Genomic DNA, 69,770 nt, shown 5'->3' with positions numbered 1-69,770 from the left:
CAGCTGACTCGGAACAACCATCATCTTTTGCAACATTCCATGAAGATTAACCTTCTTTAAAAAGTTTAATAATCCTCACCTTTGTTTCCACTGACATCTCTCGTGTTGGAGCCATGAGTTATGTCAATCCGTTTGGTTCAACACCACACTAAGGTGTGCAAGCACTCCTTTTTTAACTGCAGAATAATTAGCAGTTGTAATCAGATACAGTTGTTTGGTTTTTAAAACTGCAAAGTGCATAGTGAATGTTTTTCCTCAGATTTGTGTGATTCCATTTTTTTTTCCCTCTGTGTGGCCTGTAAAAACAGTTGTAATTGACTACAGTGTTCTTTATTTTTCATTTTTAAGTTTTTCATCCAGCCAGAAGGTTGGACTGTTGAATGAAAATAGTTTTGTGGCATGTTTGTGTTTAGTTTTTCATTCATTCATTTATTTTCTTCTCTGCTTAATCCCTTTATTAAACAGGGGTTGCCATAGTAGAATAAACTGCCAACTTATCCAGCATATGTTTTTATGCAGCGGTTGCTCTTCCAGCCACAACCAAACACTGTGAAACTCCCATACACTCTTGCTTTCAGACACATACACTAAAGCCAATTTAGCTTTTTTAGTTCTACTATAGTGCATGTCTTTGGACTGTGTGGGAAACCAGAGCACCCGGAGGAAACCTACACGAACACAGTAAGAACATGCAAACTCCAAACAGAAATGCCAACTGACCCAGCCAGGACTCGAACTATGTTGTGAGCCGCTCGTGCTGCCACTGTGCCACCATGACGCCTGTTAGTTTTTTTTTCTACACAATAAACATTAGAATAAACATCTCTTAAGAGTGGCAATTCTATATATTTGCCAAGGGTCGTACATATTCATTGAGAAAATCAACATATTAGACACTGAAATCTGAAGTAAAGGCTGCTGAATATTCATCTTTGCCATCACAGCTCTATCAATTTGTAGTAATGTCTCACAATAGAACTTTTTTTTTTATCACATTAACGCAACCTTGATCCTTCTTAAAGATAAAAATTCTTAATTATTACAAATGTTTATGACAGACGGATTTATTTCAATTACATTTAGACAAACTTTTCAAAAACGTAAAGGACAGAAGGGCCTACATTTTTGAAATACCTTGCCAACAACTCATTCAATCATGCAAGAAATGTAAATCAGGGCACTGCTAACAATAACAGGACTTGTGGCATAATAATAGTGTAACATTTGTTAAGGTAATGAGCTCTGTATTAGCCTCCTGCACCGCGTTGAAGAGGTGAATCGCTTTTGTTCACAGATGTCTCATTAGTGCGCTTCTTCTTTAACTGTGTCAGGATGAGGGCAAACCCAACTTTAGACTGACATTTACAGTGTGTATTAAGTTGAAAAATACATTTTATCTTAAATCTTCTTTGACAGCTCTTCACAACACGCCCTTGATGTTTTCCAATGAAAAACCAATGAGTTCACCCGAAACATCGATAAGGAACTGGGTATCTTCCAAAGCCTGGAGCTATTGAAGGGATTGGGGGAATTTAAATATTCAGCTCATGGAAACCAGGCTCCAGAAAATCAATTTCCCTTCACTTTCATGTTGAAGATCTGTGCAGATCCACCACACTGAAGCCCAAATTAAGGTTGAAATGGAGAGCATCCATGTAGCTCCAGGGGAATCTAAGTCCAGGTCGCCTCTGAAAGCGTGACCTAAAGTCACACTCCAATTAGCCAGGGTTTGGATTACTGGCTCGGTTCAGTGTCTGCAAGGGATATTGAAGCGTTCCATGAACACTTCAAAAAGCACATGGTTGAAACTGTAGAGAAGACCTATTAATGGTCGAAAGAAAGATATCGATGTGGTACTTAACAAAAGCCCACTAAAAACTATTATTGGGCACAGTTTTGCTGCCTCTGTATAATAAAAAGGCTGATAATGAAAGAATGGAATATGCCAGATTAAAGTGCAAATGTGAAAAGGATATGGTGTCAGAGCTTTTAAGAACAAAAAAAAAAAAAAACGTTTCATGTAGTGGTGCTGTTTTCCTGCACTACAAAAAATGCAGGGTTTCCAACACAATCTCACGGCAATTTGTAACTTTTTGATTTAGGGACTAATTCGTATGAATTCTTACAATCTAATTCGTACAATTTAGTATGACTTGCTCATCCCCCAATGACGGTTGGGTTTAGGGGTGGGGTTAGGTGCCACGCCTCCTTTTTAAAATCATACAATTTCGTACGACTGAACTCGTACAGATTCGTACGAATTAGCCACTACACTGGCAAAAACTAAAATACTTAAGTTTTCTCGTGAGATCAGGCTGGAGTTTCACACAATCCATTCATATTATCCCAACATCAATCGATTAGGTTAACAAATTCATTTCAATTGAACATTAGCTATGTTTCGATCCAAAGATGTGGATTAAATTTATGCGCATAACTGCAGTATCCCATCCTAATTCGTCACATCGTCACATCCCCATTAACTGCCGCCAAATATCAAAAGTAAAAACGGAATTTGCTGTGGTAGAAGAAGCTGCAAGAATGGTTTCTTCATTTGATAAATAACTTGTGCCTCTGAAGACAGTATTCCGACACGCAATAAATGCATGGTGGTGTTTGAAGGAATGAGACGCGGAGCACAGACATCCTTGACAGTCTTGGAGGTCATTAATAATATAATAACACTAATACTGAAAAGGTTAAGAATGACCAAAACAACATTTCAAATGTTTTACAGTGTGCTTAGCCAGCTAGTTTGTCTATTAACACACATTTTTATCATTACATGATCTATTTTAACAAAATTACATGACATTTTTAATGCGCAGACTGTTTTTTTCAGTAAAACTGTTTTCATCATAGCTTATGCATATCTTTTCTTATTGAATAAAACGTTTATCCTACTCAGTTATGCTCAGTTATAAGTTATTTTATGTTCATTTTCAAAATTGATGTGCATCTTGGAGTTTTCATCCATCGTTTTTTTTATGCGCATACTTAAAATGTGCATTAAATAGGAGAACGGAAATGTAACTAATGTCGATTGAACAGATTAAACAGGTTTCCCACAAAAAACTCCAGAATTGTTGTTTTAACTCCTATTAAATAAGTAGTTTGAACAAGCTGCAAATTTTTTTCAGTGTTTCAGTATTTTTGATGTTTAAACTATGCGTATACTTCAAGTTCGAAGTCTGATTTTTGTATTTAACATCTTGCCTCTTTATAGGTCTTTTATTAGAGCATAAAAAGAAAAGCATTACCCAGAAAAAAGAAAGAAATATGTTTAAGTGTAAGATGTGACCTTCAGAACAGATCCACTCCCGAATACTCAAGTCATTTATCTACTCTCAGCAGAAAAAAATATGCATTTTTTTTATTTAGATTTTAAAGGCATGTTAGAATTCACTTGTGTATCACTTGTGGTGTTTTTTGTAATTGCATGTGTTTTCTTAAATTGCAGCATGTAAAGCTTTTTTAGCCACTGTAAAAAAATAGATATTTAAAAAATCCCACACCTCTAACAATATATTCAGCATCTTGTCATTCATTTTTGACTTAAAACACTCATTTGATCAAATATGGACAAACACAACCATTAAGTCTTTTTTATTATTAAATTTAAATTACTTTTTATTTTTTTGTTAGATAACAAACTACAAATTCTAGTTAGTCACCAGTAACCTGTATCTTCATCAAGACATTTGGTCATTATACACTGACTTTATATAAAACCTCCCAAACAAAGTCTTACACAAATGGCAAGAAGCTGATTTAATCGTCTTCAATACTTAAAGCTTAATTTACATTCTAATTGCCAGACACCAATAAAGTTCTACTAATTATTGACATCAGAACATTTTTTTATTGTGTTCAAAGAATCTTCAAAAAACAAAGCCAGCTTTCATAAGTTCTAAAACGATTCGATGATTGAAAATAAGTTGGCCTTTTGCCCACTGCAAATGGATTCTGAAAGCAATTATGTCCGCTTTTATTCCCGTTTGACCTGTTCAGGCCTCAGGTCAGGAAGAAGATCAGAGAAGCAATCAGAAACATGCGTGTATAGCGTGCGTCAGTGGAGGTAGCTCTTCAGTTTTGGTGAACATACACTCTAATAAATGCTGGGTTACTTTAACGGACAAATATGCAGTGGTGTTTGTCCATATTTCACCCATATTTGGGTTGATTTAACCCAGACTTTAGAGTGCAGAAAAGTCAACTTTAAGACTATGCAGTACAGTTGAGTTAATACAGTATATAAAAGTCTATGGTATCTCTTTACATACATATAATATTTCCCAAGTTATGTTAGAGCAAAAAAATGTTCACAGAATTTCCAGTAATATTTTTTTCTGCTGGAGAAAGACTTTTTTGTTTTATTTCGGCTACAATAAAAGCAGTTTAAAAAAAAAAAAAAAAAAAAAAAAAAAAAAACATTTTATCACTTTTTATAACTATAACAATACACTACACACTATGGACTCTATTTTAACGATCTAGGCGCATAGTCTAAAGCACATGGCACAAAAGCACTAATAGAGTGTCACTTTTGCTATTTTAAGGATGGAAAAATAAGCTCTGCGCTCCAGCGCATGGTCTAACAGAGTTGTGCTTATGTTCTTGATGACTTCTAAGTGTGTTTTGAGTATAACATGCTTTAAACCATTTACATTTACATTTAGTCATTTAGCAGACGCTTTTATCCAAAGCGACTTACAAATGAGGACAAGGAAGCAATTTACACAACTAAGAGCAAGAATGAATAAGTGCTATAAGCAAGTTTCAGGTCTGTAAAGTCTAAGAAGGGAAGTATTAGTAGTATTAGTATTTTTTTTTTTTTGGGTACAGTTAGTGTGATATTCAGAGAGGCAATTGCAGATTAGGAAGTGAAGTGGAGACTAAATAGTTGAGTTTTTAGTCATTTCTTGAAAGTAGCGAGTGACTCTGCTGTTCTGATGCAGTTAGGGAGTTCATTCCACCAACTGGGCAGATTGAGCGTGAGCGTTCGCGAAAGTGATTTCTTCCCTCTTTGGAATGGAACCACGAGGCGACGTTCATTCACAGAACGCAAGTTTCTGGAGGGCACATAGATCTGCAGAAGTGAGAGCAGATAAGAAGGAGCAAGGCCAGAAGTCACTTTGTAGGCAAACATCAGAGCTTTGAGTTTGATGCGAGCAGCAACTGGCAGCCAGTACAAACGGACTAGCAGCGGAGTGACATGTGCTCGTTTAGGTTCATTGAAGACCACTCGTGCTGCTGCATTCTGGAGCAGTTGAAGAGGCTTGATAGAGTTAGCTGGAAGCCCAGCTAGTAGAGAGTTGCAGTAATCCAGTTTGGAGAGAACAAGAGCTTGAACAAGGAGTTGAGCTGCATGTTCAGATAAGAAGGGTCGGATCTTTCTGATGTTATAGAGTGCGAATCTGCACGATCGAGCAGTTCTAGAAATGTGGTCAGAGAAGTTTAGTTGGTCATCAATCGTTACTCCAAAGCTTTTCACCATTTTGGATGCAGTAATGGTTGCCCCATCAAATGAAAACCAATCAGAGTCTCATCTTACATTCCCTTTAAAGGGTCACGAAACACCAAAACACATTTTTTGAGCTGTTGACAGTTGTATATGTGTCCCACACTGCTAAAAACACTATTAGGACACCTATATTTCACTAAAAAGTGTAAATTGGTTGTTTTTGCGTTATTTCAAGCAAATTCGTACTTCCTGTTTGAAACGAATTTTTGAAGCTGCGTCACGGTCATGACATAATAGCGTTTATTCCAGCGTGCAGACTGGGCGTCTGTGCCAGAGTGTGCCTTATTACGTCTTACAGTGTGATGCATTAATGCATGAGTAAGCCTTGGTTCAAACCAATCAGCGCGCTCTATTGTGCAACTTCATTAATATTCATTAGTGTCACCGTCTTTACACCACAGAGACGCCACGTTGTGTTGGCAAAACAAGCGTGAAGTGTTGCTTTTAAATTTTGCTGCAGTTAAGTTTCGTTTTCATTTTCTCTCTGTGAGAGCTCAGACTCACGTGTGGATTAACAGTGTACGCGACGCGCGACAACAATAACTTACGTGTCTAAGGAGGATTATTGTTTACCTGAGAGCTGTTCTCATCTGCAAACGCTGAGATCCGGATTCCGGATGTAGTCTTCTCTTCAGACGCGGCTCTAGTTGCTGGTGATTGTCCTGTCTCTACAGATTTGGTAAGTGAGCGACCAGTGCTCTTTGTTTATTCAGTTTGTTCGTATCGAATTAAGTTAACTATAGCACTGAGGGCAAACATGTTAGCACCGCATTTTGTGACCGGAATAACACACGCGGCTTTCTGACGTTACCTGCCGTGTGCGTCTAAGTTTCCGGGAAATGCGGAGTTTTTTTTCTGTCATTCGCCGTGCGGTATCAAACATTGCATGAAAAATACACGCTTAGAGCAGATCCTCGAATCAAATATCGCGTTTGTCGCGAGGGACATGAATGAATTCCCTGAATGAAAGAGCCAAACTGCAGTTAAAGTCCACCAGTTAATAATTTGGCAAATAATTCCACTACAGATGTCCATGTAGGTTAAACACCATCTCTTTCTCCTGTGTGTGTATTTTGACTGAAACTCGCGCGTGCCCAAATAGACACTCCCACACCATCCCACTTTAGTTCCTCCGACACTCCCCCCTAAACAGAGCTGGACACCCCCACTTTTCTGACTTTTTCCAAAGTGGAGGTGTGAAAACACCCTGCTGAAACGAGGGGGTTTCATGGCCCTTTAAAAGTCAGTTGCCTCAAGCCATAGTGCATATTTACAATGCGGGCTTTGTCAGCGGAAAAACTGAATTATTCACTGGGGAGCAAACAGGTAAACAGACCATCTGTGTGAGGATAAAGAACGAGCCTTCTACATTTGGCCTCTTTACTTTCTCTTTATTTTATTTTTACTCTTTACTTTACTTCTTTACTTTCGTGGATAAGTAAACAGTGTTGTACGCCCTCCAATGAAGACATCTATTAGCCTACATATTTAATTTCATTTGTTAAGCACAAAGATTTGATAAAAAAATCACATGCCCTTGTCTTATGCATATAATAAATAATACTGCACATTGTGCACATTGTCATCAACAAACTAAAAAAGCCCCCTTGAGATTAGGCATTGAGGTAGTGAGGTTTATATTTACGTAGAAAATAATAATTTTTATAACAATTTAATCCTTTAGTTTGCTTTTCATCTGTAAAGATATTTGTGTATTGCTGTAAATCAGGTGTGTATTATGCAATGCGTAAGCATTTAGACCTGCATAGGTGCATAACTAATGCACTTTGTGCTGGACTTTAGAGCAGCTTTCAGTTGGTCAATGGGGCTGTCAATTTCACTGCATTAAAATAGCAACGTGAAAACAATGTGCCTTAACACACCTCATTTTTAGGCCGGAACACCCATGAGTCCACAAAGAGGCACAAATAGATTTGCTATTTAAACAACGTGGCACAAAACATGAAAATTAGGGTTGTGCTGGTCTGAAAATACCAACAAATTTAATCACGTCATGCACCAGGTGTATAATAGGGCCCTTGAATTTATACTATAATTCAAGAAATAGGGCCAAGGCGAAATAGAAGAGAATAAATTGTATACAATTTGTCTGATAATTGTAATACATTTTGGCTATTAAAACGTGTTTAGTTTAGTGTACATTGAAATCTGTGGCTTAATGCAGGACAAAGATATTTTGAGAAAAATAATGCCATAAAAATATGTTGTAATTGAACAGTAGAAATCCTTTTAAAACAATATACGAGTAAGTGAGTGAGTGAGTGAGTGAGTGAGTGAGTGAGTGAGTGAATGAATGATCAATCATTCATTCATCAAATCAATCGATCGATCAGCCAAAATGGACAGATGCATGAAAAATAATTGCCTGCAGTTTCTCGCCTTAACAAGAAAATTGTTGATTAATAGAATAATTGCAAAGAAACAATAAAGTCCTGTTCTTAATTTTTCAGATTTCTTTGACTGTTCAATAAGATATGAGTTGCCTCTGGATTTACGTTCTTAATAGCATTGATCTCTGCTCTGCAGACAGTGGTAAAGCGTTTGATGAAATGTGTCCTTTGAAGAATGGAACACTAAAGACTGTGCTATCTGCTCTAATCTCCCTCTGACTAAAGCTTAAGCAAACATGGGCACATAGTCCTTCCTGTTGCACAGTTAGTACAGGTGGGCACTACCATATGTTTAGAAATAGTGGGCTCCAGAAGTCTGAGACCTCACTCAAAACCTGTGAATATTTTATTTATTTATTTATTATTTAAATCTAATGGAAAACAGAACAGGGAATTTTAGTACTTTTTATTAAATATTTAAGTATACTATTCTTCTAAATGTTATTTACCTTTAGTAATTTTATTTTATTCATTTTTTTAAAATAAAGAAATTATTGAAGATAAAGTAAATAATTTGACTGAATTTTATTTTGGCTAAATCATCTCTCTACACAAAATATGTAGACTTTACATGGCATGTTCCATTTTCTTTCAACATGCCGACAGACACAATATGGGTTTTGCTGATGTAATTGTGCAGAATTATGATTACAATCACATTAAACAGCTGGTAAAGTTCAATCTCAATTACAGCATAAACGTACTTAACTATGGGTTTTGCCATTCTCTTTCCATCAAGTGGCTGTTTTTCTCTGATTGATTTACTCTTGATGGAGTTACACCAGTGGTTTGGGGCTTGACTGGGTCAATTTCCCATCAGTCTGGCGGTGTTTGGTGTCCTCTCAGGGCAGATGAGGGATGAGGAGGAGCAATACTGCCTCTCTGTGGAGGAGACCTGCTCATCATCAGCCATCAGCCCCCAAATCACTCAACATGAGCGGACAGAACAGGATTATAGAGGATGAATGGATGAAATGCTCCGAAAGAAGTGCCAACACATTCTCACACTTGTCATTTCATTTTTTTTTCAGTGTGCAGGGTACAATAGTGCTTTTAATAAAAAGTAGAAATTATGATCTGTCATAGATTTATTTGAGCAGCCAAGTAATTCTCAAAGAAAAAAATTTATATGGTCACAAAAACTGTCAAGACAACAGCATAAAAGTAGTGCAAACTAAAGCCCTTAAATGTATGCGATTAACAATAAAACTTAGGTTTCAAAAGTTTGTTTATTTGCGTTTTTTTATTATATTCAACTATATTTTATTTTACTTTAATTAAAAGTTTTAATAACTAAAATGTCTTCTACATAAACGTAATACATTAAAACTGAGCATAACAAATTTCATAATCAAACACAGTGTTATTTCTTTAGGGTGCATTTTTTGACACCATAACTTAAAGGGCTTCTATTTGATCCCTTTTACAAGATGTTAAACAAGGTTTTGTGTCTCTAGAATGTGTCTGTAAAGTTTTAGCAAAAAAAAAAAAAAAAAAATTATGAGATCAGATCCTTTTTTTTATCCTCCTGAATATGAGAATTTCGAATTAAGAGGAGATTGTAGCTGTTTTTATTGCCTGTGCCAGTTGTGTGTTTGAAGCATCCTCCTCATACTGTATATAGTCTTACTGATTCTACGCAACTTTGGTGATTCCATTTATAAATTATGAATTACATAGTGATTTTGCTGTCTTTTCTTTATTGCAAACATGCATTGTTTTAAAACCATTTTAAACTTGTAAAACTCACTCTTGAGGTGTAGCTGATCACAGAGAGTTGGAATAGATCTTTTAATAGGGTATGTGCGCAGTTAGTGTTTCTTCCTATACCAATAGACATCCGGTGAACGATTAATGGGACTTTTTTCAATTTAATATGGTTCCTTTTACAGCATCGATGTTGTGATGCAATTAAATTATAATCAGTTAAAATAGATTTGATCAGTTCAGCATTAATTTAGCTGTTTAAGTGTATAACGAGATTAAAATCCAAATCTTCACATTTTAAAAGACATGGCGGGGAAATTTTTAATTTAATACAGTGTTTCTTGAACATTCTGAGACCCACTTTACATCCTATACCAATCAGGCTGTGAAGATCATTGATTTTTAAAGAAAATAGACCTTAAAAGCGCTGATTTTGTAACGGCATACAGTTTAGACCCAGGTTACTGAAAATCTAAAAGTCCTTCTGCATATAGCCTAGCCCTGTTTCTTTGCTATTTCCTGTTCTGTGGCCATGTTTATATGCATCACTACAGATACATGTTAATACGCTCCTGTCAATCAATTCAGTCGGTGGAGAAAACCTTAAGTCACGTTGCAGTGGGCCTCAAAATCACTGGCATTTGGATCATTTTTTAATGTCAGGAAATAAAAAAAAAGACTTTATATCACTACAAATATGACTGTACTGTCCAAACTGATTCCAAAAGTGGATTTTGCATCATACAGTAGGTGCTCTTTAAACAATACTGCTGTATCCATCACTTTTTGGCGTCCCTGACACAGTTTTCTATTATGATGTGCGTGCTCTGTTTGCAGTGCATGTGTTGTCAAACTGATGAAGATGTTTTCTGAATTTGCAAGTGTTTTTCTATTTGCATTGTATTTCTATGTGTTTTCTTAACTTGTGGTGCATTTAAGCTCTCTCTTCCTCCGTAAAATTGGGTCATTTTAAATTACGGTAAACATATGAATGTGCATGAGTTTTGAATGTGTTTCATGTATATGTATGTGTAGACACAAAGCATTCAACTACATTGAGGCAGCCATTTCATGGGAGGTGAAATAAGTTTTATGCCAGTCTGTTGTTTTGAAATGCTTTACAAATAAACATGATGTATTTATTAAATATGTTCCAATAAACAGTACCATTTCATCACAAATGCAAATATGGTCTAAAACATAACATTTTAACTGGTTGTTTACTGATGCATTGATTTATTCAAACTGTAGGACTATTTATTTATTGATTTATTTTACTCTAATCACCTTCCTTAATGCTCAGGTTGGTGTTTTCTTAGATAAAGTTAATGCATTTTGACTGTGCTCGTATTTGCCAAGTCATTTCAAAATTGGAAAATGTTTAGTGTTTGGGCATTGCTAGGTGTTAAAAAAATGTTTAAAAAATACAATGAGAAGAACTGTGTTGCTGTTAAACCAGAAAACTTCACAACATATGTTATAATATCAGTATTATACTCTAATAAATAATTTATTGATGACAAATTTCTCATCACATACTGATGCAAAAGTTTGTCACAGAAAGCAATAGTGTCCCCAGCACATAGGAAAATGATGCCAACAGGGTACCCAGAGTGCTAAAGTGATGCCAAGGGGTTCTGGCCAAGCATCAAACTCTGATGATTTGGGAGTGAGAATGTATTGGCTCAAAACAAATGCAAATTTCTACAAGCTGAACGGCATCAAATGAAAAGGCTCACAGAAGCTGCAAAGTAAAGCTTAATGGCTGAACATCACAGACTGAGGACCTAATCATGCAAACTCTTATAATTAGCAAAATCTATAGCAACATTAATAGAATGGTATGGCATACTTCATATTAAAATCTCTGCACTTACAGGATCTTTTGATGAAAAATCATTCAAGTTTTTCCTTCAAGTGTTTTGTTGACTTGGAAACATATATTTCTCATTTTATTTAAAGAAAACATTTCTGCTTAATGAAAGCCCTTAAAGATTTCAGCATGCTGAAGGACAGTTTAATTAAAGACTTACATTCAACCTTTATATTTTGTGTGTTTGAATAAGATGCTGATGGTATTTGGTATGTCTGGAAGTGCAGACACTATTTAGTCTGAAAACACTCATCCAGTGATTTGAGTCCTGATCTTCAACAAATCTGTGAAACTGAGATTCACCAAATATTTGAAACTTAAAAGTGGTGATTATCACAGAGGTGCTCACCAAGGCTTTATTTATTTGATGAAAATTACAATGAAAAGAGCCATTTTATTACAATTTAAAATAGATGTTTTCTATTTTAATATTTGCTTTCAAACGTTGTTTATTCCTACAGTGGCAAAGCTGAATGTTCAACATTGTTGCTCCATTAGTCTTTTTAGCTGAATGGATTCTTCTTTTGATGTTAGCTTCAACGAAAATATTATTTAAAAAGTAAATTAAAGTATAATTAATGCACTGGATTGTAAGGTGGATGCTGGGTATCAGGGACAGGGCACTCATGGTGCAGGCAAAAGATAAATAAACATAAGCTTTGGCAAACTTTTAATATAAGATGTTCTCTCTTTTGTTTACTTTCTCCTTTGAAGGAATCTTTTAAACATATAATAAGTAATAGGGACTACATAAAACTAATACTTTGACATTGTCATTATTATTTTTTTTTTTTTTTGCAATTACCTCGGCACTTGAGTGTAAAATACAAACAAAAATACAAACAAGTATACCAATGTATAGTAAAGGGATATTAAATGTGCACAAGCATAAACACTGAATGAAGTGATCTTTTTCATCATATATTCAGCAATACATAAAAATTCAAGGGTCACATATAACATGACATATTTGAAGTCTACAGAACATTTGTTTAAATTTCATAGAGGGGAAAATATGATTTATTTGACTAAATTTAATTTTAATTGACAAATTATGAAATTATGTGATTAAACGTTTTTAACAAATGGACTTGCTGTGTTAGTTTAATGTACAACACTTCTACACCTTCCTTATTAAGTACTTTAACAACTTCAGATCAAATCAATATTTAATGTAGATGTATTCATTAAGAGATCAGCAGTTAAACATCTGGCAGTGCACTATTTAACTTTCTTTACCTACTATTCATTTTTTTTAAGTGAAAGTGTTAGATACGACTTACTTGTTTTTTTTTTTTTCAAAACAAATTTGCTTCTATTGAGGTGAGATATGGTTAAAGTTAGGGTGGGTGAGGATGTAGAAATGGTATTATAATAATTATAAATAAAACTAAATAAAATATTTAATGGTGTTTAGTAAAGAAATGTCTTTAAATGTAAGCAGAGTGTAAAGAAATGTACATTTTAAGCATAATGCACACACACTTTAGCTTAAGATCCATTATTTCTCATTTATAAGTAGGTCTTCATGGAATCAGAATTTCTGCACAATTTGTCCTTGAAACTTCTGGCTCCTCTTTCTTATCTTTTTATAACATATTTTAGTAACACGTTAGTTTAAGTAACAATTCACACCATTCAAAAGATCCTGTATTACGACTAGCTTATTACCTGCCTATTAGCACTTATAAAGTATGAGCTTATTTTACATCCATAATCCTACTCAATACCTAAACCCAACTGCTACTTAGTTGTTACTAACTAAAAAATAAGCAGCTAATGAGTAGTTTATTGAGCTCAAAGTCTTAGCAAATAGATTCTTATTAGTGTGAATTGTACATTTAAGGGGACCTGTTATGTCTTCTTTTAAAAAAAATGTAAAATAAGTTTCTGATGTTTCTAAGGATACCCCAAAAACCCCACAAACAATGTAATAATTAATCTTTGATTCGAATTGTGCCGTTTTGGTGATTGTTGCTGTAAATTCAAATGAGATTTTATTCCCAGCTCTCCTTTCCATAGAGGGTGGAGCTACAAATGCCTAGCAGATTCAAAACAAGGCTAACGTTATCTCTGTGAAAAACTGAAAATGTCAACAAAGATGCAGTCTATGAAGACTCCTGCGTTCATTTGTGCATCCTAAAACTCTACATTTATAATGCCTTTTATTCGCTGAAAGTATCTTCAGCAGGTACGGCATGGAAACTCTAAAAGACTGCTTCTTCTCACTCAGGTTTGTTTATGCTAATGAGGGATAGATCGTAACGAATGAGTGCGACTTTCCCTTTCCAAAGACGTGTAAAAAGAGAGAAAGTTAAACAAAGTGTTTCTGCAGACTGTTTTTTTATGAATGTGATTATAAAAAAATAAAATAATACATTTTCAGCATTAGAGGCTGGCTATATTCACAGTTGTGTCATAAGAGTGTTTAAACCCCTTATAAAATAGATATTTCCCCTTTAAAATAAAGTGTCCACATATTTTATTCATTTGATTATACCTTCAGCTTCTCACAGCTCTTCCTTTTATCCATTTCATCCAATTTCCCATAAAAACCAGCACACAAAATGCAAAAAACTGCATCTACATAAAACTAGCATCGAAACTAGAAGCAGAGGCAAAACAGAAACAGATGCAACCTCATATTGATGGTGAGAGCTATTTGCTTCTTCTTTGTAGTTTGATCCAAATGCCCTTCTCGGGACGCAGAATGAGTTCCCCCAGAGGGCGCAGTTCCTCACGGCTCTGACACGCCTCTACGTCAAAGTGACGCAAGATTGTAGCAAGAACTACCTTCTCCTCCATCATGGCGAAGCGTTGGCCTGGAGCCACAGACACACAAACAAAGAGAAAGCAGGAAAGGCAGAATAAGATCTTGGAATGACAAAAAACGAGTGAAGTAAATTTCTACTTATTTGGTGCTTTCATTCCTGGAAGGCAGTAGAGATGAGTTGAACACTGAAATAATAAATCTCCAACGGTATGTGGCTCTCATTCAGTTTTGTTAGAAGCTTCTCCTTGTGTGTGGCCAGTGACCTGAACCTGCAAGTAACCGCTCACTGGGAAACAATCTGTTTCATTCAGAGGTGGGACAAACACTCTGGAGATGAGCGCACTGTGCGTCTCTTTCAGCTAGATGTGCTGAATAAGTCACATAACTCTTGTGAGAATCAGACGAGAAAACTTATCAACTTTTGAGGGTGTCATATAGTTAGAGATGGGAAGCCAGAGCCAGGAAATTCAGAGCAATCTATACTAACCAGCCTGTGCAGTCGGAGTACAGGAGAAAATAACTCTTTAATGGGTGTAACACACAATGCAACAACTTTAGTTTTATTACAGAGAAACTATCGCTTATAGTAAGCTCTATTTGGTTAAAGGAAACAACTGCAACAAGGCCGGCAGCTACAGTAGCTCTCTTCAACTCTTACATGGTCGCCCACTAATACTAAGCAGCATTGCACCTTGTTAGTATGGGAGACCATATGGAAAAGCTAGGTTGCCGCTGGAAGTGGTGTTAGTAAGACCAGCAGGGGGCGCTCAACCTGCAGTCTGTGTGGGTCCTAAAGCCTCAGTATATTGATGGAAACCGAGGTCCTGACTCTCTGTAGTCGTTAAAATTCCCAAGATGTCCTTCAAAAAAAGGTAGGGGTTTAACCCCGGCATCCTGGCCAAATTAGCCCACTGGCCTCTGTCCATCATGGCCTCCTAACTATCCCAACATCATAACTGGCTTCATCACTCTGTCTCCTCTCCACCAATCAGCTGGTGTGGGGTGCACAATATGGCTGCCGTCCAGGTGGATGCTGGTGGTGGATGAGAGTTATTATTACTATTAACTGGTGAAGTCAGATTACAGAGGAAATGACTATCACGTGTCAATTCTTTTTAGTGAATCAAACACTGCAAACCGGCTTTACAAACCGAGGAGCGATCATAAACCGAAAGTGGCGAGAGCGTCAAAGTAGCCAGAAGTCATTCATTTAAATGAGAACCGGCGGCGAGAAACAGCGCGGCACGTCTTCTCCGGTGTGAGCATCGAGGAGAGTTGAAATCAAGTCAACTTTATGGTATGAGCTATGATGTGATTCGGCGGCAAGCAATCAGAATGAAGTAGTACACCGCAGAGAACACAGACCTGTGAACTCTGGTTCCGACCACAGTTGTTCCCAAGAGTTTGATTATTGCGGTTGCTGGATTTTCAATTATTGAAAATCGCGACGACACAGGGCCCCCCTAATCACGCGGGCCCCCCCCCGCGGTGCGTGCCCTGCGGGCCCGTTTGCTGCGCCACTGTTTAAGCTCTTATCTTTGAAACTGCAAGTTTGCTCTAGCTTCTGTGCATGCTCAAAGATTGGCAAGAATTCCATGATATTCTCATTGGTTATGATGGTCTCCTGGTTTTAATGGTAACCAGAGGAAGATGTTTCAAGAAAAGGAAAAAAAAACAGGGGCAAAGACCAGAGGATGACACTTTAAGATCCAATATGCAATTAGATTACTACTCTAGTCAAAAGCAGCACATGCACACAGTTGTAGACAAATAAAAGGGATTGCTGTAACAAACAAAATAGGGCTATTCTGACCAAAAAGAGGGACCTACTTAGCTGTGGTGGCCATACTGAATGTTGCACTTTCCCCCATTTATAGCGTATACAGTATGCAAGTAAATCTTCTTTGTACATCTACAGTCTTTGGTTATACAGTATGCTGCACTTCCAAAGCTTCTCTGTCTTTTCTACTTAAACATCTTCACTAAAAAAAGCTTATGAAGACTTTCATCAACACCAATGTGTTGCCTTGCACATTACTTTTTATTATAATGGAAAGCCTTTAGCACAAGAATTTCAATAAAAAATTAAATTTTTTTTTAACTAAAAATCATTTTGTTGTGATTTTGTACTTTGTCTTACCAATGCAGTTCCTTGGCCCAGCAGAAAAAGGGATGTACGCATATGGATGCCTCCCTTTGCTGTTTTCTGGCATAAACCTTTCCGGTTGAAATTCCTCAGGTTCTGGAAAGTAGCGCGGGTCCCGGTGAAGAGCATATGGTATGATAACAGCATTCACTCCTTTTGGGACTTTGAACCCATCTGCAAGCAAGCAACACAACAACAGTTATGTCAAACATGTCATAGAGTTTTAAGAAATAAACAGGATTCAGTGCACATTTGAGTTTGCACACGCAACTTTACCACTAAAGCTTTAATAAATAATTGATAAACTGATGCATTTGCTGCGTTTTGCAACACTTTCTGTCCTAAAAGTTGTTATTTTCCATCCAGCTACTCTTTCGTTTAACTTTGACATGAAAGACTCATGGCCCTCAGTAGAAGGAAACAGTCAGGTCTCCTGGTTGACAATGGGAAATGGAAATAGAAGCTGTGACATCTGCTGTTACGCTGAGATGCAAATAATGAGAATGGCATGAAAAAGTGCACATCTTTGATCTCGCTGTGTTCGCTGCGTTGTTTGGCAAAGTGACAAACTGCTGCCACCTACTGATATGACAAGCCTCGCAGATGCTGCGCGCAAACAGAGGCACGGAGGGGAAGATCCGCAGACTCTCCTTGATCACACACTCCAGGTAGCGCAGCTTTTTCAGGTCCTCCACCCCCACATGGCGCTCCGATGAACCTGCCAATCAGAATGAATTTGTCAGCAACCATTTCCCAGCATCTAGATGCTTTCTTTAAATTCTGAGTAAACTGAACAACTGCTTTGTTGAGAACATATTAATGTAGGCATTATGCTAAATGGACTGTAAACAGCATGAACTGAAAAATGGAGGCTGTTTGGATACAAGAAAAAAAAGAGCCAATGATTACTATTATAGTACATCTATGATTAATATGGATCTGACTTGTTATGCGTCAATAATTTTTTAACCCCAACTGATCCACTGGGTAGCTTTTCATTTCTTAAACTACTATTTTGCAAAACGTTTTACATGGACATTTTTCAGTGATGATGACACACGTTTTGACACATTTGATGACTAGTTTATTTCTGGACTATTGTAAGACTTTTATTCAATTTTCACTGCCAGCCCAAATTTAGCCATGGTATGATTTAGCCAAGACGTACACTCACTGGCCACTTTATTAGGTATGCCTTACTAGTACTGGGTTGGAGAGAAGTGGCACCTAGTGTCGTCTTCTGCTGCTGTAGCCCATCCGCCTGAAGGTTTATTGTGTTGTGCATTTAGTGATGCTCTTCTGCATGTCTCAGTTGTAACGAGTGGTTATCGAGTTACCTTTACCTTTCTATCAGCTCAAACTAGTCTGGCCTTTCTCCTCTGACTTCTGGCATCAACAAGGCATTTACGCCTAGAGAACTGCCACTCACTGGATATTTTCTCTTTTTCGGACCATCCTCTGTAAACGCTAGATCTGGTTGTGTGTAAAAAAATCCCAGTAGATCACTTAAATCACCATTCCTCACCATTCAGATGCTCGGTTTGAACTGCAGCAGATCGTCTTGGCTGATTAGAAATTTGTATTAACAAGCAGTTGTACGTCATAAAGTGGCCGGTGAGTGTATGTTCGGACCACCAATGTAACTACACTGAACATTTTTGAGATTTGCTTTAGCATACAGAGAAAATCAGTTTTGTGACATTTCAGGTTGTCTAAAGAATGACATGATGCTAACATCATAATGGAAATTCCACAAGATTAAGATCATGGGTTTGATTTCCTGAAAAAAATTATATGCATGAAGTCATTAAAAGAAAATAAATCCTTTAATTGTTATTGATTTAATATGGAAAAAAAGGGTCATTTTAAAATTTTAGTTACTTAAACATCTACTGTATGAGATATCCTGTAGTAGTGGATCAAATCCTCAGGACCAGATACTGGAGGTCCTCCTATGGTTAGCCAAAGCTGAAAGTAACCCTTGATGGAATAAACTTTGTGACACTGCAGGTTTTGTAACAATATGTTGATGAATGCATACCTAAAGATCGAAATAAACATCCAAAAGAATGAGATTTTTGGCTAGTCAGTTTATGAAAGTATTTGAAAAAGACTAGTATACCAAAGACTTCCTGTAGTTCTGCCTGCACTGCCTTCTGTACCTCAGGATGAGACCCAATCAGATGTAAAGCCCAGTTCATTGAAGCTGCTGTGGTATCATGACCCTGTCAAATAAAAAAAAAAAAATTAGTGTCTCTTTCTACAGTATCTATCAGTCCATCCATCCATCCATCCACATAGCTTTATCTGTACCTCAAACATGAAGGTGTCCACTTCCTCCTGAATGTCCTCATGACTCAATTTCTGTCCATTCTCATAGGTAGTTTTTAACAGCATATCTAGGAAGGCTTGTCTTTTCCTCTCACCCTGGTCAGAATCACTGTCTGGCTCAGAGCTCATGAACTCTGCTCTCTCTCTGATGACCTTCATGTCAAGAAAACAGAGAAAAATATGTACGAATTTAGAAACAATCTAGAAATTTGATCCTCAACTTTCTATTTTGTTGGTATATAAACTTTAAAAAAAAGTTATGTTAATTAACATGTGTATAGTGGCTGTTTTCGGTTTATTTTGAATTAAATTATGGGGCTCGAATCTGTGCTCCAACAACTTTTGATGCTGAAAAGTGAAATGCAGTTTATAAGCCAGATGCATATTTCAAGTTTCTACATAAAAAGTTGTCAGATCACAGATCAAGGTCTTATCATTTAAAAGCATAAATATACAGAAAACATCCTTGAATCTCGAGCAATGTGCACCTGTTAATTAACAGATTTGTACATACAAAAACTCAAACCTTTATTGAAATTGAAAAAAACATGTCTGCCTTTAGTCTACAACTAACTGCATTATGGGACCTTGATCTCTACTCCAACAACTTTTGATGTTGAAAATCTTACATATTAAATAAGTGACTAATTAATATTTCTAGTGGTTTAAAACAATATATTGTTTAAAAAAAACATATCAATAAATCTTTGCAACAACAGAAACAAGAACACTCGCAGTCCATTACCTGGTTTCTGTACAATAATACGCATGGCCAATCTAAACAAAGTTGCTTCAAATTACAAAAAATAATCAATATACAGTACATTTAACTTTGTTAAACTTTTAAACATCAAAAGATGTCACAGTGTAGAACAAGGTCCCATAATGAAATAAATAAACAAATAAAAATTATAAAAGTTACAAGTGTTTCCTCAATTTTTTTTTTTTTTATCTTGAAATATTAAAAGGACAGTACAAATACTTAAGGTCAAATATAGAAAGTTGGACTAAAAAAGTCATGAAAAAAATTATATATATATATATATATATATATATATATATATATATATATATATATATATATATATATATATATATATATATATATATATATATATATATATAAAGCTGTTGACTTACATTTGCAGTGAAAGAGTGGAGAATCTTTAATCTTTTGGCATGTTCTTTGCCTTCCTTTAATTTGTTGTAGATCCAGTCTGGCCACAGCCATGGTGCTCTCTGTCTCTTAGTGATGATGTCACTCATTCTGCAAGAGAAATATAAACACTGGGTTCTTTTCAAATTTTTATTTGTAAATCCTTTTTTCCTCTCCTCGCTTCCTTTCCCCGTGTCTTAGCTCCACCCCTTCAGGATTCCAGAGAAAGATGCAAGGAAAAGACGCGAGGACAGAGGAATTCAATGAAATTATATATCCTCGTATCCTTTAATGCTTTCAAATCATCATCATCATTTAATGAATACTGCACATTCCTGATTTTATTTGCACATTCGAATTCTCGAATTATACAAATATTTAAATTATAATAGTTTCAACCTCCACAAAAATCCGTTTGTCTGTAGTCTTTATTTTACTTATGATTAACAATCAATTAATCCCTGTGATTAACTTTTTTTTATTTGTGCTGACAAGTATTTTACACCAAAATGAAAGGAACTGTGAAAACAAACCACATTTAAAATAAAAATGACTTAATATTCAAATTAATGTGTTTAATTTTTCAGCTCTAGTAAGTGATTATTGGCGAAGATGTGAAGGAGAAAGAGAATTTACATGCACATCACTCTTGGTCAATAAAACACTTCCACAAAGGATCTGTGAATCCTTGCTCATGACTTCTCAGGAAAAAAACTCCCTCTCCTCAATCCTCATGGTGCAATTAGAGGATTGAGATGTCCTACAAGATAGCTGAGCTCAATCATTTCCGGGTTGTAGGATGGAGGACGCAGGGGCGAGAAAATTTGGAAGGATTTTGAGAAGCACCCACTGTTTTTTCCTTGAGAACAACATGGCTGCCCAATTCATAAGCAATGCACAAGCGCTATAACTGAAGTACAACACTTACTTATATACACTTTGGACATACTCCGAGTCAGCATTGCTCTGAGCATAGATTTTCTTTCCCATTGCGGTTTCTGTTGCATACAAACAAAACAATTGCCATTTTACAGAAACGAACCTCGGTAATCAGTATGTAAACAAAACTGCAGCACAATTTACAATAATATCATTCTAATGTTGTTGTTGTTTTTTTATTCTAATGAAATGCTACCCTGTTTGTTCTGTTTTGGGAAGTGTACAACATTAGTGTAATTGTTTTAGAAATGCAGCTACAAAAAAAGAAGAAGATACTGAAATGCATATTTTGCTTTTATGTTACACAAGGAAAATTATTCATTAAAGCATACACTCACCGACCACTTTATTAGGTACAACTTACTAGTATCTGTCTGGAGGCCATTTTGCCTTCAGAACTGTCTTATTCTTAATCCTTTGTGGCGTAGATTCAACAAGGTACTGGAAATATTCCTCAGAGATTTGGTCCATACTGAAATCATAGCATCACACAGTTGCAGATTTGTCAGCTGCACATCATTGACGCAAATCTCCCATTCCACCACATCCCAAAGGTGCTCTATTGAATTAAGATCTGGTGACTGGGAAGGCCATTTGAGTACAGTGAATTCATTGTCATGTTCAAGAAACCAGTCTGAGATCATTTGTGCTTTATGACATGCCACATTATCCTGCTGGAAGTAGCCATCAGAAGATGGGTACATTGGTGCATAAAGGGATGGAAATGGACAGCAACAATACTCAGGCAGGCTGTGGTGTTGACACCATGTTCAAATGGTACTAATGAGCTCAAATTGAGCCAAGAAAATATCCCCTACACCATTACACCACCACGATCAGCCTGAACTGTTGATTCAAAGCAGGATGAATCCATGCTTTCATGTTGTTGACGCCAAATTCTGACCCTACCATCTGAATGTCACAGCAGAAATTGAGACTGATCAGACCAGGCAAAGTTTTTCCAATCTTCTATTGTCCAATTTTAGTGAGCCAGTGCAAATTGTAGCCTCAGTTTCCTGAATCTTAGCTGACAAGAGTGGCACCCGTGCGGTAGCCCATCTGCCTCAAGGTTCGATGTTGTGTGTGTTCAGTGATGCACTTATGCATACCTCGGTTGTAACTAGTGGTTAATTGATTTACTGTTGCCTTTCTATCAGCTCGAATCAATCTGGCCATTCTCCTCTCACCTCTGGCATCAACAAGGCATTTGCACCCACAAAACTGTCGCTCAATGGATATTTTTTCTTTTTCGGAAAATTTCTTAGTAAATCCTAGAGATGGCTGTGCTTGAAAATCCCAGTAGATCAGCAGTTTCTGGCACGAACAACCATGCCACGTTCAAAGTCACTTGAATCACCGTTCTTCCCCATTCTCATGCTCATGGTCTTTGACCATGTCTACATGCATTGAGTTTCTGCCATGTGATTAGCTGATTAGAAATTTGCATTAACAAGCAGTTGGACAGGTGTACCTAACAAAGTGGCCGACAAGTGCATATTTTAATGAAGTTTAAAAGAGAAGATTTAGCTCTAAAATTTATCCTATTTTTTTTGTAATAATTATGTAGATTGTCAGTTTACCATGAGCCAATGCACTTTACCCTGTGACTTGGATTAATTTACTCCTAATCTGGAGCAAACTGATCCACTGGAACACTTTTTTCGTATATCCATCCATTCATTCAATCATTTTCTTTTCGGCTTAGTCCCTTTATTGTTTCGGGGTTACCAAAGCGGAATGAACTGCCAACTTATCGAGCACATTTTTACGCAGTAGATGCCCTTCCAGCCGCAACCAATATTTGGAAAACATCCACACACACTTATTCACATTCATACACTACAGGCAATTTAGCTTACCCAATTCACTTGTACTGCATATCTTTGGACTGTCAGGGGAAACCGGAACACCCAGAGGAAACCCAAGCGAATGCAGGGAGAACATGCAAACTCCACACAGAAACGCCAACTGACCCAGCCGAGGCTTGAACCAGTGACGTTGTTGCTGTGAGGCGACAGCACTACCTACTGCGCCTCTGCGTCGCCATCGTATATCCATCCATTATTTAAATGAATAGAAACTATTCTGAAATGAAGCTAGAGCTTTTGGTTCTTTCATTCATTCTTCTCATGTTGAAAATCAGATACTTTAAGTCACATATGGCCCCATATATTGAAAGAATGGTTGTACTGTACCACAAATGATATCCAAAGCACACAATGTTATGAAGTTAAAGCAGTTAAATGGCTCTCCGTCTTCAAGCTTCTGCATCTTCTGAATCAAAATATCCGTTTGTTCATTCATCACTTCCAGGAAGTCAGAGAGAATGGAGAAATGGAAGGTTGGAGTCAGCATTTTACGCCGATTACGCCATTTCTCCCCTGTGCTGTGGGAAGAAAAGTTGGGAAGAGTCAAGCCGGTGACCACAAGTTAACAGCTTAAACACTGTAAAGGCCAACAGGGATTGTGGAAATGATTTTATGGTCAATTTCTCAGTTTTTCTGGACTCTGCTGTGTTTGGACAGATGGCCAGTGACCTTGTGTCCATTGTGGCCGATTATAAATGACTGTGCTTTTGATAGACTTTGTTTGCAGCTCTTGATGCAAGCTGCTCTTGAATGAGATATGAGATCTGCCAGTTTGGCAGGTGGTCCTTTTACCGTATGTGAAACTCAGTTTAGTTTGACTTTAAATGTTCTGAGCTTTGAAGGACACGTGGCTGTTTTTAGATAACAGATACAAACTTAATATAGTAAATAAGATAGATGTGCTCCTACCATAACTTGTAATGTATATACAGTGCATCCGGAAAGTAATCATAGCGCTTCACTTTTTCCACATTTTTTAATGTTACACCCTTATTCCAAAATGGATTAAATTAATTTATTTCCTCAAGATTCTACACACAATACCCCATAATGACAATGTAAAAAAAGATTTTTGAAATTGTTGCAAATTTATTAAAAATTAAAAATAACAAAATAAAAAAAAAGTCATATGTACATAAGTATTTACATCCTTTACCGTGAAGCTCTACATTGAGCTCAGGTACATTTTGTTTCCACTGATCATTTTTGAGATGTTTCAGCAATTTAATTGGAGTTCACCTGTGGTAAATTCAGTTGATTGGACATGATTTGAAAAGGCATACACCTGTCTATATAAGGTCCCAGGGTTGATAGTGCATGTCAAAACACAAACCAAGCATGAAGACAAAGGAATTGTCTGTAGAACTCCAAAACAGGGTTGTCTCGAGGCACGAGGCTGGGGAAGGTTACATGAAAATTTCTGCTGCTCTGAAAGTTCCAATGAGCAAAGTAGCCTCCATAATCAGTAAGTAAAAGATGTTTGGAACCACCAGGACTCTTCCTAGAGCTGGCCGGCCATCTAAGCTGAGTGATCGGGAGGGCCTTAGTCAGGGAGGTGATCAATAACCCTATGGTCACTCTGTCTGAGCTCTAGCGTTCTTCTGTGAAGAGATGAGAACCTTACAGAAGGACAACTATCTGTGCAGCGATCCACCAATCAGGCCTGTATGGTAGAGTGGCCAGATGGAAGCCACTGCCCACCTGGAATTGGTCAAAAGGCATCTGAAGGACTCTCAGATCATAAGAAACAAAATTTTCTGGTCCGATGAGACTAAAAATGAACTCTTTGGGGAAAATGCCAGGCGTTATGTTTGGAGAAAACCAGGCACCGCTCATCACCAGGCTAATACCATCCCTACAGTGAAGCATGGTGGAGGCACCATCATGCTGTGGGACTGTTTTTCAGCAGCAGGAACTGGAAGACTAGTCAGGATCAAGGGAAAGATGAATGCAGCAATGTACAGAGACATCCTGAATGAAAACCGGTTTCAGACTGCTCTTGACCCCAGACTGGGGCAACAGTTCATCTTCTAGAAGGACAATGACCCAAAGCACACCGCCAAAATATCAATGGAGTGGCTTCACAACAACTTGGTGAATGTCCTTGAGTGGCCCAGCCAGAGCCCAGGATTAAATCCTATTGAACATCTCTGGAGAGATCTAAAAATGGCTGTACACCGTAGCTCCCCATCCAACCTGATAGATAGAGCTTGAGAGGTACTGTATAGAGGAATGGGTAAAACTTCCCAAAGACAGGTGTGCCAAGCTTGTGGCATTATATCCAAAAAGACTTGAGGCTGTAAATGCTGATAAAGGTGCATCAACAAAGTATTAAGCAAAGGCTGTGAATACTTTTGTGCATGTGATTTTTTATTATTTTTATTTTTAATAAATTTGCAACTAAAAAAAAAAAAAAGATGTCATTATGGGGTATTGTGTGTAGAATTTTGAGGAAATTAATTCATTTAATCCATTCTGAAATAAGGCTGTAACATAAACAATGTGGAAAAAGTGAAGCTCTATGAATACTTTCCGGATGCACTGTATACAGTGCTCAGCATACACCACATTTTGAAAATGAAACTTTTTATCAATTTGTCAGTGAATAAAGATAATGTATTTTGATGCATTTAAACAAAACTGATTTATTAAACAGATAGGTTTATCAAAATAACATTTTAATCAAAAAAATGATTTAAGCTTAAATCAAAAGTTGCTTAAGCTAGCTAATATTTAGCATAGCCTGTGATAAAGCAAAAACACACCTGTTGTCACATTGTTTTTTAGCTTAATAGAGAAGAAAAACATTTCTTATTTTAGCTTCACCATAGATTTAGAACTTCAATACCAATTGCATTTTTTAAATCAAAGCATTTGCCTATTGTATAAATGTAAACACTTTTAGAGGGTAGTGGGGTCAAAGTGACATACTAATTTCAAGATTAGTAAAAACATTTGTCAAATCCAAATATGGTCAAGCCGTCACAGAACGCAATATAAATACCCCTGACCCCTTAATCAATCAATAAATTTTAGATGTCTATCATTTAGCTATAAATGAAAGAAATGTAATTCTCTGAGTCAATGATATATTAAAAGTGATAATAACAAGTAATAAAAATCAATTGCCAAAATGAGAGGTAAACCCACTGTACCTGGTGAGCAGGCCTGTGCCAAGCCAGGGGTGCAGGAACCTATATGAGTATGATTTGTCAAGGTGTCTGGAATTGCTGAGGACCACCTGATGGGAAACACAGGCTTGATAATAAACTTCCAGCTGTGCAAAAAAACTTAATTATGTACAGGAAGAAGAAAATAAACATGTGATTGGATAAAATTTTAGTAATGGGTACCTCAATATTCTCAGCATGATACAAGATCAGAAAAGGGACTGGACCCACCCACACCTTTGCAAGAGGGAGGTGTCTGTTTTCATTTGTGCCCTCGATAATCTGATTGAAGAAGTCTTTGGAAAAAAAAACACTCATAATTTTGTAGTGTCATTGCAATGAAATCTTTAAAAAAGATCCCTTACCTCCTGCATTGGTTTTAAACTGCAGTGCATTGCCAATGATTGGATAAGCACCCGCCATTCCCGGAATCGGTCTCATTTCGTTCCATTTTCCGATATAATTTTTTAGCGGATTATACGCGGTAGATGCCAAAAGCAGTAAAAGGACAGCTGTAAATAAAATCCCCAGGATGTATAATCCAAAAAGGATGCCCATTTTGTTTGGATGAAGCTGGCCGTAGCTAACACTCTGAAAAGAGGCACACAGGCTGCTTCACCGTGAACTTCAGACTTAACACATTTAGCTGCTTCGTACAAACAGAGAGAAAAACACCCTGGCCTGATCAAACAGATGAAGTTATGATATATAACTGGGACAGACGCAGGTTATCTGTGGGTATAGTGCTTCTCGCTGAAACATTAACAGACAACAGAGGAAATGAAGCAATAGATAATAATCAGCCCTATTATTGGTGGGTTTTTGTGGGTAACTGGCACAAATTCAGCTAAACTTCTCTAATGGAAGAGGTTTGCCAAGTCTTTTGTTAAACAGAGAAAAGCACATTTTAACTGAAATGGCCCTGATTTTCTTCTTGCCATCTCATGCTCCTTCAATTTATAATAGTGTGAACGCTAACAGCTTTGTTTGTAAAACAGAGCACAGATAAGAATACAAATTTATTTGATTCAGATGAATTATTAGCCCCCCTGAATTATTAGCCCTTTGTTTATTTTTTTCTTAATTTATGTTTAACGGAGAAAACATTTGTTTCAACACATTTCTTAACATAATAGTTAATAACTCATTTTTAATAACTGATTTCTTTTATCTTTGTCATAAAGACAGTACATAATATTTTACTAGATATTTTTCAAGACACTTCTATACAGCTTAAAGTGACATTTAAAGGCTTAACTAGGTTAATAAGGTGAACTAGGCAGGATGGGGTAATTAGGCAATTTATTGTAACCGATTCAAATGATGCAACCATGCAAACAATGGTTTGTTCTGTCAACTATTAAAAATATATAGCTTAAAGGGGCTAATAATTGTGACCTTAAAATGTACTTTAAAAAAATGTATTCTAGCCGAATGAAAACAAAAAATACTTTCTCCAGAAGAAAAAATATGAATATCAGAATTACTGTAATAATGCCCTTGCTCTGTTAAACATTATTTGGGAAATATTTCAAAAAGAATAAAAATATTTAAAGGAGGGCTAATAATTCTGATCTCAACTGTATGCAAATGGTAAACATTACAAACATTTAAAGATCTCTGTTGAGTGCTGTGGTGATTACTGAACCATTGCCAAATTACATAACAATTTTATTGCAAATAACTCCACCTAAGAGGTGAAAGTCTCAATAAAACATTGCTTAAACAAACAGGTTGGTTTGGTTCAATCAGTATTATCAGCCATCTCTGCAAAATAGTTTTTTTTTAACCCATTGGCCTCAGACATTGTTTTAAGCAGTAAAAACAAATTTATATTAAACTTTACATGATACATGTATTGACATGCTTTAACAAAACAATCATTTTGGCATAGATTTTTCTTAATAAATAAAAAAAAACACACAAATTAACGAGGTAATTTGTCGTATTAGTTGTTGAAGTCATTGCAAATACCACCAAGTCGTTAAACTAAAGGCACTTCCGTATCAGTTTGTACCTGGACATACAGTATGGTTACAAACCATAAAGTGAATCACAATAAAGTCATATGATAGCAGTGATACCATATCAGTGCATTCATAGTGTCTGTCCAGTCAGGCCTCTTCATTTAATTCCAAATGAACCTTCTGCTATGGCATGACAGGCTGAAATTTCTTCCTCACATGCACTGGAAACCGGCTCAACTGTTTCCGATGATTCTGGCCACCTGAAAGCAGATTGTATTGATGGTTTACTCAGACTTAATGAAATGTTTTCATTGTGCGACTCTGCCCTATTGAAAGTAATTAATCTCCAGAGTCTCAAAAGCTAAATAATATCCATATCTTACAACAAACCCACACATATTCCTTTTAATTAAGGCCTCTTTGTCACTGCATATTTCTCTGGATCATTCATATGTTGATTCTACACAACCTATGAAGTATAAAGTGAACAGTTAATTGGTTCAAGCTTCAGAGACAGAATAGTAAATTGTATATTAAAAAAAAAAATCAACAAATGGTACTTGGTTTAAACTGTGCCCAATTCATAAGCTGTGTTATTTTTAAATTGCATCAAATAATAATATTAAATAATTTGATAAATGAAAAAAGCCAGTAGTGAACTGACCTATAGAGCTGATTACATTCCCTGCTTCCCCATCAACACAGGGCAGACGCCTTCTGTTAGGAGTCACACACTCCAAAAAGCCACTAGCAGTAGAGCTGGTGATTCCCATGCTAAATCCCGTCACACCCATAGGTGTGCTTTCACCTAAGAGAGATGCAGAAGATTTCATTTTCATTTAATTTTAAGTAAAAATGATGGAAAGCCATTAGTGTAATTAAACAATTTTGCTGCCTGTTTAAAATGGATTTTAATGAGATGAAACACAATTCTTAAAAATATTTGACAGTGTTTTTGTATGAAGTATAATCCACTTAAATGTGTGAATAATGTTGTTCTGGGACAACATAGATCATTTTTGTAGGTACAACTAATTGGTCATGGATGTATAGTTCTCAGAATGCTTCGTGTGAATATGCATTTAGATAGAAAAATTTTGACAAAGACTGTAATCTTATTTTTTTTTTGTGGAGAAAGCCTTGATAGTGTTGACTCTTTACTTATCTAGGAGATTTTGAAGAGTTTGTGCTGAGGTTAATACTGTGCAAAAATGCAGCATGTATGCTTAGGGTGACGATGGCTTTAATAGCAATAGTTGTTGATTCATTCAGTAACTGCACTAATGACATTTATGAGACCATTCTATTTACTTTGCCAGTCCATTTGTTATCTATAAAACCAATAAATGGTTAATAAAATAAAATAAAAAACATTATTAAAGAGATACAGTAGTTCAACCAAAACTAAAATGTCATGTCATCATTTACTCACCCTTCACTTGTCACAAACCGGTTTCAGATTTTTTCTTTTGTTAAACACAAACAAAGTTATTTGTTTGAAAACTGCAACCATTGACCTCCACAGTATTTGTTTTTCCTAGTATGGAAGTCAATGGTTACCCGTTTCTAACATTCTTTAAAATTATTTTGTTTGTGCTCGAGAGGAAAAAGAAAGTCATAAAGGTTTGATACCACTTGAAGGTTGGTAAACAATGAGCAAATAAAAACATTTTGGTGAACTATTTCTTTAAAATGGTGACGTGGTAATGCAGTGGGTAGCGCTCTCGCCTCACATCAAGACGGTTGCTAGTTCGAACCTTGTTTGGGTCAGTCGGCATTTCTGTGTGGAGTTTGTATGTTCTCCCTTCGTTCGCGTGGGTTTCCTCTGGGTGTTCCGGTTTTAGTCTAGCGCAAAGACATGTGCTATGCGTGAATTGGGTAAGCTAAATTGTCCGTAGTGTATGTGTGTGAATGAGAATGTATGAGTGTTTCCCAGTGATGGGTTGCAGCTGGAAGGGCATAAGCGGCATAAAACTTATACTGGATAAGTTGGCAGTTCATTCTGCTGTGGCGACCCCAGATTAATAAAGGGACTAAGCCGAAAAGAAAATGAATGAATATTTATTTTAAATGAATTGTTTAACAAATTAGTTTAAGCTAATTCATATGAATCTGATTTGATTTCATTGCTTTCATATTAATTCTGCTTTTGTGTTTTGATTCCCTAAATTAATGGATTAGAATAGCTCAAATTACAGAATTCATATATGTAAATGTGGCATAAATTCATAAGAGTTACACCACTGACTGAGTGCAAAAGCAACCCACCTTTAACAAGTCCTCGACTTGTCCTCATGTTACAGGCAAAATCCATAGGTGTAAAAGACCTTTTCATAGGGGTGTCGGACTGGTGAACAAAAAGATAGCATGAGTTACTAACAACAGACTCTGTATTTACCACTTATTCTAAGCAGTGTTACCACGGCAGTCTCTGAATCAGGAAAGTATCAATATCACTTCCTTGTATAGGTTGGTAAAAAGCTGTATAGAAATGCAGTTTTACTCTTTGTTTTTGTTCCATGTTAAACTGCTGGTTACCTACAGTACAGTATAGCTATGACTGCCTAACATCTGATACCATAATGACTGGTCATGTCACGACTTCTATTCAAAGTATGAGGAGTGCAGATCAACATTTGGGAATAACCTACAACAAGGTAAATGTTTAGTTCCTCTCTAATGTTAATCTAAAATGAGTAAAATAGTTATTTAAAGTGCCTCAATTATGTACAAAAAAACTTTTTTGAGTCCCTAACTACAGGCTGACATGCATGAAAAAAAACACTTTTAATTTCTTATAAAATGCATTTATTTTTACCTAATAATCTCAAAAATGCCCATGTAACCCCACCTATCCTACACCCCTAACCGGCTCTGAGCTGGGATTAGACCAGCGACTTTCCGGATGGGAGTCGGTTTCTCAAACAAGGAAGCCAAAGACCATGGCCTCTAGTGTCTGTTGCTAGAGCACCTTTAGAGGTCAGTGAAGTGAGGTTTAGCTGCACAGCACTTCACTAACTGGCCTCCGCTACACCCATATGATGTGTTCGAGGATTTAAAACACTTTCTTTGCTAGACACTAATCTGTGGTGATTGGCCTGATGACAGAGTCTGTTGTGATTGGTCTACTGTATGCAATGTGTGTTGGAAATGAAATGCCCATCACAGCTTATCAAGTGTTGAAGCAAGCAGCCATGGTACAGTATAAGTTATGTGTGAACCCAATGCAGAAAAATAAAACTTTTAAACATTGACAGTGTGTAAGCTTGTCGAAGGTACACTCTGCTGTTTGTGTGCCATTGAAACGAATGGGTTTTCTTACCATAAATCTTTCAACGTCTAAGTGGACTCTTTCATTTTTAGAGTCAATGACTTTATACACATTTAAAATGTAAAACACACCCGATTGTTTTTATTTACTTAGGTCTTGTCCACATGAACTTGGGTATTTTTAAAACCCTACTTTTTTCTATGCGTTTTCGCTGTTTGTTCACACAAAAATGAAGTATCGGGTGACTGAAACTGAAATTTTCTGAAAAATCTGGCCAGGATAAAGATTTTCTGAAAATCCAGGTATACAGTGTGGTTGTGTTCTTTTAAAAAAATCCCTAATATGGGCAAATGCTGTGTATTTCATGAATACTTAGGCACATTTTGTGACTTTGTGACATTTTGTGATTTTGTCAGTGTTACTAGGACTCCATCCCCAGAATCATACACCTAGATTTACTTTCGGTTTAGCACGTCTGTTACAATGTGTATGCGCCGGTGTCAGACATTGCAAGGGATATAATTAGTCATTTTTGGCGAACAGGTGAGATATCCAAGAAAGCCAGACATAAAAGGACTGCAGTATTCATTACAGGAGTATATTCGCCACATAATAGGCAACCGATTATAGAATATTTCAATCAAAATTGAAGCTAGGTTAGGCTAGCCACCTCATACGTTGACCTAACAGCTTAGTTCATGCACAGCAGGATAAGGAAAATTTTAAAATAATCTAATAATAACAAATTAAACTGATTTCTCTATTTTTAGCCAAAAAGCCTGATAAGACTATTGTTGTGCAATGAAATATAGTGTTACTAACCGATGATGAAACATGGACAGTATTTCTACATAATTCATTCATAGAAAGAACAGCCAGAAAGGCGAAATTGATGGATTTGTGCCGAATATTAGCATCATTGACCCATAACAATGTACAGTAAGTTACCTATTACTGTCAGTATGTTTGTGTGCTCTTTATAAATTACTGTGAAAGAGCTGCGGGTAAAGTATATTGATCGTAAGTGCTCAGTTTGTGATCACATCTTTGTTTTGTTGTGTTGATTTGTAATTTTAAATATTCGTAGCTTGAAAAAGATGAAAATATGAAGTTCAGTAAAGTTAGTAACAGATTCACAGATTCATATTTTCCGGATCAATAACTCATGACCTATTCACTATTAGTATGACTACTATGGTGAGGGCTTAAACGGAGCAGTGCTCATAATATCGAGTGAAGAAAAAAAAAGACAGCTGGAAAATATAAAATAAAGTTGTTAATACTACTACTACTATTTATTTGTAATTGTTAGTGAAATGTAACAGCAATTTCTGATTGAATAATGTTCTAAAGTAAATCTTATTGTGACCATATATATAATATCATTACTCTGGAAGTGTGAGTAGTGTTGGGTCGAGAGAGAGACTCCAGCATCAGGGTGGGCTCTCTCAGTGGTGGCAGGTTGTTTACTGCATGGTTGGCACTAGTAGCTCCGCCTCTTTGGATCCTCCCCCTGAGCTAAGAAATACAGAGAGAACATCACAGCTGTGACTATGAAAATCAAACCAAGTCATCTTTATTTATGCAGAACTGTTTGCCATTTTCTTCACAATTAAAATGTGTAAGTCTAACGTAGATTCTATAAAAGTGCAAAGGGCAAACATGTTTGCTGTTTTCAGTGCCATGTCAACAAGACTATGAAGTCACTTTGCTCCTTTCACCCATTTAAAAAGCTGCTGGTATCTGTGTTTACAGAGATCAAAGTCTGCGCAGCTAGCTTTTCCTTTTGTGGGATGCTGTAACAGCTTGTTGATGGTGTCCAGAATCAAAGTAAACCTTTCTAAAGAGTTCATGTAAGATTTAGAGAACCAAAAAAATAAGTAGAAATCATTTCAACATGCCAATTTAGTACTCAAGAAACATTTCTCGTAATTATCAATGCCATCAGTTGTGCGATCATCATACTGTATATATAGACATCTTTATACATGACACAAATATAAAAAAATAAATACACAATCGTTTTAAATGATGAACAGTTAAATTTAATAGATATAATGGATGATATAATATATCTAATAACAAAATATACAATATACTCTATAAGAACCATTGAGGTTTTGGTTGAATTAAATCTGTTTATCATTTGAAGCAATCATCTCTCTTCAAAAGACAAGGCCTAAACCACTTGATTTTGTGGTGGGGTATATAGTATCTTTAAAAATGTTTTAAAATGTTAGCATTCTGATGTGAAAAGACTTTCAATGGAGATGCAGAAATATTTCAGATTTTAATAATCTTCTGAAGGAGAACAAAATAGGGGTAAGCAAATAATAACTACATATTAACTTTGACAGTATATATAATAATATATTATATATCATTATAGTATATTATTATTAATAAAGGTGCAGTATGTAAGTTTGACACCCTGTGGTGGAATTAGGTATTGTATTCCTGGATTAAAACAAACCCATGCACAGGTTGCCAGATTGAGGACCAACAGGAGCGAATCTGACTATCAAGCCAAAAGGTTGCAATGTAACCTCACCTAATGTTTAAACTCGTAGTATATATATTATTTGCTAATAATATCCAATAATCAGCATCTCATTTTGGAGTCTGCTATTGTCCACCGGAGGTTGCATTTTGGTCGTGGACGCATACTTTGATAGCCTATCTGAATGAATAAATGAAATATGTGATTTTCCAACAAGGCGACCCGAGGTGCTGAAATATGATTGGCATATTATGCAAAACACTTTATAGCATTCTTATGCTTTAGAAGAGTCAACAACTTACATACAGCTACTTTAATGTATTCACTCTCTGAGTTTACAGTTCACATTTTTAATTGGTTTAATGTATCCTTGCAAAATAAAAGTATAAATATCTGCTTTAAAAAAATATAACTTTTTACTGAAAAATGTTAGTGTATATTTGTGAAATATCCAAATACATTGCTAGAACTGTAACCAAACTAGGCTGAATTAAGCAATATAATAAATCAGAGATTACATAAATATAGAAGGAGAAGCATAAATAACTTCACATAAAGCAAATCAATAGTCTGCAGTCCACAATGACACCAATGTGGCTTATTACCTGCACAAGTCTAGAAATAGGTGCGTAGTATTCTTGCTCTTGAGACTCGGAGTGTATCTGAGGAAGCCTGTGGCTCTGAACAGCACTTACTGGTGGAGGGGGCAGGCTTTCATTCACAGTGGACCTGCAAGAAACAAACCCAAGAACACACACATACTCTAATTAGCAGTTTGCATGTTTCCTCCTGCAAACTGATTCAGATGCAGGAGCTCCTGGCTTCTTCTTTGATTTTTCCAAGTGATGACAAGGTTAAAAGTGTTACGATTAAAAAGTTGCAATGCAACTTGAGGGACCAATTTAGCATTAAATGAAGTCTGTATTTCAGAAGAAGACCTTATTCAGTTAAGGGGACCCCGGAAGACCTTGCATTCAATAATCTGCAGCCATATATTCTAAATGAATTGCATCACGGCTAAAAGAGCTCCTGTACATTAACCTCACATTCCTTATCTTAAACTTGTGAAGTATCAAATTGCTCACAAAGGCATATTTCAACAGAAATATTTCAGTTCATTTAATTATATTAAACTGACTCTATGTATTTCAAGAAGCTACAAATGCATAAAGGTATCATTTTGCACAACCTTCCAGTCATTCTGAAACCATATGACAGATTTTATGAAAAACCAACCAATAATAGTATTCAGAGATCTGTTAACTCTTGCAGTTAATCACAGAGTCAGTGAATTGAACATCTAAACTAAATTTAATCAGTGAAACTAGTTTGGTGAACTGTAAAAACCTATTGAGGAACAGTTGAACACCTACGGAACGATTTACTCATTTTATCAGAGAATAATGACTAAAGAAGAATAAAAAAATCTTTTCACAAAGATATCAAAGGCTTCATAATTCATGTGGACAACTTTTATGTTACATCTAGGGTGCTTTTTGTTATTTTAAAGCTCTCTGTTTAAAGTGAATTACACAGAAGAAATTTATTTAAGCAGGGCCTAAATATAAAACTTTAAAAACCTGAAGCACAAATTGGAGAAATAATTTTAATTAATTGCAATTCATTCATTGCATGTAGGCTTTAGTTAGTTTTTCTAATTCTAATTGAAATTAAACAAAACACTAAACCACAAATTTTAATGGTCGTGTCTCAAACATTAAACCATAAAGCAAATTATTAAATAAATCCCATAATAATACCAATATATAAAATATTTGCTAAGCATTTAATAATAATTATAAAAATAATAATAATATTAATAATAATTTTTATTTATACACTCGAATAATTACAAAAAGTATGCAGTATACATAATTTCAGTCAAATTAGTTATACTGTATTTTTGTTTTCTACTATTATTATGATTATTATTATTATTATTATTATTATTATTATCAATATAAAAACACCTTTTATCGGAAAAAATAAATAAATAAATAATATTTATGGTTGCTTTATTTTTTCTTTATCTTTGCTTCCAGACATTAAATCCCAAAACTTTTAATCTTAAATGTTTCTTTTTTGATTATTGCAGATTTATTCGTATTACAAAATTGGGAAAATGTTTATAATGCATGCTGAACTGCAACTCACAGTCTAGTTCCTCGTAGGAGTTGACTCCCGTTTCCAGTGATGTTATGATACATGCGAACCCTGCCGCTGAGTCTGGGGAGTTTGCGCTGGACTGCGGGTTTCTGCATAAGTAAACCAGACGCTCTGAGAGCCTGGGTCTTCATACACATCAACACACTTGCCCCATCTTCTGGTTCATACCTTTGGAAAACCAAGAGAGATCATGTTATTTATATATATATATATATATATTTATGTATGTATGTCTGTATATATATAAATATATATATATATATATATATATATATATATATATATATATATATATATATATATATATATATATATATATATATATACATACATACATACATACATACATACATACATATACATATACATATATATATATATATATATATATATATATATATATATATATATATATATTATATATATATATCATTATTGTCATGGTGGTCATGCAAAACCCATTATACATTTAATTACCAAAAGGTCATTTTAACCGTACATACAGTGTAAAGCAGGAGTTCTCAAACTCTGTCCTGTAGATCTGGTGTACAGATTTTAGCTCCAACTTCTAAGCTTCATAAATCTGCAGGACACCGGACTTCCAGGACTGAATTTGAGCACCTCTGCTGTAAAGGGAGTAAAAAGTCAAAAAAAAAAAAAATGTTACGCCCAAAATAATCACATCTTCCAATTTAATTTATTAAAGTAGTTTCAAACCATTATAGGTGTCTTTTTTTAACACAAATGACAACATTTTGAAGAATATTGGAAGTCAAGTACCTTTCATTCAAAATTACTGGCAATTTTCCAGAAAGGGATCATGCGTGAACAGCCCCGTTTTGAAAATACAGGTAAATTTGTTCTGGCAATTTTCCAAAAAGAGAAATTGTAACATTACCAGTAGTTTGCCGGAATGCTTCTCTGTGTGAACGCGAATGCCGGAAAGAGCACGTTCACGTTTAGAATGTGCTGCTGTGTAACATCTACTCCAGCCAATCAGAACATTCAGACGCATTCACAGCCGTGAAAATAAAAGCCTTTAAATGTTTTTCCAGGCACATTTAGCTGCTAGTTGTTAGTCAGATACCGTTTATGTGTTTCTTTTAAATTCCAAAGTGTGTTCCAAAAAAATTATTGGTAAAATTTCTATGATAAACTCACAATTTGCTCACAATACTTATCCATCCACAGAATTTATAATGTTGTCAAATGTGTAACCATTTAGCTGTGGTTTACACTTCTTCATTTGGATGTCTCTAGGACAAAGCAGATGCATAAATGCTAAAGATTTAAATAAAAGTGAAACCATCAACAAAAGCCAGACCCCTTCTTTGTTTACAAATACAAGCACAGTCGTTTAGAGCTCTTTTCTAGTTAATGATGTCAGAACTTGCTATTATTTTATAATGTACGTGTGAATGGTCTTTTTCTGAAAAATTCCAGAACGTTGTTGCCTGTGTGAACAGTGCTTTATTGAATTTACCAGTAAAGTTGTTCCGTAAATTTTCTGGATATATTATGGCATCACTGTGTGAAAGGGGCTGTTGACTACCAGTTTTCAAAGGAAGGAAAGGAAATAAAAACTCAAACAGGTTTGGAACAAGCGGAGGGTTAGTAAATAAAGACAGGATTTCAGTTTGGGTGAACTACCCCTTGAAAACACTTCTTAAATCCATTCATTATTAAACAGTCTTTAAAGAAAATAAATAGCTTCTTTTTTTTTTTTTTTGCTTTGTTTTTATAGAGTTAGATCACACCAAAAGGCTTACAGGGCTCTTTCACCAAATCCCTGATGTCTCTGCTGCAGTGGCTTTGCTTGGATTGTCATAACACCATTTAAATTAATCTTGTAGGCACTTGAGTCCTGAAAGAAGAAACGGGAAATTCATTACATGGCAATAAAGCAGCAGATAGGATCTTATCTTTGCACCTAACTCTGGTTGTTACCTGTACATTATTGCTGCATGTTGACAGGAATGTGGTTCTGCTGCTGGATCCTCTGGACAACAGTAGCTGATGTGCTTTAACAGGCAGCTGAGATGAAGGTGCTTGACTGGAGCTTTCTAACTCTCTCCTCTGTGTTGCTCCATCTGATGCCAAAAGAACATCAGGGATTGAGGGAAATCAGCACTGCACTTAACCGCTGGCAAATTAGCAAGTGAATTTTATTGTATTACTCCAAAATACCACACAGCACTACAAACTGACAAAGGGTCAAATACAGTTCATTCAAGCTTTAGTTTGTGTTTTTATCTTTTATCTTTATTAGTTATGGTTGATTAGATTTGGTTGTCAGTACACCTTATTGTTCATATTCCTGTTCTGTAGACAAATACATACAGTTGAAGTCAAAATTATTAGCCCTCTAGTGATTTTATTTTTCAATTATTTCCCAAATGATGTTTAACAGGGCAAAGATTTTTTCACAGTATTTACTATATTTATTCTTCTAGAGAAAATTTATGGATTTGGATTTCTGTCTTCCAATCCGTCTCAACAAGTATCAACGTTTATCCTCTTCTGATTATGCTTTTTCTAATGGCTTCATTAATATGATTATTTGAACCAGTATTTAATCTTGAAATGATTTTGACTAATAATTAAAGTTAACACATTGCTTAATATAAGAATGCTCAATGCATATGTATCTTTGTAACTCTATTTTCAGGAGCCACCAAACCAGATCAGAGATCATGGAGACCTCGAGTGGAACTGAAGGTCTTGATGATTGAAAACAACTGTTTTCCTATTTGTATTGTTATGTGTTAATACTGTCTAAAGTGATTTTGATATTATTATTATTATTATTATGTTATTTCTATTATGTTTAAAGTGATTTTCCTTTTTATTCAAGACAGACTTTAATAAGGATAAAACCAATCATGTTAAAATACCTATGTATGACACAGTTAATGACATTATGTGAGCGTATAATTGATGCTGATTTATGATTGTAAGCAGAGCGGCCTAGGAACTCATTGCGAGTTTTGAAGCTGGCTTCTGCTGATGAAACTGCAAACTATCTTCAGTAAACTGACTCCGGCTCTTCTTCATCTGACAGACTACTCACTCTTTGGGTCTAAACTGTAAATTATCCCAACCAAGTCTTATTTGTTTTAATTTAGTGAGAATAAAAGCAGTATTTGGTTTAGATATTTGTAGTGTTTTTCAGTTTTTCAAATGAAAAAGAACAGCAATGCAAACCCCTTATCCAAGTTTTCAACAGCGGGATAGCACGCACATTAGCCTAAAATTAACAAATATACAATTGTACATGTAGGTTCAAATACAAAATCAAAGAAACAATAATAATAATAATAATAACAATAAAAACATAACACACACACACACACACACACACACACACACACACACACACATGTATATATATATATATATATATATATATATATATATATATATATATATATATATATATATATATATATATATGTGTGTGTGTTTGTGTGTGTGTTATTTTTTATTGTTATTATTATTATTATTATTATTGTTTCTTTGATTTTGTATTTGAACCTATATATATATATATATATATATATATATATATATATATATATATATATATATATATAATGTTTAAAAAAAGTCCAATCCAAACACTTAATCATACATACCATATGTACAGCAAAATCTAATTATTTTCCATATAATCCATAAAAGGTTGCCACACCTTAAAAAATTTCCCCACCTACCCTCTTAATGAAAACTAGATTTTTTCCAAATAAAGACAAGAAATAGTTTCTCTAATCCACTGCACATGAGTGGAAGGATGAGAATTCTTCCATTTTAGCAAAAAAGCCCTACGTCCCAATAAAGTCGAAAAAGCAATGATTTTACACTTTGAAGAAGTCAACTGTTTTTCCTCCGAAGTAACCCCAAACAGTGCCCCCTGTAGATCTGGCTCTAGCTTGTAAAAGCAGTTTTTAATTTTTTAAAAACATTTTAAGGTCAATATTATAGGGAAAGCAATATATATATTTTTGATTAACTTTCTGATTGGCTACAGAACAATTTACTGTTGCCTAGTAACCATAACTGGCCTAGTTAACCTATTAACCCAGTTAAACCTTAAAATATCACTTTAAGCTGAATGCTTGCACCTTAAAATATTATGTACTGTTATCATGGAAAAGATAAAATAAATCAGTTATTAGAAATGAGTTATTAAAACTATTATGTTTACAAATGTGATGAAAAAATTATCTCTCCGTTAAACAGAAATTGGGGAAAAAATAGAAAAGAATTCAAATTTAAAAGGAGGTCTAATAATTCTGACCTGAACTGTACATAATGTACACACATTTTGGGCAATTTATGGGAATAATAATAGCATTCTACAACCAAATTAACTCCTAAAAATGTATAGTGACAACAACATTTTCAAAAGTTTGATGCACATGTATGGACAATACAAAAAAATAAAAACATGCATTTATCACTAGAAAAGTGGTACAAATGGAAAAATGCTTTTACCCATTAGTGTTGCCAAATCTTGATTGAGAAAAAAATGCACAAATCCACAGTACTTAAATGCCAATAATAAAAGGTTGAAAAAGCACAAATATTCTAGCTTGGGTTAAATTATGATGGCATATTATATTTATTATATTAGATTAGATCCAGTCTCCAAACATATACTTTAAATAATTAAATGAAGGCTTTTTAGCTTTTGTAATCATTATGGCTGTGTTAATGCATTCATCAATTTTAGGAACAAAAAATACTTTTTCTTGAGCCTGCAGGACAAAACCTCATGTGTATTGAAATGAATAAAATGTCCAATAATTCATTCCAGTGCTATTTAAGCAAAATGTCAAACATTCTTATTAAAAGGCTTCCATTATACTTAAAAACTATTGTGTTGCCACATATCATCTTTGTCTGCTTTATTTGGGCCAAATAAATTAGAATTATAATTAGGTGCCTGGTATGGTATTTGAGACTTTAAAAATCAAAAATAATAAATGAAAATGTCAATAAAAAACAACAACAGTGGTATTATGCAAATTTTAATTGGTTAGACCCCTTAAAAAGTAATAAAATATATTTCTGAGTAGTTACCAAGCAGTACCGATGCCAGTAAATAAATGTATGTAAATATGTTTAATAAAACATATTTTAATGGTGTTTTACTTTAATACCAAGAGACAAACATATATATATATATATATATATATATATATATATATATATATATATATATATATATATATATATATATATATATATATACTCTAGACTTTTAAATGGAAGTATACATGTCTCGACTGAAATCCACATAGCACTTTGTGTTCTTGAATAACCTATTATCTATCAATCACACACATATACTGTCAGCTAATTGTGCTGGTCTAAATAACAGGGACACATACCGGGCAGTTGTTTTTCCCAGTACTTGTGTACGAGCTCTTCCAGCAGACCCAGCACTACCCTCCACACGTCATCAAACAGCTCGTCTGCCACTGCGTCACGAATGCAGGCATGAGGAGACACTGGAGGAACTCCACTTCTCAGGGCCACGGATGAGGACTTCCTCTGATCCCCCTCCTCTTCTTCCCTACAATCGATAGAATTACGTAAGAATTAGCACTTAGTTTTCCATTCTGATGCCATAAAACAACTGCACACTATTAACAGTTCATGGTCATATTTAATAAATTTTTTGTGTGTGCAAGTTGTCATATTTGTTTTAAATCTCATGAAGTGTTTTTAAGGATATATTTTATAATATATTGGCCAAAATTCATAGTTTGATATTTTTACATGCAATTATTTTATGTGCAATTATTTCAGACCCTCCTTAATATAAACATTATAAGATTTTAAATGTGCCATATTAGAGATCCGGTCACTTTATTAGGTACACCTCACTAGTACCAGGTTGGACCCTCTTTTGCCTCAATTCTTTATGGCATTCAACAAGGTACTGGAAATATTCCTTAGAAATTTTGGTCCATATTGACATGATAGTATCACACAGTTGCTGCAGATTTGTCGGCTGCACATCGATGATGTGTATCTTCTGTTCCACCACATCCCAAAGGTGCTCTAATAGACTGAGATCTGGTGATTGTGGAGGCCATTTGAGTACAGTGAACTCATTGTCAAGAAACCAGTCTGAGATGATTTGCGCTTTATGACAAGGTGCGTTATCCTGCTGGAAGTACCCAGAAGATGTGTACACTGTGGTCATACAGGGATGGACATAGTCAGCAACAATACTCAGGCTGTGGCAGTGACATGATGCTCAGATGGTACTAATGGGCCCAAATTGTGCCAAGAAAATATCCCCCACCATTTCACCACAACCACCACCAGCCTGAACCGTTGATACAAGTCAGGATGGGTCTATGCTTTCAAGTTGTTGACGCAAAATTCTTACCCTACCATCCCAATATCGCAGCATAAATTGAGATCTATCAGACCAGGCAACGTTTTTCCAATTTTCTATTGTCCAATTTTGGTGAGCTTGTGCGATTTGTAGCCTTAGTTTCCTGTTCTTAGCTGAAAAGAGTGGCACCTGTGTGGTCTTCTGCTGTTGTAGCCCATCAGGGATGCTCTTCTGCTAGAGCTGCACGATTCTGGCTAAAATGTGAATGACATTTTTTTTGGCTTAAAATCAAGATCACGATTTTCTCACGATTCTGTAGATGTAAAATAAAGGTTAATATTGGTAGGCTATTATTATTGTTAATCCTCAAGCATATGGTAAAATGATAATAATAATAATAATAATAATAATAGGCCTATGTGTAGGTCTACTGTTGGTTAAAATGTTAAAAGTTTTGTATAGTCATTATGGTGGACTTGAACAGACTTTCAATACATCCTGTTTGTTAATTTACAGTTAAATTATGACATCAGATTATGTCACAACTATTCAAAATTCTGATGTTGAATTATTAGATATTTGCGACATGCTTGTCATCTGTCATTGACAGCATTATTAGACTATTAGTTTTCACTAGTAAAATAAGATTTTGTGATTCCTTCTTGCATTATATTCAACATTATATAGGCTAGATTTACTGACACAGTAAACATTTATTTTCATGCACAACACTTTGTGTTAGCTATGAAAAAAAAAAACATATCAAATGCTTGTCGTAATGCATTTGTCGTAACTGCAAAATGCATTATGATCATTTAAATGATGTGCGCGCCGGTGCCTGTGGAAGCGAGTTCCAGCCAAACAGTACAGAACAGTGCCCACTAGGGTCACAGAATACGATCATCACAGAATTTTGTGTAACACCAGATTCTCTTTCACTTCCTAGTGCGGCTCATGGCTGCCGTCATTCTGAGAAAAAAAACACACATGCAAATCATTCTTTCAGCATGGCTCGCAAACGAATGCTCCGTGCAACAAACTGAATGTTATTTTCAACTTGATTACTTGTTATTCACAGCCTATACAGGTTCTGTTCACTAAAGTAGTCGTGAATGATGTGCACGCACACGTTCTCGGTAGTCAAACAGCTCACGTTCACCTCATGTGATTTCGCAGCCGCAAATGCATCATTGCATGAAGACTGAAATTACATTTGTGGGAGAAATATCCCTTATAAATACATTGTGACACTTTTAATCCCATTTGAACGTGTCTATGTTGCTGTGAAGGCTTGTGCGTCCGCCTTTACTCTTCTCTTCTGACCTTGGAAATATAACTGGCTGAATAAAAAAAAAAAACTGGAAAAATTATCTTTTTCGGATCATTCTAGAGTCGGTTGTGTGAAAAAATCCCAGTAGATCAGCAATTTCTGAAATACTCAGATCAGCTAGTCTGACACCAACAACCATGCCATGTTTAAAGTCACTTAAATCACCTTTCTTCCCAATTCTGATGCTCAGTTTGAACTGCAGCAGATCGGCTTGCATTGAGTTGATGTCATGTGATTGGCTGATAAGATATTTGCATTAACGAGCAGTTGGACAGGTGTACTTAATAAAAGTCCCAGTAAGTGTATGTTGTAAAGGTAAAGAACAAGAAATTAATTTATATTAAACTGAATAACTGTGGTAAAAGTATTTAAAAATATTATTATTTCTAGTTATAAACATTTGTCAGATACTTTTTCAGTTTAACATGTCTTCGCTAAATCGAATAAATTCTTTTAATCAAAGTAAACTTTTTAAAAGTTTTGAATGCTTCTTTGTTCTTAATTTTATTTTTAACTTTTCTTTTTTCTTTCAGCACAGTTCAAACACCTCCTAATTAAAAGAAAATCTAATAAAAAAAACCTCCATATCAATTATATTTTATAATTTTCTTGTTATTTTACTTTTTACCAAATGCAATGCTTCTAAAAGCAGGTTCCATTGTGAACTTAACACTGGACAAATTTAAACATACTTGTAACAGTGTCTAAAAAAATCTAGTATACAAGCAAACCTTTTGCATATATATAGAAAAGAGATGAAGAAAAAGGCAACAAATGATGTACATTTCTTTTCGATCATAAGCCAGAAACTCCTCAATGCTGCCCTCTGCTTCATACACCTCCTCTTCCTCAGTAAAAGAGAGTAAATGCTCAGATGGCGGAGAGCTGGAGCTCCGGACCGACGGCTCACACCAAAGGCCCAAAGCCAAACTTCGACCTGCGACATACAGCCTGCAGGCAGAAAGAAAGAGAGAAATGAGGAAGGACGCAAAGTCTTACTATGGCCAGACCAGACTGATAAATGCATCGCCTGCGGACACGTTCAGTGCAGTGTCTTCATAACATATTGCATATTTTTAATCAGGTGAGAGGCCTCATCCCTTAGGGTTGATTTTATGTGGTATATCAGATGTATAATGTATGATAGGCTTCAGTGCATACTTCAAAACAATAGATAAGTGCAGTCAAGCTAAGCCCAGAAACCAATCAATAGAGTGAACCCATTAATCAAGATAAAGAGCCCACAAACATTTTTTCGTAGTTGTTGTTAGATAAGACCGACCTTAAAAAGTTCAGTGATAAAGAAAACACTGTGATGAATTATATAAAATGCCAAACAATTATCATCAACATTGGTTTAAATTGTCCTGGCATCACTTGCTAACAAGGCTGTCAGTTTTAACTTGTTAGTGTATAAGATTATTAAAGTCGCCATGAAATTATCTTCTTATTTTTATATTTAAATAATAGTGCATGTTATAAATGATGTGTCTGTGCCGTTCATCATTTCGTACAAATTAATTTGCCCTTTTATCAAATATCATAACCTTGCCTCCTCAAAATGACTTTACCTCACTTCTGGTCACATGGAATGTCTTTAGGGTGTCAATGTGTCTCATTTTCTTCTCTGCCTTCATTCATTCATCAAAATTTCTTCCTATTTTTAAGCAATCTTTCAACAATACAATCAGTTGAAACAATCTAGCGCCATTTAACTCATTAAAGAACAAAAAATTACAGAAGCACACCAAATTGCATCAACAACATATTTTACTGTGTCACATCTGGGTTATTATAAGATAGAAGGTGAGTATCAACAAAGGTGCAAACTCATGTAGTCAACCCAGGGCTCATTAAAAGTATGTGCCTCGGCCTACGTTTTTAAGAACCTGAAATATGTTGCTGCTGCTGCCACATTTTTGAGATGACAATTCCACTAGAGGGCACTGTCTCAATTTTTGCAAACTGGAAATATGTTACTCAGGGTATGTTTTGTTGTACAGGGCTTGTCAGATGACCTAGACCAAAATGTTAGTTTCCCTAAACTCAACGAATAGTGCAAACATAAGATTAAAGTACACTGTGATCATGGTTTTGTGAGAAATGGTAAAATACAGGACTAAACTCAATTGCTCTACATCATAAGTAAAGCAATGTATAAAGTAAGATACTGAGCAAACTGACGACACCAGAAAAGTTGTCATTATTAAAGTGTTCTGTGGTCTTTGTTTGGTGTTGTGCAAAGAAATGCATGGAAATAATTATTTGTTCATTGATAATATGTCTGAGTAAATATAATTTGTTAAAAAAATGAATAAAAGTTGTAGGGCTATGCTGCCCCTTAGCATTCATTTTAACAAGAAACTGCAGTCAAATGCTGTTTAAAGTGCATTTTTGTGGTCATGATTGAATTTTCAAAAAACCTGTGTGGCTTATAACCCTAGATTGATTTTTTTTATTTTTTTTATTTAATCTCCTTAACCCTTTAACAGACATTTGTGCATTGGTAATCATCATTACAACAAAAAACAAAAACGAAACATTGTGTCAGAAACACAATTTAAGCATTTTTTCCCCATAAAGTATAAGCATAATGTTGCTTTAATGTCAGTAAACTTTGGAAAGTTTTTACATCAATAAATTTAATCCGTTTAAACAGTACGCCCAAAACAGCACTAATGTAAAGAAAACCATAAAAAAAATTAGTAACTTATAAGTAATTAAACTGCATAATACAAATTTTATTTGAGGGGCACCTATATGACGAAAATCATTTGTAAGCTGTTTGGACAGAACTGTTTGTAAGTACAATATAGTGTGCCCACTGTCATGCTGGAGTGATATAAACCCAAGTCTCTCTTTTTTTTAAATTTCCTGATGTTAAAATACAGTACGACCCAAATCCCAGTGATTTTGAGGCCCAGCGCAACGTGAAATAGGATTGTGGTTTTCCCTGCTCACCGAATTGATAGGCAGTTGCCATGAAGCAGACATGCACATGTGACTAGTGGGCGGGGAGAAGCAGCTCATTTGGATTTAGAGCCACATGCTACTAAAACACCTAAAGACAACAAAATGGGCAGATTCTGAAGAGTATGATAAATTTATATGATGGGCAGTTTGAGCTAAAACTTTAACCGACACATTTTTGGAGACAACGAAGGCTTATCTTACATCTAGTCAAAGTGGTAAAATAGGTTTAAATTATTTTCCTAACTGCTTTGTTTGTAAAGTAATTTAATTACTCAATTACTTGACTCAATACTACTTCAAACCCCTTTAAATGTCAGTTCATTGGCAATTTAAATTAAAAGTTGAATTGTTTAAATTAAAAATTAAACAGGGAAAAGTAATAAGAAAAGGTAAACTTCATATGCATCAAAACAGGAAACGTTTCAAACCAATAACAACATATTTCACGCATAGCATATATTGCCATTAAAATTTTTTATTCACTTCATTGTTTCTTGGCAGTAGCATGTTTAATTATCCTAACAAATATAATCTTCTATAGTTGAAAATCAGAAATCTTCTAAATATAAAAATACAATTACACTGCTTCTCTGAATAGTTTTATACAGAATTGTTGAATTTATTTACAGTATTTAAGGCGAGTACTTTACAAGTAACCATAACTGAATTACTTACAATGAAAAGTAATCCCTTACACTTTTCAATGTGTAAATAATTTAATTACAGTAATTAGTGTTGGGTGTAATTAGTTACTTTGTAACTAATTACATACAACATTGCTCGCAAACTGTTTTCAGTCAATTATTTATTCCAGAGAGTGTTTTACTTTAAACAACAGCTCTGCCATATTCTGTGATTATTTCTGATAAGAGTGAGCCCTCTGTATGAAATACAAACTGAACAGAACATCAGAACTTCCCAGCTCGGCATGGCCAGATGATACACAATCTACGTTACGCTTCACTGCTGGATAAAACAAACCAGCATCTTGCTAATTAAGTATTAATGGATGTGGATAGTAATCGAGGTAAAGACACTGCACGACTTCAAGAAAACTGAGATGGCAGAAAGTGCATATTGTGAGCAATATTTTGTTATTGTAGGTATACACAAATATGTAAACTATATACAGTAACAAATGATGTTTAACTCTTATTTGTATGACTAAAAGTAATGAAGGGATCGTTTTCAAAAAATCCAATCCATTTACATTTACACAGTTATTTTGAAAAACGCTTATACTGTTGATGGCACCTACTGAGTTCCACAGTACATCGATAAGTGCCAGCAACCAGCATTCTTCAAAATATCTTCTTTTGGGTTTAACAGAAGAAAGAATCTCATAAAGGTAGAAAAAGGGTTTTAAAAAACATTTATTGGGGGAACTGACTTTAAGTTGCTCAAAGAAAAAAACCTGATATCATGCCAGATTTTATACGATATATTCATGTTTTGTTGCTAACTTGTCATCCCAGCAAGCCTCACACTCCACAACTTTGTCCAAGATTTGGTCTTCTGAGACAAATTTATTAATTAAAAATTTTCAGATTATTAAAATCAGTGGTCTTGAATCATTAGTTTGAAATGTTCGCTGACAGTCAAATTAATGTCAGTTGTGATAAAAATTCCACCACGATGAAGTTTTAGAATTGTCAGAAGAGTTCAGACATTTTTCTTCAGTGTGACTGAGGCAAATGTTAAAACAAGAACCAATAGAAGCACTGAACCTGATGATGCAATCAGCGCGCCTTGAGGAAATGTAGAAACAGCTTTTTTTCTGGTTTTATGATCAAGGCTTGTTACGAGTAAAATTAACTCTGCAGATTGTTAATATTTCCTGTGAGGTATGATTTCAGAACGCTGGTTAATAAACGTGTCACAGATTGATGAATTCTGTCTACAGATGAGTACCGAGTGTATGTATTTGTGTTTTGATGCATTTTGAATGAAATTCAATCTGATATTATGACAACTGAGTTCATACAGTGTGACATGGGGATCATGTTTGCATAGTCTGAAGAGATACAATTTTATAGCATTATTAAAAACTCACATAGTCTGAGCCACATAGTCTAAGACTTTAACAATATTTATCTTATGGGGTTTTTTTTTATACAAAAAATTGTATTAGTATAAGCCCATTACTAAAAATCAATTGCAAAACAACAGTGTGAAAGATTCTCAATGTAATCTGTCAAAATGAAGGAAGGCCATCAGACTTTTCCCATCATCCATCATTAATGTCCATGTGTTTAATTTACTAAATGTATGTGACATATGGCTTAAAAAAATATGCAAGTGTTTGAAAAAATGCTGTTTGTTTCTGTTCTTACTTAACTAGTTTTACAGGGAGACAGACTAACCTCCATGACTGCTCAATGCAATGAGAGGAGACTGAAGCGGGCAGTCAGCCTTGTTAACCACCTATTAACAGTCAAGTACAACTTCAAAATAGCTGTCAAAGTATTACATGGACGCAAATATATTCTATGAGAAATCTATTCTAACTAGGGGTGTAACGATACACTCAGCTCACGATACGATGTATCACGATATTTGGAATAAAAATTTAAAATTAAACTGAAATGCATATTTTACCAAGTAATCTTTTTTTATGTATTTCTTTCATTTCAACTTGTTAAACTGAACCTTCTTTAAGAAAATAAATTAAACAGGCCTCTATCTGGAAAATAAAACAATTGAAAAACTTCTTAAAAATATTATTGAAATGAAAGAAAAAATTAAGGAATAATTTAAGTAAAGGTGCAAAAAAAATAAGCTTTCTTTTCAATTGAATTTAACAGTAAGAGCTTAAGGCTTTGCTTGGTCACTTGCGTTTTTTGTGTGTGCAAAAAAAAAACACATTTCCAGGTATTTAATTCATATTTAAATGAATTCATTTAGAGATATCTCTAATTACAATTCTGACTAGTCAAAACTCATTTAGAGATATCTGCTAATATTTTTCAATGGAAGTCAATGGAGGAATATGACTAGTCATAATATATTTGCAGATATCTCCAATCTGATTTCGTACTAGTACAATTGTAATTGCAGATATCTCTAATTGTCATTCTGACTAGTCGAATTATAATAATGACTAGTCAAAATATATTTAAAGATATCTCAAAATATATTTATGGATAGTCAGAAAAAAGGTTTAAAATCTAAAACGGCTTGCCATACGCGCGCGTCTATCAAAGTCCGCCCTCTGTAGAAACAGCTCACGGTAAGCTCACGTCGTGTGATTTTGCGGCGGGAACATTATATGAAGACAGAATGATATTTTAGGGTGAATTGTACCTTATAAATACAGTATATGACTCTTTCAACACCATTAGAAGGTATCCCTGTCGCTGTGCAAAGTATGTAAATCACTGTGAAGACTTTAAAACTCAGGATGTTTGACCCATGCGTGTCAAAAAGCGGACGAGTCTAAAGCAATGACTGTACAACCGAAATGTTGCCAGACGTCTGATTTTGATAGGATGGGCCATTCTTTATTTCAGCTCCACTCATCTTGGTTTGCTAACATTACTGCTGCTGCAATCTGAACTCACGTGCGACAGCAGGTGTAACGTAGCTCACGTGCAAACAGCTCAATAAGAGAAAACGGACGTCATATCGTAATCAAATCGTCATAATGCCACGATGCATATTGTGACATTTTTGCATCGAAATAAATCGTACAACGATAAATCGTTACACCCCTAATTCTAACTGTTTAAACCAGGGGTGTCAAACTCCTGGAGGGCCGCAACCCTGCAGTTTAGTTTACTTCCAACCCTGCTTCAACAAACTTAGGTTTAAAACAAGCTTGAAAGACTCAATTAGTTTGATCAGGTGTGTTTAATTAGGATTAAAAGTAAACTGTGCAGAGCTGTGGCCCTCCAGGAATTGAGTTTAACATCTGTGGTTTAAACCATAACAATTTCTTTGTTGACAACTCAAATCCTTAAAACCAATGCAATTCAGAAGCTAATCTGGTTAAGTCTGAGTAAACAGTAAATCTAACCTTTTGTGTTGTTTTTTGTTTGTTTTCTTTTTAAGCTTCTTTTTAAACTAGTATATTATTAAAGGGCTTACTTGCTATGGTCTTCTCTCTTGTCCAGGCAGGTGGATGTGGTAAAGGAGGAGGTTCTGGCACTGGACTCTCGTCTACAGATGTACTGAAAACCCTCTTGTTTGGGAGCCTCCAACTGATTCCCTAAAATTCTGTAGTCAATGGGGAAAAATGGGGAACATTGCAAATGTATATATTAATATTGATTACACAATATTGATGTTTTAATTTTAGAAGAGCTAAAATAAAACAGTATTTTCTGGAATTTTACCTGAATTTTATTTACAACAAATAAAATTTTTTTTTTTATTTTGACAATATTTGTGAAATAAATGTTCTAAACTAGTGTTTTTTCAACCACCTTGCTGGAGGACCACCAACAATGAATGTTTTGGATGTCTCCATTGTCTGTCACACCATTACAGGTTTGTCAGACTCTGCTTATAAGCTGATGGTCGGAATCAGGCATGTTTGGTTAAGGAGACATGAAAAAGGTTCAGAGCTGGTGGTTGTCCAGGAATTTGTTTGAGAAACACTGCTCTAACTGATAATATTTTTATCTCAAATTTAAAAGAAACATTTTCAGACCTTCTTAGAAAAACAAATATTATTTTACCCAAACCCATGGCTATACAACCCTGTACATTTGTCCATATCTGAAATGTATTTATTTTAGAATATCACCAGCATCATTCCAGAATGAATAAGTGTTTTTGACAGAATCATCTGAATAATTATTTTGTAAGACAATAAAAATAAGTCACTGTAGCCACCTTCCTAATGTAAAAACAAAACAAAAAATATATTTTTAAGAAATCATGATACTTTGTCAGGGTAATTTGCTGAATGTAACTTTTTTCTAGAAAAAAAAAAAAGCTTGGTTTAATTTAGTGATGTTTCAAATTGAAAATTTAACTAACCCTTTTTCAAAAGTTAGAGAGCAGTCAGGTTTCTCCATTCACAAACCATCCATCACTTAAAAGAGCTGTATACCTGAGATGTGGAGTGTGTCCATTCCACTCCTCACACTCCTCCTGCAGAGACTCTGAGCGGCTGCTGACTCTCCCCTCATACAGAAGCTCATCCACAGAGTTAAAGAGCTGCCGCACATGCTGTGTATTCGCCCGTTCAAACTCCTGCACACCAACCAAACCCGACACTACAGTTTAACTTTCACAGCTGGAACACAACAGTTAGACAAAGACACTGAAAACAGAACAAATGGGAGTTTTAAAAAGGAATGATAAAGAGATAAAATTTCTGTTATAGATGATGTCTCTCATGTGTTTATGTGGTGCATTATAAGTATAATACATAGCATGTTGTGTTCTACTCAGCAAATTCATTTTGCATTCTAGTTCATTTCCAAGATATTTTCAAAACTGATGGAGCAAATAGAATTTGATATTGCAATTAAAATTTAAATTTAAGTCAAATTAAAATGAAATTAACACTGTTATTTTACATTTTAATATCATTATTTGCTCCAGCCTTCAGTGTAACATGATCGTACAGTATACTGGTTTATAGTTTAAGAATCATTTATGATGATTAAAAATGTCTAAAGCAATTACAAGCATCAAATACTGTGTTCCGTTTGTTTTCAACATGTGACCTTCCATATGTGCTCCTTTGTTCTAGTTCCCGCCATTTGTTAATGTTGATTATTTTCACCTGTGTCTCAGTTTAATCATCTCCTGTGTATTTAAGTCTCTGTGTTCAGTTAGGTTCTTGTCCGGTATTCTCAGTTGTGTCTTGTCATTCTCTTGTCTCCTGTATTATCAATGTCCTTTCAAGTGAGTGTTTGGAAATAAATCTACGTGTTTTGGTAAATCCTTTTTGTCTTCCTGAGTGAGTCAAGGCGTTACATAATGCCGGACCCAAAAAACAGAATTTTTGGGAAAAAAGAACAGATTTTTATAATCTTTTTTTTTTTACCCCAAGTGTTTTCTTTTCCTTTCCCTTGCTTATCCGTGGATTCTATCTACACCCCAGAATTCCTGATCCTCATGATGAAGCAGAGGGAAAGCAGCCACTAGGACCATACAGACCAGCCCAACTACCATCTGCAGGGAGCTTGCGCCAGAGCCCACCGCAGATGGAGAGCACCCGTGGTATGTGAGCCATCGAGAGCGACAGGAACATCATTGAGGAAGAGGAGCTCAACCAATCATCTGACTAGGTGTGTGAGCCGGCAACAACGTTGAAAGTAAGAGTCCTGGTGGACATCGAGGGGTCGAGCAAGAGTCCGCCCACCAACCCACAGCAGAGGGTGAGCTGTCACTGGACCAAACCCTACTGCTCATCAACTACTGGAGAGAATTCATATCCCTTCCGCTGTTACCAGACAGCAAATGTTTGATTCTGAGTTCCAAGAAGCTGTTCCCAGACAGACTTTTAGCCAAGTTGATCACCGAAGATGATAGCTCCAGGGTCATGAGCAGCATCCCACCCTCTTCACCTCCGCTGATGTCATCACCCACAGCCATTTAGCCTACTCCAGCGCTACAACAGTCAGAAAGTCCCTCAGCTCATCCTACAGCTTCAAGCGTGGAGGTCACACCGAGGGTCTGCCTATCTACTTCGACAACCAGAGGCTGTCCCCCAACGTCATCTCCTCCTCCTCCAGGACCTCGACATTACCTTTGCCCTACGGCTCTCCTACCCCTTCTTGGGCTCCACCCCTAGCTGCAGCTTCTCCCACGGTTGGCCCGTTGGAGTCGGCAATCACTCCTCCTCCATGGCTCTAACCTCCGTTGACTCCACCCTGGACCATCCCCAGGCTGTGTCCTGGGTCCTACACCTCCTGCTACACCTCCCTTCCTGCACTCCTCCCTCATGTGACTCCTCCCTGGCCACCTTCTCTTTTCCATCCTGTGTTCCGTTTGTTTTCACGTGACCCTCCCCATGTGTGTTCTCAGTTGTGACTTGTCGTTCCTGTGTCTTCTGTATTATCGATGTCCGGTTAAGTGAGTGTTTGTAAATAAATCTACGTGTTTTGATAAATCCTGCGAACTATTTTGCCTTCCCGAGTGAGTCCAGGCTTTAAAACAAGTTTAATTGAACCAAATCTTTTTTTTTCTTTTCAGATTTTTCTGATAAACAAAGAACTGCATTTATCTTTTGTAAGATTACACATCTTTACTGTCATCCTTACTGTTTTGATCAATTTTATTAATCCTTGTTTGGTAAAAGTAATACGTTCTGAAAGTTTTTTTTAAAAGTTAACACATATTGAACAAACCTTTAATTATAAATGCTTAACACATTGTTTATCTTTACAACATTCTAATTATCAAATAAAAAATATGAATTAATAATTATAATATGATTAAATTTATATACAGTTGAAATCCGAAATTAATAAACCCCCTTTGAATTTTTTTCTGTTTTAAATATTTCCCAAATCATGTTTAACAGAGCAAGGAAATTTACACAGTATGTCTGATAATATCTTTTCTTCTGGAGAAAGTTTTTTTTTTTACTGGAATAAAAGCAGTTTTTAATTTTTTAAACACCATAAAGTCAAAATTATTAGTCCCTTTAAGCAATATTTTTTTCGATAGTCTACATAAAAAAAAAACATTGTTATATAATAACTTGCCTAATTGCCCTATCCTGCCTAGTTAACCTAATTAACCTAGTCTCATCTAGTTAAGCCTTTAAATTTGACTTTAAGCTGTATAGAAGTGTCTTAAAAATATCTAGTAAAATATTATTTACTGTTATCATGGCAAAGATAAAATAAATCAGTTATTAGAAATGAGTCAATAAAACTATTATGTTTAGAAATGTGTTGAAAAAATCTTTACTCTGTTAAACCGAAATTGGGGAAAAAAATAAAAGGGGGTTAATAACTCTGACTTCAACTTTAATATAGAATCATTGTTATAAAATATTATTCCAAAATATTTAAAGTGTATCAGATAATTGAAATTTAATACACTCATAACTCCAATTCATATTTCAGTATTTTCAATTCAGTTAAAACCCTGTCATTCTAATTCAAATTCATGAACTAAACAGGAGCTGAACTTTGCTGAACTACAAAGCATCTGGAATCAGCAGAAAAGCATTACATCATATCTCCATGAGCAGATGGAGCTGTGCTCTGTGGAGAGCCCAGGACCAGTGCCTGGACTTCCTGAGCGGGACGGGAGGTGACTCACAGGAGTAGATGACTGACCACATGATGAGACACTAAAGAAATTAAGCAAAAATATTACTACTTTCAGAGGTCAATAATGCTTGAGTACATTACAGACCTAAAACCTCACAATAAGGTGTGAATATTCTGAAACAAATATAATAGTCACATTACCTGAGGCCACTTTTTAGTACCCTGCTGACACTCCTGGTGAACGGGGCAGGCACTGAATTGATGCTTTTGTCGGGTTCATTGAGCAGCTTTTTCCTAATGCATGATAAGGGAATAAGAATGAAAATCGATCATCCAGTTAATGAAAAGCTCCATTTATGCTGCAGTGATGCCTTCAGAGACCCTGCTGAATTAAAGACACAATAAACAGCATTCTATGTGTGGCCAGAATTCTATTTAAACCTATTTAAAATGCATTCTGCCATTTCATTTTATTTACAATTATTAACACTTAAAAATGCTTAAAAAAGAGAGTAAACCTGTGGTAACTTGGTTGAGTTGACTTAATTTTTATAATTATGCACATAGTTTATTTAATTAAAATTGCCGGGTTCCATGCAATTTCTTCATGTTGTCTCAACACAAATTGATTAAGTAAACTTAATTGTTTTTACAAATTTAATTGGGTGGAACACAAAACAATTAAGTTGTCCCCAAAAACAGCCCTAAGAATTGTTTTGTTTTAACTTATTTTAAATAAGTAGTTTAAACCAGTGTTGTTGAGTGTTTAAGACAATGGTTTCACTATTTTTAAGTAAAGTCAACTAATCAAAAGCATTAGGTTTACTCACTTTTCAAAATAGATAAGTCAACTAATTGCTTTTTACAGTGTATGCATAGCTTTTATAACCTTATAATATTTGTGCATGGTAAGACCATTGAGACCGAAACTAATCAAGGTCGAAGAGTGAAAAGGGCTTTTGTTATGAAAAGCGTATCCACCATCAGGTACTGTGCAAGGTCACATGATGCTGTCGCCTCCAAGCTTTCACTCTGTCTCAAACTGCTGCTAATCTATCTGACAATTATGTCATGAATATTTTAAACAGTACAACATCAAAGAACAATACATGAAATCATTTGGGAGTGTTACATTTATCACTATGACAACAAGAAACGTTATGGGTAAAGGGTATAGAGAAACGAAACATTGGTAAAAGTTCGAGTTCATTTTGGTAAAAGTAATACATTGTTTTGTGTAATTGAAAGATTTTATTGTGTGTCTTAGAATTCACTAGCTTTAGTTTCATAATATATGAAGACCTTTGAGAATTAAATTGTTGTTAGTAATAATTGTAACCCACAAAAATAAAGTTTTACTAAATATTTAAAAAAATTTAAAAATATTAATGATGATTGCTATGGAATTACTGAATTTCTAACATGCATACATTATACAAACATTACTAAGTTTAAAAAGACATTTAAAATTTACATAAGAATACATAATGTTTATTTGATTCATTCTTCAAAACTTGTCAGTGCATATTTTACACTGTTCAATACAACATAAAGACTTGAGTGTGTTTAAATCCATTATTATAGTTTCATAATTCATCCAGACCTCTGAGAATAAAATAGGTTATGATCATAACCATAACCCCTCCACCCACAAAAAAGTTGCTTTACTGGATATTTCAACATTTAAATTCAAATGACAGTAACCTGTGAGGCTTTTTACAGAATCATTGAAGCTCTAGCAAGCATACGAGTAACATTGCTGATGTAACAAAGACTTTTTCAAACTTCCAATCAAGCATAATGTTAACACTTCCCGTTATTTTTCCTTCAAAAAACCCTGCAAAAATAACTTACCCAACTACAACGAGTTCAGCATATCTGCCAAGACACGCTGCCCCGTAGCTGTTAGTGTAGTTAGTGAATACAGAAGGTAATGTAGCCAAAGATGAGGGCCAACCAAACCCTAGTGCACCTTGCATGTGTAAATTGTTCCTATCAGTGGTGGTTATCAAGCCAATTAGCAACATGTGGTCTTTGTTGTCCTCTGCAGGTCAGCATGTCCTTGTCTTCCTCCTGGATCTGTTCCTTCAGCTCCATCAAGAGAGTGTTTGGACACACTACAGTAGCACAGTACAGGTGCCCCCACCCTCCCCTGGATGATTCACAGGTGCAAAAACCTTATCATCCATCCGCATCTGAACTTTGTGAATATTAAACGATAATAAAAATTCAGAATAAGCTCCTCCCAGGAAAGGAAGACTCTCTTGGTCTGCAGCTTATTTAAAGTTTAAACAAGCCAAAATAGGTTTACTCAGACTGTAAAAAATGCTGTGTTCCACACTATTCAAGTGGATTGAACATAAAACAATTAAGTTGTCCTGAAAAACTAAAGAATTGTGTTTATTCAGCTCATTTTAAATACGTAGTTTAAACAAGCAGCATTTTTGAGTGTGAGCTACAGCTTATATTACATTAGCACTGTCGCCTCACAACAAGAAGGTAGCTTGTTCGAGCCCTAGCTGGGTCAGTTGGCATTTCTGTGCAGAGTTTTCCACCGTGTGCTCTTGTTTCCCCCCACAGTCCAAAGACATTGCAGCTGGAAGGGCATCCGCTGTAAACATATGCTGGCAGTTCATTCCGCTGTGGCAACCCCTGATGAATAAAGGGACTAAGCTGAAGGAAAATGAATGAATGAACATTTCCAAGATTGTGAAATGCAATTAATTTTCATGTGAAAGCATCTCCCTACTTTAGTGCTCACAGATGGGACATTTACTCACGGCGACGGGGAGTCATGTTTCAGCGCATGGACATGCATTTTAACTTGCACAGAGCCAGTTCAGAGAGAAATTAAGGGAACAGGGAAATGCAAATACATATATTTTTAATTTTAAATGCAAAACCAAAAAAAGCAATATCTATACGTGTATTAAACCATGGAGGTCATATCAAATGGTTCAATATTATATTGAGTATTGGGGCAATCCTATAACCTACATCCATGTTTTTATTGATCTCGAACCACTTGTTTGGTTCACACCAAGGATTAGCGGTGATCACATTTATTCAAAAAACTATTCAAATCAAACCAAACATGATGCCATGAGTGAACACACCATTAGATTGTGCACAGTGTCATCACAGGACATGACCGCTTTAAAAAAAGTATTTTATGTCAAGTCAACAAGAAAACAAAGCCTCTCCATGTGCACGGGACCACAAACTGACACCACGGCTACAGAAGAAGTAGCACAGAGAAAGGAGAAAACTAATTAGCAGCGGGTGAGGGCTTTCACGGCTGCCAGGGGTCACTGAGGAAGCCCAGCATCAGTAGGAGCTCAGGTTTCTCTCACAGAGCAAGCAGCAAATAATTTCAGCAGGTCGTCCGCCAGAGCCCAATGAAACATGTATGACCAGCATGGCAGCAGAAAGCCTCGGCTGACTGACATGGATTCTTTCTCTTGTCTGCCTTTTAGCACCAAGCACGACCAGACAGTGATTTCATTCAGGACAACCATGTCAAGTTTTACACCATTCCAGGACTTGAATAACATTCAACATCCCTTGTCATTTTTGCATAGGACAATAAAAATAAGTGCTGCATATTAATTAACAGTTGCTCATAATTTACTTGGCATGAAATAATCCTTCATTAATTTTCATTCAGCTTAGTTCTTTTATTCATCAGGGGTCGCCACGGTGGAATGAACTGCCAACTTAACTAGCATATGTTTTACACAGCGGAAGCCCTTCCAGCTGCAACTCAGTCCTGGGAAACACCCATACACACATACGCTATGGTGATTTTGGTTTATTAAGTTCAAGTATACCACATGTCTTTGGACTGTGGGTAAAATCAGAGCACGCAGAGGAAACCCACAGAAACATGGGGAGAACATGCAAACTCCACACAGAAATGCCAACTGACCCAACTGGACCTCGAACCAGTGACCTTCTTGCTGTGAGGAGCCACTGTGCCACCTTCTGAGTATATTCATTATGATATGATTATTTAGAAACTATTTTAAAAATAAATGAATTAGAAAGGCGATGCGGTGGCGCAATGGGTAGCACATTCCCCTAAAAGCAAGAAGGTCGCGGGTTCAAGCCTTGGCTGGGTCAGTTGCCATTTCTATGTGGAGTCCTCCGGGTGCATGTGGTACAGGTGAATTGTTTATGCTAAAATTGACCAAAGTGTATGAGTGTGTGTGAGTGTGTGTGGATGTTTCCCACTGATGGGTTACGGCTGGAAGAGCATCTGCTGCGTAAAAACATAGGTGGATAAGTTGGCGGTTCAGTTCGATGTGGCGACCCCAGATTATTAAAAAGACTAAGCCGAAAAGAAAATGAATGAATGAATATATTAGAAAAATGTGCTTCTTCGTTATTTATATACAAAATGTAGGCTTATAACCACTGACCCACTGAGCCACCGGGCCGCCAGAAAAAATATTGTTTTAATCTATAAAATGTCAACAAAAGTCACTTTTATTTAAACTCTTCAACATCAAAAGTTGCCTAAGCTGAGACCAAGGTCCCATAATTTAATTTAAAAATGTCAATAAATAAATCACACAAATGAACATTTACAAACACTTCGGCCAATTTAGTTTATTCAATTCACCCATAACGCATGTCTTTAGACTGTGGTGGAAACCGGAGCATGTGGAGGAAACCCACACAAACATGGGGAGAACATGCAAAATCCACACAGAAATACCAACTGGCCCCGCCGGGACTCGAACCAGTGACCTTCTTGTTGCAAGGAGCCACTGTGCCACCCCCTGAGTATATTCATTATGACATAACACTTTAGAAATTATTTAAAAATATAAATGTATTAGAAAAAATGCTTCTTTGTTATTTATATACAAAATGTAGGTTAACAGTAATTTCATATTTTTAATGGTATCCGTTTGTGTGGACTTGCAGCAGTCACTTGTTGCATATTTGTTGCATAATTTGTACTCAAAATGTTTGTAAATAAAAATAATAATAATATATTGTATATATCAGTCAGTTATTAAAATGTGGAATGAGGAAATCTATACGGTTAGTGCGGAACAATATTACTCATTATTTAATTGTATAAGTGCTATTTATTCATAACAAACTCACCTTAAGCCCAATAATGCTCAGCAAAGAAACAATCTCCAAGGCCTTACATTTTAATTTCATTTTTTTTTTTTTGAGTAAATGAGAAGTGTTTGAAATGGCACTTATTTTCAATAAGATATAGTCTAGAGTAAAACAAAATCTACACCTCCGTATTTTTTCAAAGATCAGCTCTAGTGAGAGACTTCAGTCGCAACTAAATGCTGGTGTAGATTGAGCAATTAGATCTGCTCGTGCCAGAGGAAAGACTACACCCTGATTCCCTGACATTAGTCTTGTATTAATTAGTTATCAAGTAGTGAGCACAATTCAATTAAATATTAAAGGTCTTGCCATGAAAGAGCACAGTTTTTGACTATTGCTTCATTTTAACATCACAACAATAGGCCTATGTTGTCTTCTGTTGTCAAGTGTATGAAACAGACAAAACTTTTTTTTTTCTTAAACAGGCCGAAAACACAAAGACTCAACAGGTCAATGCTCTAAAACGACAATTGATGTTAGACATGAAGGCGAAAGACAAACCGCTTACTTTAAACTGTCATCCCTCCTCTCTCGAACCGGACTCATGCTGTCCTGAGCTGCTCTTGTCTTCTTCCATTGAAGTATTCGCTCCGAGTCAAGCCGAGACTTCTCGAACTCTAAACCACAACGAAAACTTCGGTCCGGAAAAGCGTGCAGATAGTTCGGGCCGGTAGAGCCGCCGCTCGGCTCGATGCGCTCGACGGTCACCTGCATTAATAAACGTGACCGACAGCCTGACCGCGCTGACAACGAGAGCCGCACTAGACGGACAAAGCAGGTAACGAGCTGTCACTCACCAAACGGAACTCCGTCACTGTCTTCAATTAGCATACCTTACCGGGCACTACCACAGTGAAAAATGCCCAATTGTCATAAGTTTGCACCGCTCAACGGTAGTCTAACAATTGATGAAGACAGCTCTCAAAATAATATGATGTAGCTATGCAGCGAATTGCAAAGCAATAATTACTTAATAATTAAATTGATTGTCCAATGAAAAGGTACAGTAAGGGATCAGTTCATTTTGCCACTTTATTTACAAGTAAACAACTTAAGTTATAATGTGCATGCTGTAAATTTATATAACAGTCCTGTAGATTTAGGATATACTGTAATTCAGATAAGCAGTTAGATTATACGATTGCACATGATTCAGAAACAATGAGTTATGTGAGAAATTAGTTCATGACAATATATTACATGAATACAGAGAAGCAGAATATTTTTGTTGATCTTTTAGTTTGCACATTCCTAATTTGTAACATATTATATTAACTAACCAACTAACCATTACATATGTCACTAATGGTTTGTTGCTAATGTGCTATATTACTCATCATCCTAAATATAATATAAAAGCCTGCTGATCCAAAAAACATTTTGACGAACAGCAAATGTTAGACCACATCATTGCAATTTACACAATGGACACTAGATGGAGCAATAGAACAACAAATAATAACAATCAAACGCTCATATTTGCTCTCACCACTACAAGTAGCCTATTATGACGTTTGTTTTAAAATTTACATTTTCCCATATTTTCATATACTGATTGTGTTATACATTTAGTCAAATCTGGCCCAAAGGTTTTTTAGATTCTTTTATTTGCGACAACACACATTTTGTTGACCAAATTCTTCTCAGTAGTCAAACAATAATCGCTTGGTAATTAATCTCAGATCTCTTTACCTGCTTGCAAAGTTTTTTTTTTAAATAATATATGTGGTTACATAGTTTAGGATCAGTTTTGGCTTCTTCAAAGAAAAAAAAAATATTTTTATCTAGTAAAGTTGTTGAAGTCTCAATCAAAATCATAATTAATATCCAATAAATAACAAACTAGCTAAATTTAATAAAACTTTTACCCCTAAATGCTTATTTTGTACTTAATATGATGAATCACTAAATCATTTATTTTGGGAGTGCAGCCTGCTCTAAAGTTTTTTTTGGGGGGGGGTTGACTTTTCCAATTTTATTAAAGAATTCTTATTTACAAACTTTTTTATAGCCCCCCCCCAAAAAAAATGTATTCTTTTGGCTACTCACTGAATGTGGATGATACTCATTGTAAATTATTAATGTATCGCTTTTTTTTTTTTTTTTTTTGGCTAAATTTATATTACACCATATATGTATATTTTCAAAAAAACACTCTTACTTTTTATTTTCAGAAAGGATTTATATGTGAACTCTTTAAAAGACTCTAAAAATTATATTGCATGTAAAACTCTTTCTTGGTCTAAATCCTTTAAACTAGTTTGATTTGCTGAAATTTTATTTCTGTAACCCTTTGTGTGGTTTATTCATAAACTAATTTCGAGAGGATCACGTGCTTATAATCAACACGGCTGGCTCCTTGTTAGCTCCGTAATCAGCCCTATTAGATGATTACGGAAGCATTATAAATAACCTGAGTTTTCCACTTCAGTTATCTTCGTCTTGAAGCTCGCTTCCCGCTACAAAACGCTCCAGCATCGCACCATTTAACCTATCGATACGGAAGAACACACAACAACAACAACAACAACAACAACAACAACAACAACAACAACAACTCCAGCCAGAGCTCCACTCTCCCTGAGAATTCAGCCGCAGCCTCGCCAAAATCGAGCCTGAATTCCCGCAAAAACGCCGGTGCTGCCCACCAGCTCTTCCATCTCCACTTCAGACTGCCTCACGCAAACGCAGTCCACAACTCCACGTAAACTACTGCGGTCAAGCCAGCCGCGGTTCGGAAAAACACAGTCAAGCCAGCCGCGCTTTATATTTCGGTGCGCGCGTATTATTATCATTACGGTAATGCCAGCAGCCACACAGAGAGCGCTCCACAGAGCACCCATTTCCCCCAGAACAGAGAGATAACAACGAAATATAAGTTTATCCCCCTTTCCTCCCACGTATGCTTTATTAAACAATTTATTAGCTTTTTTTGACTGTTGTTATTTTAAGAAATTGGTTTCTGGGCTTACCTTTAATTTCCTCAAGTTTATCTTTTTGCTTCAAATGATTTTATAGCAGATCAAACGGACAGAATAAATATAAGATTTCTAAATACACAGAATGCGTTTCTACTTCTCCTAGCCAACTACAGTACATTGCTAATAAGGTTAAATGCAATTTTATACAACGTGGCTAACCTCAGAAAGTGAAAACAATCATAAAGTAGTCCAACAAAACATTATTTGAATTACAAATTTATGTTTATTTCATTTAAACAGGATTTAAAAGGTTATGCTTCTTTCAGTATATGGGATATGGGGCATTATTACACTTTAGATGACTGTAAAGACCTTATTATTTGTTATAAGTAGAATAGAACAACAATAAGATCTGATGCAGGAAGTCAAATACTAAGCATACATCATATGAAGCCTGTTTTACAGCAGCATTTTGGAGAAATGTACCATTAACACACTTTAAAGTGCTATAAAGAAATAAGTAGAAAAAAAACAAAGTTTGGTTCTGATACAGGATGTACATGAATACCTCATGTAAAAGACCTCATTTAGGTGAGCAGAAGAAAACAATGGACAGGACATCCAATATTATATGCATACCTCATAATAACTTACTGCAGCATTTTGGAGAAATGTGCTATTATTGAGCTATAAAGTCTTTAGAGTGCTATAAATACATTGTTTGACATAAGTTAAATAAAAGACTGATCTGGTTTGATTCTGGATGTCCCATGCTATATGCATATATACTACATCTGAATACTTTTTACTTCTTCTTCTTACCTACTATTTGGAAAAAAATTGCTCATTTAAAATATGTAGAAAAAAACAATAGTCAGGTCTGATACAGGACATCACATTCTAAACTTCAAATAAAGACTTGTTACTGCAGTGTTTTGGAGAAATTGGGTATTAACATTACTCAGTGTTATAAAGACCCAATTTCCAATAAGTAGACAAAAACAATGATCAGTTCCTGTACAGAACATCCCATGCTATATGTGTACTTCATATGAAATCTTTTTACTGCACTGTTTTGGAGAAACGGGCTAATAACCTAATAAAAAGTGCTATAAAGACTACATTTCAAATAAGTAGGAAAAAAACAATGGTCAGTTCTTATACAGGACATACCATACTATATATGTACTACACAAGAAAACTTTTAACTACAGTGTTTTGGAGGAACAGGGTATTAACATATTTTAAAGTGCTATAAAAAACCCAATTCAAATAAGTAGAAAAAAACAATGGTCAGTTCTTATACAGGACATCCCATACTATATGTATACTTCACATTAAATCTTCTTACTGCACTGTTTTAGAGAAATTGTATATTAATATGATTTAAAGTGTTATAAGGACCTTATTTCTAATAAGTAGAAAAATAACAATGGTCAGTTCTTATACAGCACATCCCATACTATGTGTGAACTTCACATGAAACCTTATTACTGCAGTGTTTTGGAGAAATTGTATATTATTATATTTCAAAGTGTTATAAAGACCCCAATTTAAATAAGTAGAAAAAACAATGGTCAGTTCTTATACAGGACATCCCATACTATATATGTACTTCACATGAAACCTTTTTACTGCAGCATTTTAAAGAGACAGGGTATTAACATAATATAAAATACTATAAAGACCGCATTTTAAATAAGTAGAAAAAAACAATGGTCAGTTCTTACACAGGACATCCCATACTATATATGTACTTCACATGAAACCTTTTTACTGCAGCATTTTAAAGAGATGGGGTATTACCATTATATAAAATACTATAAAGACCGCAATTTAAATAAGTAGAAAAAAACAATGGTCAGTTCTTACACAGGACATCCCATACTATGTGTGAACTTCACATGAAACCTTATTACTGCAGTGTTTTGGAGAAATTGTATATTATTATATTTCAAAGTGTTATAAAGACCCCAATTTAAATAAGTAGAAAAAAACAATGGTCAGTTCTTATACAGGACATCCCATACTATATATGTACTTTACATGAAAGCTTTTTACTGCAGCATTTTAAAGAGACAGGGTATTAACATAATATAAAATAATATAAAGACCGCATTTTAAATAAGTAGAAAAAAACAATGGTCAGTTCTTACACAGGACATCCCATACTATATATGTACTTCACATGAAACCTTTTTACTGCAGCATTTTAAAGAGATGGGGTATTAACTTAATATAAAATACTATAAAGACCGCAATTTAAATAAGTAGAAAAAAACAATGGTCAGTTCTTACACAGGACATCCCATACTATGTGTAGACTTCACATGAAACCTTATTACTGCAGTGTTTTGAAGAAATTGTATAATATTATATTTCAAAGTGTTATAAAGACCCCCTTTTAAATAAGTAGAAAAAAATAATGGTCAGTTCTTATACAGGACATCCCATACTATGTGTGAACTTCACATGAAACCTATTTACTGCAGCATTTTAGAGAAATGGGGTATTAACATAAAATAAAGTGCTATAAAGACCCCATTTCAAATAAGTAGAAAAAAACAATGATCAGTTCTTATACAAGACATCCCATACTATATATGTACTTCACATGAAACCTTTTTACTGCAGCATTTTAAAGAGACGGGGTATTAACATAATATAAAATACTATAAAGACCGCATTTTAAATAAGTAGAAAAAAACAATGGTCAGTTCTTACACAGGACATCCCATAATATGTGTGGACTTCACATGAAACCTTATTACTGCAGTGTTTTGAAGAAATTGAATAATATTATATTTCAAAGTGTTATAAAGACCCCAATTTAAATAAGTAGAAAAAAACAATGGTCAGTTATTATACACGACATCCCATACTATATCTGTACTTCACATAAAACCTATTTACTGCAGCATTTTAGAGAAATGGGGTATTAACATAATATAAAGTGCTATAAAGACCCCATTTCAAATAAGTATAAAAAAACAATGGTCAGTTTTTGTACAAGACATTCCATATTATGTGTGTACATTACATGAAACATTCTTACTGCACTGTTTTGGAGAAATGAGGTATTAACATAACATAAAGTTGTATAAAAACCCCATTTCAAATAAGTAGAAAAAAACAATGGTCAGATCTTATACAGGACATCCCATACTATATATGTACTTCACATGAAACCTTTTTACTGCAGCATTTTAAAGAAACAGGATATTAACATAATATAAAGTACTATAAAGACCGCATTTTAAATAAGAAGGAAAAAAAACAATTGTCAGTTGTTATACAGGACATCCCATACTATATGTGTACTTCACATGAAAACTTCTTACTGCAGCATTTTGGAGAAGAGGGGTATTAACATCATAATATAAAGTGATATAAAAACCCCATTTCAAATAAGTAGAAAAAACAATTGTCAGTTTTTATACAGGACATCCTATACTATATGTGTACTTCACATGAAACCTTTTTACTGCAGCATTTTGGAGAAACAGGGTATTACATAGAAAAAGTACTATAAATACCCCCTTTCAAATAAGTAGAAAAAAACAATGGTCAGATCTTATACAGGACATCCTAATTTATGTGTGTACTTCACATAAAAGCTTTTTACTGCAGCATTTTAAAGAAACGGGGTATTAACATAATATAAAGTACTATAAAGAGTTTATTTTAAATAAGTAGAAAAAAACAATGGTCAGTTCTTATACAGGACATTTCATACTATATGTGCACTTCACATGAAACATTTTTACTGCAGCGTTTTTGGGAAACAGGGTATTAACATATGATAAAGTGCTATAAAGAGCCCATTTCCAATAAGTAGAAAAAAACAATGGTCAGTTCTTACATAGGACATCCCATACTATGTACTTGACATAAACCTTTCTTACTGCACTGTTTTGGAAAAATGGGGTATTAACATAATATAAAGTACTATAAAGACCCCATTTCCAATAAGTAGAAAGAAACAATTGTCAGTTCTTATTCAGGACATCCCATAATTTTTGTGTACTTCACATAAAAACTTTTTACTGCAGTGTTTTGGAGAATTGAGGTAATAACCTAATATAAAGTGCTATAAAGACCGCATTTCAAAAAAGTAGAAAAAAACAATAGTCAGTTCTTATACAGGACATACCATACTATATGTGTACTTCACATGAAACCTTTTTACTGCAGCGTTTTGGAGAAAGGGGGTATTAACATAATATAAAGTGCTATAAAGACCCCATTTCAAATACGTAGAAAAAGACAATGGTCAGTTCTTATACAGGACATCCCATACTATATCTGTACTTCACATAAAACCTATTTACTGCAGCGTTTTGGAGAAAGAGGGTATTAACATAATATAAAGTGCTATAAAGACGGCATTTCAAATAAGTAGAAAAAAACAATGGTCAGTTCTTATACAGGACATACCATACTATATGTGTACTTCACATGAAACCTTTTTACTGCAGTATTTTGGAGAAAGGGGGTATTAACATGATATAAAGTGCTTTAAAGACCCCATTTCAAATAAGTAGAAAAAGACAATGGTCAGTTCTTATACATGACATACCATACTATATCTGTACTTCACATGAAACCTATTTACTGCAGCGTTTTGGAGAAAGGGGGTATTAACATAATATAAAGTGCTATATAGACCGCATTTCAAATAAGTAGAAAAAAACAATGGTCAGTTCTTATACAGAACATACCATACTATATGTGTACTTCACATGAAACCTTTTTACTGCAGCATTTTGGAGAAAGGGGGTATTAACATAATATTAAGTGCTTTAAAGACCCCATTTCAAATAAGTAGAAAAAGACAATGGTCAGTTCTTATACATGACATACCATACTATATATGTACTTCACATGAAACCTTTTTACTGCAGCATTTTGGAGAAACTGGGTATTAACATAATATTAAGTGCTATAAAGACCCCATTTCTAATAAGAAGAAAAAAACAATAGTCAGTTCTTATACAGGACATCCCATGCTATATATGTACTTCACATGAAACCTTTTTACTGCAACATTTTAAAGAGACAGGGTATTAACATAATATAAAATACTATAAAGACCGCATTTTAAATAAGTAGAAAAATAACAATGGTCAGTTCTTATACAGCACATCCCATACTATGTGTGAACTTCACATGAAACCTTATTACTGCAGTGTTTTGGAGAAATTGTTTATTTTTATATTTTAAAGTGTTATAAAGACCCCAATTTAAATAAGTAGTAAAAAAACAATGGTCAGTTCTTATACAGGACATCCCATACTATATCTGTACTTCACATGAAACTTATTTACTGCAGCATTTTGGAGAAATGGGGTATTGACATAATATAAAGTGCTATAAAGACCCCATTTCAAATAAGTAGAAAAAACAATGGTCAGTTCTTGTACAGGACATCCCATACTATATATGTACTTCACATGAAACCTTTTTACTGCAGCATTTTAAAGAGACGGGGTATTAACATAAAATAAAATACTATAAAGACCGCATTTTAAATAAGTAGAAAAAAACAATGGTCAGTTCTTACACAGGTCATCCCATACTATGTGTGGACTTCACATGAAACCTTATTACTGCAGTGTTTTGGAGAAATTGTATAATATTATATTTCAAAGTGTTATTAAGACCCCAATTTAAATAAGTAGAAAAAAACAATGGTCAGTTAATATACACGACATCCCATACTATGTCTGTACTTCACATGAAACCTATTTACAGCAGCATTTTAGAGAAATGGGGTATTAACATAATATAAAGTGCTATAAAGACCCCATTTCAAATAAGTAGAAAAAAACAATGGTTAGTTTTTGTACAAGACATTCCATATTTTGTGTGTACATCACATGAAACATTCTTACTGCACTGTTTTGGATAAATGAGGTATTAACATAACATAAAGTTGTATAAAAAACCCATTTCAAATAAGTAGAAAAAAACAATGGTCAGATCTTATACAGGACATGCTAATCTATGTGTGTACTTCACATGAAATCTTTTTGCTGCAGCATTTTAAAGAAACGGGATATTAACATAATATAAAGTACTATAAAGACCGCATTTTAAATAAGAAGGAAAAAACATTTGTCAGTTGTTATACAGGACATCCCATACTATATGTGTACCTCACATGAAAACTTCTTACTGCACTGTTTTGGAGAAGCGGGTTATTAACATCATAATATAAAGTGATATAAAAACCCAATTTCAAATAAGTAGAAAAAACAATTGTCAGTTGTTAAACAGGACATCCCATACTATATGTGTACTTCACATGAAACCTTTTTACTGCAGCATTTTGGAGAAACAGGGTATTACATAGAAAAAGTACTAAAAATACCCCCTTTCAAATAAGTAGAAAAAAATAATGGTCAGATCTTATACAGGACATCCTAATCTATGTGTGTATTTCACATAAAAGCTTTTTACTGCAGCATTTTAAAGAAACGGGGCATTAACATAATATAAAGTACTATAAAGAGTTTATTTTAAATAAGTAGAAAAAAACAATGGTCAGTTCTTATACAGGACATTTCATACTATATGTGCATTTCACATGAAACATTTTTACTGCAGCGTTTTTGGGAAACAGGGTATTAACATATGATAAAGTGCTATAAAGAGCCCATTTCCAATAAGTAGAAAAAAACAATGGTCAGTTCTTACATAGGACATCCCAAACTATGTACTTGACATGAAACTTTCTTACTGCACTGTTTTGGAGAAATGGGGTATTAACATAATATAAAGTACTATACAGACCCCATTTCCAATAAGTAGAAAGAAACAATGGTCAGTTATTATTTAGGACATCCCATACTTTTTGTGTACTTCACATAAAAACTTTTTACTGCAGTGTTTTGGAGAATTGGGGTAATAACCTAATATAAAATGCTATAAAGACCGCATTTCAAAAAAGTAGAAAAAAAAAACAATAGTCAGTTCTTATACAGGACATACCATACTATGTGTACTTCACATGAAACCTTTTTACTGCAGCATTTTGGAGAAGGGGGGTATTAACATAATATAAAGTG

At 35.0% G+C, this 69,770-nt stretch overlaps 2 protein-coding genes across 4 annotated transcripts; both read right to left on the bottom strand.

Annotated features, from left to right (window-relative positions):
* Positions 1–11,127: 11,127 nt before the first annotated feature.
* On the bottom strand, positions 11,128–26,533 carry cyp4v2b (cytochrome P450, family 4, subfamily V, member 2b). Of its 2 annotated transcripts, NM_001079996.3 has the most exon segments (12): positions 11,128–12,320; positions 12,418–14,337; positions 16,429–16,608; positions 17,018–17,152; positions 18,557–18,659; positions 18,748–18,918; positions 19,906–20,032; positions 20,850–20,919; positions 23,056–23,246; positions 25,884–25,969; positions 26,082–26,194; positions 26,264–26,533. In NM_001079996.3, coding segments are annotated over 11 exon segments (1,533 nt in total). In that variant the 5' UTR covers positions 26,457–26,533; the 3' UTR covers positions 11,128–12,320; positions 12,418–14,173.
* A 1,019-nt stretch (positions 26,534–27,552) lies between these two features.
* fam149a (family with sequence similarity 149 member A) lies at positions 27,553–60,610 on the bottom strand. Of its 2 annotated transcripts, none has more exons than XM_087281623.1 (15): positions 60,288–60,610; positions 54,842–54,934; positions 54,600–54,720; positions 51,514–51,656; positions 50,544–50,672; positions 44,268–44,435; positions 41,196–41,380; positions 37,750–37,892; positions 37,572–37,666; positions 35,791–35,970; positions 34,242–34,365; positions 32,526–32,654; positions 30,134–30,212; positions 28,530–28,673; positions 27,553–28,125 (listed from the first exon to the last, which is right to left on the bottom strand). In XM_087281623.1, the coding sequence occupies exons 1-15, from the start codon at positions 60,491–60,493 to the stop codon at positions 28,049–28,051; spliced, it is 2,016 nt and encodes a 671-aa protein (XP_087137749.1). In that variant the 5' UTR covers positions 60,494–60,610; the 3' UTR covers positions 27,553–28,048. The 2 variants fall into 2 exon arrangements, with proteins under 2 accessions (XP_087137749.1, XP_087137750.1); XM_087281624.1 differs by lacking the exon at positions 60,288–60,610 and adding an exon at positions 56,495–57,292.
* Between the last annotated feature and the right edge of the window lie 9,160 nt (positions 60,611–69,770).

This window comes from Danio rerio, chromosome 14, assembly GCF_052040795.2.
Source record: "Danio rerio strain M-AB ecotype USA chromosome 14, GRCz13ab, whole genome shotgun sequence".
NCBI lineage: Eukaryota > Metazoa > Chordata > Actinopteri > Cypriniformes > Danionidae > Danio > Danio rerio.
Note: the sequence above shows the minus strand (reverse complement) of the source record. Positions and strands in the feature narration are given on the sequence as shown.

What these genes read in the sequence shown, in the direction of transcription:
- cyp4v2b (XM_087280589.1), bottom strand. Translation starts at nt 20,911, where the DNA reads ATGGGAAAGAAAATCTATGCTCAGAGCAATGCTGACTCGGAGTATGTC. An exon ending in TATGTCCAAAGTGTATATAA is followed by an intron (nt 20,033 to 20,849) that starts GTAAGTGTTGTA and finishes TTTCTCTTGCAG; the next exon opens with AATGAGTGACATCATCACTA. An exon ending in TGGGCCAAGGAACTGCATTG is followed by an intron (nt 14,338 to 16,428) that starts GTAAGACAAAGT and finishes CTGTGGCTCCAG; the next exon opens with GCCAACGCTTCGCCATGATG.
- fam149a (XM_087281623.1), bottom strand. Translation starts at nt 60,493, where the DNA reads ATGCAGGTGACCGTCGAGCGCATCGAGCCGAGCGGCGGCTCTACCGGC. An exon ending in CATGCAGCAATAATGTACAG is followed by an intron (nt 37,667 to 37,749) that starts GTAACAACCAGA and finishes TTCTTCTTTCAG; the next exon opens with GACTCAAGTGCCTACAAGAT. An exon ending in GGATTTGGTGAAAGAGCCCT is followed by an intron (nt 35,971 to 37,571) that starts GTAAGCCTTTTG and finishes GGTTTTCCAAAG; the next exon opens with GTATGAACCAGAAGATGGGG.